Source organism: Oryctolagus cuniculus, chromosome 16, assembly GCF_051225735.1.
Source record: "Oryctolagus cuniculus isolate XC-2025 breed Fujian yellow rabbit chromosome 16, ASM5122573v1, whole genome shotgun sequence".
NCBI classification, from domain to species: Eukaryota; Metazoa; Chordata; class Mammalia; order Lagomorpha; family Leporidae; genus Oryctolagus; species Oryctolagus cuniculus.
This window is the reverse complement of record NC_142882.1, coordinates 26,962,548-27,034,636: the sequence shown is the minus strand read 5'-3', so window position 1 is coordinate 27,034,636 and position 72,089 is coordinate 26,962,548. Positions and strand designations below refer to the sequence as shown.

General features: G+C 45.2%; 2 long non-coding RNA genes and 1 pseudogene across 2 annotated transcripts; 1 reads left to right on the top strand and 2 right to left on the bottom strand.

Moving 5' to 3' along the window:
- Positions 1-15,610: 15,610 nt before the first annotated feature.
- LOC149121634 (transmembrane protein 250 pseudogene) lies at positions 15,611-16,043 on the bottom strand (annotated as a pseudogene).
- Positions 16,044-54,581: 38,538 nt separating this feature from the next.
- Positions 54,582-59,336, top strand: LOC149121633 (uncharacterized). Its single transcript, XR_016222267.1, has 2 exons — positions 54,582-54,787; positions 58,799-59,336. It is a non-coding gene; the product is annotated as an uncharacterized LOC149121633 (long non-coding RNA).
- Positions 59,337-62,240: 2,904 nt separating this feature from the next.
- On the bottom strand, positions 62,241-69,506 carry LOC149121632 (uncharacterized). Its single transcript, XR_016222266.1, has 2 exons — positions 67,454-69,506; positions 62,241-63,660 (listed from the first exon to the last, which is right to left on the bottom strand). It is a non-coding gene; the product is annotated as an uncharacterized LOC149121632 (long non-coding RNA).
- Positions 69,507-72,089: the final 2,583 nt, after the last annotated feature.

The following is a 72,089-nucleotide window of genomic DNA, read 5'->3' as shown; positions in this document are numbered from 1 at the left end:
TTTAGCCAGGGTGTGGTATTGGAGGGAAGGGTAAAGGCTGTCAAATACGGTTTGGAGTACCTTTTGTGTTTTTAATTTAGTAAGGGTATCCTGAGGGCCTCCACCGTCAGACACTCCCACAGGGGCTATAGGGTACCAGCAGGCTACATGTCCCTTAGTGGGGCAGGAGGGGGAATTGAAGAGTGAAGAGGACAACTCTCCTCCGAATGTTCCCTCATAATCTCCTGATATAACAGCAAACAATAAACGCTGATTTCCCTTGTTACAGGTTTGATACTGTGTATAACAGGAGGAGTGCACGGAGTAATGGATAGTTTTATTGCATTCTGATGGGCACTGATCCCCAGTGCGGTAAGAGTCTAGCTTAGGTTTGGGAGCACAGAACCATCGGGAACCCAGGACGGTCAGATAAGCAGTTTTGTCTCCGCAGTCTTGTGTAAAATGCGGCTTTTGAGCACGGCCACGGGTTCGTGGGAAGGATACTATTATGCCCCCTGAGCAGGTACAAGGGTGATGCTGTTGAAGGGGTTTTTGAATGCCCTGAGGGTTGTCAAGCCCTGCAAAGACTGGTGGAGCCCAATGGATGGTGTAGATTGCCATCATCAGGAGAGCAAGGCTGAGGGCCATTGTATTAGGGCCCTTTGGAGGGGTTAATCAGTGAGCCCTCAGGAAATGTAGCAGGGGAGGAGAGAATAGAGAGAAGATAAGATACACAAATAGCAACAATGGCAACAATTCCAGCAATAATAAGGAGTCCTGTAATGAGTCCCAGTAGTGTCCAGCCAGGTCTTTTCATTCCTGTGGGTATAAAGAAAAGGCGTTCTCAGGGCCAAGTACAGGCTCTGGAACAACATCATTATTTGTAGGAATTGGTGAATTAACTTGTTTAATTAATCTTTCAGGTAGCCATCTTGGTGCCGATTGTTTTTGGTCCAGGATGCAGGCTGAGCCACGTCCCCAAATGAGTACTGGATCTGGGCCGTGCCAGCTACTGGTGAGGGAGTCTCACTACATTACCATAGGCGGAGCCATATCAGGGGAAGGGTGCCAATGACGGTCCACAGCTGAATGATTATTATTATCCAAGGTCAGGAAGTTTAGCACAAAGAGCGCATGATTCAATCGGTCGCTGGGAGAGGCAAAAGACAAGGAAGTGGCTTCAAGCCGAGTGAGCCAAGTTTTTAGTGTTTGATGGGCTCTTTCAATGATTCCCTGTCCCTGTGGATTGTAGGGAATTCCTGTAATGTGGTTAATATGGAGCGCCTCACAAAATTGTTTAAACTTAGTGCTGACATAAGCAGGACCATTGTCTGTCTTAATCTTAACAGGTTTTCCCAGTACAGAAAGAGCTGTGATAAGGTGCAAGATAACATCCTTAGTAGCTTCTCCTGTATGGGGGGAGGCAAAGACAAAGCCACTATAGGTGTCTATAGAGACATGGAGATACTTTAGTTTGCCAAATTTTGGGAAGTGTGTGACACCCATTTGCCACAGTTGATTAGGGAGAAGACCATGCAGATTGACTCCCAAATGTGGTACAGGTTGGCTTGTAACACATGAGGGGCATTTTTTGACTATTTCACGAGCCTGTTCTTGTGAAATTTTACAAAACAAACAGAGAGATTGAGCATTTAAGTGATGCAACCTATGCAAGTTTTGAGCTTCCTGTACTGATCCCACAGTTATGGGGAAGGTAAGCCTTGTAGCAGCATCTGTCTGGGCATTACCTTCTGAGTTTTGAGCTTTCTGCACTGATCCCACAGTTGTGGGGAAGGTAAGCCTTGTAGCAGCATCTGTCTGGGCATTACCTTCTGAATTTTGAGCTTTCTGCACTGATCCCACAGTTATGGGAAAGGTGAGCCTTGTAGCAGCATCTGTCTGGGCATTACCTTCTGAGTTCTGAGCTTTCTGCACTGATCCCACAGTTGTGGGGAAGGTAAGCCTTGTAGCAGCATCTGCCTGGGCATTACCTTCTGAGAGTGATCCTGGTAGGCTTGTGTGTGCCCTAATATGTCCCAAATAGAAGGGCTGTTGTCTTTCTTGTATTAGCTTTTGAATTTGTATAAACAAGGGCATAGCGTTGGAAGTTGTTTTAAGAAAAGGAGAAGTCTCAAGCAACGGAATGGAGTGAGCTACATATGCACTATCGGTATAAATATTTACAGCCTGACTGGAAAACTGTGTAAAGACTTGAAGTATGGCATACAGCTCAACCAACTGGGCCGACTGATAAGATGTTTTAAAAACATGGGAACGGTTATCTGCCACGAAGGCAGCCATTCCATTGGAGGACCCATCTGTAAACACCGTAACAGCCTTTGGAATGGGGTTACTTTTTGTATTTTTTGGGAAAATAAAGGAATAGGATTGGGCAAACTGTAACACGGGGTCATCAGGGAGGTGATTGTCAATGACTCCCATAAATCCTGACATGGCTATTCCCCAGTCATCAGAAGTTTGAAGAAGGAACTGGGTCTGTTCTCGGGTGTATGGCACTACTACAACATGGGGGTCTTTTCTGAAATATTAGTGGGAAAGGAAATGAGCCTTGATGATTATTGAAGCAACCTGAGACAAATATACTGTAATTACCTTAGATGAGGAAATGGGGAGATGAACCCAGAAAAGAGGTTGACCCTTTTTATTGGGCATGAGGGATTTTTGCCAAAAAACTCCAGTGGGCGTATGTGGTGTGGCTAAAACTACAAAAAGCAGGGGGAGAGTATAAGAAATCTGTGAAACAAACTGTTGGCTGATGGTTTGTGCTACTTGGTTTAATGCATCTCCCGCAGCAGGGGTGAGCTCACGGGGGGAAGAGGGATCTGGGTCTCCTCGCAGAATGTCATTGAGGGGCAAAAGGACATTATTAGATATTTTTAAATAGGGCCTAAGCCATTGAATATCTCCTAGAAGTTTTTGAAAATCATTAAGGGTATGGAGGCAATCCAAGCGGAACTGGATGCGGGGCACAAAAACCAAATCCTGTTGTAATTTTAAACCTAAATAGGTAAAGGGGTCTTGTAACTGGACCTTATCAGGAGCAATTTGTAAACCAAGGGTAAGAAAGGCTTTAGAAAGTGCTGTAAAGCAATCTTGTAGGTCTGACTTGTTTTGAGCCACCAGTAAAATGTCATCCATATAATGTAGAATATAAATGTGCGGCCAGTGTAAACGAACCGGGTCCACTGCCTGGCTACAAACTTTTGACAAAGGGTGGGGCTATTGGGCATTCCCTGGGGCAAGACTTTCCAATGAAATCTTTGCTTCGGTCCCTGGAAATTAACACGGGGGAGGCTAAAGGCAAAATAAGGACGATCATCAGGGTGTAGAGGAATAGTGAAAAAGCAGTCTTTGAGATCTATAATTATTTTGTAATAACCATTTGGGATGGCCACGGGGGTTGGGATGCCAGGTTGGAGGGCACCCATGGGTGCCATGACCTTATTAACGGCGCGCAAATCCTATAAAAGTCACCATTTACCAGATTTTTTCTTTATGACAAAAATGGGCGTATTCCAGGGAGAATTGGAAGGCTCTAGGTGTCCAGCCGCGAGCTGCTCCTGTACAAGCACTGTAGCGGCATTTAGCTTTCCTTGAGTAAGCGGCCACTGATCCACCCAAACAGGAGTTTGAGTATTCCATGTGATTTTATCTGCATGGGGTACAGGAAGGCCAGTGGCCGTTACTAAAAATCCAAATATCCAAGCCCATGTCTATCTGTTTTAGAGGGGGCTGTAATAGGTTCAGTTATGCCCTGTCTCATTTTTCCAAGTCCTGTGCCAGGCACATAATCCATGCACAGCATTTGTTGTGTGACCACAGCATTAGGGCTGCACAGGATAACTTCCATTTGGGAGAGAATGTCACGTCCCCACAGGTTAACAGGAAGGCCTGGTAATACAAAAGGAGTCACAGTGCCCTGATTGCCTTCCTTATCTTTCCAGCGTAATACCCTTGAGCTGACTTGGGGGTTATTGGACTGGCCTACACCTCGCAAATCGGTGAGAGATGCGGTCAGCGGCCAATGGGTGGGCCAATGATCTTGAGATATGACTGTGGCATCTGCCCCTGTATCCAAAATGCCCTTGAAATCCTTTCCTTCAATAGTAAGGGTTAACACAGGCCTATTTTTTGTAATTGGCTGGACCCAATAAGCATCCGAGGAGCCCAAAGGGGTAATGCCTTGGGGCTTGGAAGAAATTGAGGATGTACTTCCAGTAATTAAAGGCAGAAGAACCAGTTGTGCTAGACGGGTGCCCTGTGGAACGACAGCTACTCCATTAATAGCGGCTGCCAGAATTTTTATCTCCCCAGTAAAGTCACCGTCAATAATACCGGGAAAAACGTGAATGCCTTTAAGGGTGGCTGATGCTCGGCCAAGAATAAAAGCACAGGTACCCAAAGGCAAGGGGCCCCACACCCCTGTAGGGATAATTTGTGGGCCCTGGGTGGAATCTAATATTGTATCGGAGGCGGCACAGAGGTCCAGTCCTGCACTACCTGGGGTTGCTCATTGGAGAGAAGCAATTGTTGAGGTATTTGCTGAGCCTGAGGCTGGGAAGGGACAAACCATACTGCCCCAGGGTTTGTCCTTTGAGAAACTGGGGCCAGGGGCTGGCCCCTCTGGGAGTTTCCTGGCACGCTAGGAGGGAGGGGTTGGCCTGAAGAATTAGTCTTTGACCTGCATTCGTTTGCCCAGTGATAAACCCTATGACATTGGGGACATGGGGTGGAGGGGAGCGGCCTGCCTGGGGGAGATGGATCCGGGCCTTGGGCCATGGGCCTGTTTGATAAGGCAGTTGGACATTCGTGGGCAAAATGTCCAGGCTGTTTACAGGTGTAGCAAGTGGAGGTCCCCTTGGAGGGATTTTGGGTCAGTTTGAGTGCAGCCCCAATTGCCAAGCCCATGGCATGGGCCGATCCCACACCAGCGCAGAGCCTCACATAGTCTGAAAAATCACCCTTATGTTTATGAGGCCAAAGAATATCTTTACAAGCTGGGTTGGCATTTTCAAAGGCGAGGTGCGTAACAAATGCACTTCCATTTTCTCCTGGGCCAACTAGTCTCTCAGCTGCAACATTAAGGCGCGAGACAAAATCACTATAAGGCTCGTCGGGCCCCTGCTGAATCTTAGCCAAAGAGGTAGTGACTGCTGCCCTTTGAGGAAGCTTTCTCCAAGCCCCTAGTCTGGCAGTTTTAATTTGCGCCAGAAGTCCATCAGGGAACTGGGCTTGTGAATTGTTGGAATTATATGGGGCATCTCCCAAAAGTTTTTTGAGGGTCCAATTTTTAGATGAAGCTTTAGCAAAATTTTGTTGGGCTATTTCTTTACAAATTTGAACATAATCAGCCCTCCACAGGACATAGTCACCTCCGCTGAGAGCAGCTCTGGTGAGGAAGTCCCAATCATTAGGTGTAAGCCACCGGGCACTCTGGCTTTCCAATAAGGCCTGAGTATACGGGGCAGTGGGGCCATACTGGGTGCAAGCAGTTTTAAGTTTTTCAATAAATCTGAGACTAAGTTTTTTATAGGGTGGCGCTGTCCATTACCAGGTCCTTGATTGGGGACCTGATCTTCCTCCTATGACCCAGGTTCCTCACTATCTTCCTCAGAGTGGTGGGGCGAATTCTCCTCAGCCTCATTTTCCCCATCAGCGGCAGGCTCAGAATGACCTCCGGCTTGCCTCCTGGTTACAGGGAAAGCTAGAAGGGGTTGGGTTTTGGACCTGACTTTACCTTGTTTAGGTTTTGGAAGGGGCTGCTCTAAGGCAAGGTGGTGGAGCTCCTCTTCGAGGGATTTTATTTCCTTAAGGAGCTGGATGTGCTCTCGTCTCTGTTGAAGTGACTGTCACAAGGCCGACAAGTCAGGCACAGGAGGGTTAAAGTCATAGAGAGTGGGGGCACAAATGGGAAGGTGTGGGTGAGTATTGTACAGCAGGGGATTTTTAACATTTTGGGGCCAATTGGAATTATGATAGTGCACGACCTCTTCCCCTGGGGCAGCTTCCTCATCTGAATCTAATTTGCCTCAGATGGCAGGATATAGTTCGCTTGCTTCGTTGGTAGGGGCTAAAATGGGCTCTTTAATTTTATTGTTGGGGTCATCATCAGTGGAGGGTATATCTAGAATGACAGATGGGCATTTAGATGCAGATTGGGAGGATTGCTGTAACGTCTCCTCACTATCCCTTACTAGGGCATCAATAGTCTTATCTAGGTGATGGGTTTTTAGAATGTCATTAATCAGGTTCCAATATGAAAAAATCATAATAGGCACTTTTGCAGGGCCAAAGGTCTCATGAAAATCCTTTAAACAACTTCCAACTCTTTCCCACTTGATCTCGTCAATTGTTCCTTCCTTGGGGAACCAGGGACACAATCTTTCTACATACTCAAAAAATGCCTTTAGATCCTTATTTTTAACCTGAACTCCTCGTGTCTTGAGGGCCTCCCTGAGACCCGAAATGAACATTTCCTCTGACGATGATGCCTGTCCCATAGCCGTCACTTACCTTGTGCCGTCTGCACTCTGCAGCATCGACCGATGCTGATGATCTCGGGTGGGCAGTTCGAGCCGGTCGCACAATCACTTGGATCCAAGTTTTCCTCCTGGAAGGCGACGTTCCTCCAGTCTTACAAGCACTCGAACCCCAAGGGCCGCACTTGAGCCCCATGTTGGGCACCAGTTGTCCCTTCCCGCGGGACAGCAACTGGGGCCGAGCACCTAGAAGGAGAAATGAAAGGGACAGGAGACACAAAGATGACAGCAAGACAGGTGCCGATCAAGCTGCGACTTTATTTTTCAACCACACACTTATATATCATAGAGGCAGGGTATCGGGTGGGGGAAGGAGGGGGGGCTTATCTTGTAGCTGCAATGCTAGTGCAAGTAGGGGAAAAGTTACAAGGCCTTAAGGCATGAGGTCACACAAGGTTGCGTTATCAGTACTATCTGGTCTGGCCTGTTTAGCCCTGTCTCTCAACTAAGAGGTCACATGCTGCATGGTCCCCGACAAGTCTCTGTTTCTCCCTTAATGTCTGACAAATGCTAAGAAAGGGAGGGAATGTAAAAGTGGGAGAAATGTCAAGTTCCAAGCACTACTAACAACTGTGCTATGTCCCAGGTGAGGTGCGATATGGGCTCAATTAGTTGGTGGCAAAGTCAAACTGAAATCCATTATATATTGTGAACCTGCCTTAGGGTCTCTCCCAACTTACCCTTCCCCAGACCATCCTCCTGAGGGTAAGCCATGTGTGGGGAGCCAGGGCAGATCCACAGGATGAAGGACGTGGGAGCATAAATGAAGAGGAGAAGCAGTGTCCATAGAGGATATGAGCTTTTCTTTGATGTTTTCCTTGACAGCTTGCCTTGCCATGGCTCACTCCTTTTCATTAGGACTGCCAGATTAGCAGAAATATCAGTTAAATTTGGCTTTCAAACAATTTTTAAATACAAATAGGTTCCATTCAATATTCTAAATAATTATCTTAGTCTGCTTCCAGGTCTGAGGGGGAACTGATAGATGATTTTGCTCTAGTGGTCAGATCCAAATAGGCTGTTCACTTCTTAAAAATTCTTCTTGAAATTATTCTTTGTAACATTTTTCTCATTTTCTCAGACATTTAGTTACTTCAATGGAAGAGTGAGAGAGGGAAAGAGTGAGAGATCTCACATCTGCTGGTTCCCTCTAACAGATTCCTTCAAGAACTTGGGCTGGGCCAGGTGGGATCTGGGAACCTGGAGCTCTATTCAGGGCCCAGACATGGGTGATGGTGGTGGCAGGGACTCAAAGACTCGGATCATGAACCACCTCATTCTCATGTGCATTAGCAAGAAGCTGGGTTAGATGCAGAGTTTCCAGGACTCCAAATGGCACTTGGATATGGATGCCATTGTCTCTCATGGAAGCTTTACCTGCTGCACCTTCACGTCTGCTCCAACTTATGCTTCTTTAACTGCTTCAAACTTCTGGAATTCTTTCTTGGGACTGCTTTTATTTATTGGAATATTCATGAATAGAGGATAGGTGCGTGCATCAATTTCACATTCACAGTAATAAATGTTTTCACGAGTGGATCAGTAACAACTTTTATAGACGTGACATCCAGATGAGGGTTAGGAAAAGAGGAGGAGAATGATATCAACCCGGTACCCTGATGGACGGATAATCACTGGTTAGAGTTTTAAAAATAATTTTACTGATGTGAAGTGAAAGGTAGATAGCAACAAAAGTTTGGTTTAGTAGTGTATCAGCAGTAGAAATCGTTTCTGGAAAGGAAATGTGTGACTGCCTTTGTAGAATCTATACTACGTGTTAGTGAGAAATCATGGCTTCCTTTCTGGCATTCCCATGGCAGCAGACTAGGACCCCAGGGGATCTGGAGGGGGAATCCACCTTGGGATCAGGTGATTCCGAGAGAGGGTTTCAAGGGAGTTGACTCTGCATGACACCTTCAGCATCCTGACACTCTGCACCAGCTTAGTCATGCTGGACTGCAGGGACCACTTTCCCAAAACATCACCAATATTTAGTCAAGTCCCACTGACCTTGAAAAGCAACCCAAGTCCTCCAATTCCCCCTGCACATGCGCACTGAGCACTCCTGGCCACCAGGCTTCTGGGCGCAGCCCACAGAGCCCGCGAGGGAGGCGCGCCTGCACAGTTGTGTGTTCAGGCATTGCTTGGCAGCAGTTACTGGGAGCTCAGAGAAGTGGCCTGAGCCCCTGGGTTGTGGCTGAAAACAGCTGCCACAGGTTCCTCAGGCCTCTGAGTCTGAGAGGTGGCTGCAAGGGGGATCAGGTGTGAAAATGGTGGGTAGGATGAAATCCCAGTCCGGGGTCTGTCAGCACGGGTGGAGCGGCCCGAGACTACCTTAGGTACGGACTACCTGACCTACCTCCTCCTTGAATAGTTCATCCGTTTTCAAAGCCTTTTTTTTTTTTTTTTTTACAGGCAGAGTGGACAGTGAGAGAGAGACAGAGAGAAAGGTCTTCCTTTTGCCATTGGTTCACCCTCCAATGGCTGCCGCGGCTGGCGTGCTGTGGCTGGCACACCTCACTGATCCAAAGACAGGAGCCAGGTGCTTCTCCTGGTCTCCCATGGGGTGCAGGGCCCAAGCACTTGGGCCATCCTCCACTGCACTCCTGGGCATAGCAGAGAGCTGGCCTGGAAGAGGGGCAACCGGGACAGAATCCGGCGCCCCAACTGGGACTAGAAGCCGGTGTGGCAGACCTGCTAGGTGGGGGATTAGCCTATTGAGCCACAGTGCCAGCTTGTTTTCACAGCTTTCTGATGGGTTGTGGAGGTGTTTCCGAGGGTCGAATCATGTCATCTGCAAACTTGGACTTTTGGCTTTCCTCCTATGAAATTTTGATGACTTTTTTTTCTCTTTTTCTTTTTTTTTCTTTATCCACACCCTGTTAGTGAGAGCCCTGCATTGTCCAGCCCCTCTCAGAGTTACAGCCCTGCTTTGTCCAGGACCTGTGGCTGTGGCAGTCTTGCTTTGTCCAGGCCCTCTGGGTGTGGAAGCCCTGCTTTGTCCCACCCCTCTGGTTATGGCAGTCCTGCTTTGTCCTGCACCTCTGGGAGTGAAAGCCCTACTGTATCCCGCCCCCCTCAGGGAATGGCAGCCCTGCTTTGTCATATCCCCTGGTAGTGACAGCCCTGCTTTGGCCCGCCCTTCTGGGAGTGACTGCCTTGCTTTGTCCCGCCGCTCTGGGAGTTCAGCCCTTCTTTGTCCTGCCCCCCTCTGAGTGACAGCCCTATGTCTGACTCCTGCTGCCTTTCTCTTTTTCTGACTGCTCTTGATGAGGCTTCCAATACTTCATGAAATAAGAGTGGTGGGAGTTGATATCTTTGGTTCCAGGTCTGAGGGGTACTGACAGATGACTTTGCTCTTCTACTTTTCCTCCATCTGTTCCTCTACATGAATATAGGGTAAAATCAAGCTTTCATCCTTTTGGCTTCTCTCAGGATTGTGACTGTTCCTTGATAGTCCCAGTAAGTGTTGCTTTCCTGAGTGAGTGGGTAGACAAGTGAATCAAAACATTGCTTCCTGAAGTCATATTATTTTCCTTTCAAGGGAAGGAGTGGCCAAACCAGTCATTGGAAAAATGTTGACATTCATGAAAATTTTCTGCGAGAAAAGGAAATAATGACAAATTTACTTTATTTGATTAAACCTGAAAAATAATCTAGTTGTAATTCATTATATATCTATACATTTTTTTCTCTATGCTTAAATGATAAAACTAGAGTGGGCAGATCCAAATAGGATGTTCATTTCTTTCTGATATTATTCTTAGATAGTTTTCTTTGTAGCACTTTCTCTTACTTTATAAGATATTCACTTACTTCAATGGAAGAGTGAGAGAGTGAGAGATCTTACATCTGCTGGTTCACTTTCCCAGATTCCTTCAGCAACTTGGGCTGGGCCAGGCAGGATCCGGGAACCTGGAACTTTTTCCAGGTCTCCAACTTGTGTGGCAGAGGCAAGGACTCAAGGACTAGGATCATGAACCACCTCATTCTTATGTGCATTAGCAAGAAGCTGGGTGAGATGCAGAGTTTCCAGGACTCCAAATGGCACTTGGATATGGATGCCATTGTCTCTTGTGGCAGTTTCACCTGCTGCACCTTCATGTCTGCTCCAACTACTGCTTCTTTAACTGCTTCAAACTTCTGGAATTCTTTCTTGGGACTGCTTTTATTTATTGGAATATTCATGAGTAGATATAGATATGTGCATCTATTTAATACTAACAGTGATAAATTTTTTCATGAATGGATTAGTAACTACATTATATAGAAATGACATCCAGATGAGGGATAGAAGATTAGGATAATTATACCCACTGGGGATTCTGAATACTGTCCATCGTAGTTTCCATTTTTCAAAATAATTTGAATGTTGTTAAACATAAGATACTCTTTCTTTCCTCTTTTTTTTTATGATTTGAGATTTGGTGAGCTAGAGACATTGCATTGGCCAATGCTGACTCACAAAGTATCCACGTGCCAGTTGAACAGTTTTGGTCTTCCCTATGTTTGAAAGGGAGTCAACTACTTCAGCCATCACCTCCCAACTCTCAGAGTACACAGTCATAATTTGGAGCCTGGTGCCATGGTACCCGCATCCCAAATAGGTGCCTTTCTAGTCTCACGTGCTCTTCTTCCTAACCAGCTCTCTGCTATGGCCTGGGAAAGCAGTAGAAGATGGCTCAAGTCCTTAAGTCATAAAAATTTGAGGGGCTGGTGCTGTGGCACAGTAGGTTAATCCTCCACAAGTGGGATCCGCATCCCTTACAGGCAATGGTTCCAATCCCGGGTACTCCTCTTCCAATCCAGCTGTATGCTGTGGCCTGTTAACGCAGTAGAATATGTCTCAAGTCCTTGGGCCCCTGAACCCATGTGGTAGTCTGGGAAGGGCTCCTGGCTCCTGGCTTCTGATCAGCACAGCTCCAGCCATTGTGGCCATTTGTGGAGTGAACCAAGGAAAGGAAGACCTTTCTCTCTTTCTCTCCCTCTCATTGTCTGTAACACTACCTCTCAATTCTACAAAATAGATCTTTAAAAAATAAGATTTTGGAATCAGGAGCCTCATGCAAAAATCAAATCCAGGTGTCCTGACTTCAGATTCAGGCATCCTAACTGGTTTCTTAACCATTGGCCAAATACCCATAAATATGATACTTAGACTTCCTCATCTCTGCATATTCTCACTTACAGTTATCAACCTATAATTAGCAACATAATTATGTGCTGACTTATTACTTCTGCATAGTAGTATTCTAATAACATGCAGAATTCATTATTTAAGCCAATGTAATATAGTGCAAAACAAATTCTTAAAGTCAAGTGGTCATTTAGGGCTCTCAAATTAAGTGTATCTAAAACTCAAGGATTATTCTGGTTCATCATATGGCCAAATATTATTCTATGATATATATGGATGTATAAGTGTCCCAATAAGGATAAAAATATTTTAAATAGTATTTTTTTATACTTCAGAACTTGGAAAAATAGCATCTGAAGCATACTGGTATAATTCTTTTGAGTTGTCAAGTATAAATCTGTAAGTAACAGTTCAGGAAGAGGAAAAATATAGGGACTTTAAATATGTGGGAGACTACAGCAACAAAAGTTTGGTTTAGTAGTGTTTAAGCAGTAGAAACCCTTCTTTGAAATATACTGTGGGACTGCCTTTTTGGTAACTATACTGTGTGTGTGCGTGTGTGTGTGTGTGTGTGTGTGTGGCTTACTTTATAGTGAAAAACTAAAAATCTGGAAAGCAATGGAAAGCACCTGATTTATTTATTTGTTTGTTTACTTTTGATTTTATTTTTTCACTGTCAGTTAGACGGTGAGAGAGATAGATAGAGAGAGAGATACAGAGAAAAGTCTTCCTTTTCCATTGGTTCACTATGGCCACTATGGCTGGTGCTGCTGCAACTGGTGTGCTGTGCCAATCCAAAGCCATGTGCCAGGTGTTTCCTCCTGGTCTCCCATGTGGGTGCAGGGTCCCAAGCACTTGAGCCATCCTCCACTGCCTTCCCGGGCCACAGCAGAGAGCTGGTCTGGAGGATGAGCAACCATGATAGAATCTGGTGCCCCATTCGGGACTAGAACCCTGGTGAACGCACGCAGGTGGAGGATTAGCCAAGTGAGCCACAGCACTGGAAGGGCCTGATTTCTTAGACTTAGGAGCTGCTACCTGATGGTGTCAGCACTATGGTTGATGTCAGAAGGCTTGTTAGTATCCTGGTCTGTAACTTACTATAGAATCATGGAAAAATATAAACTAGCCTATTTGCATATCAGTGACCCGTGGGTAATGAAGAATTGTGGTTAAAATGTGAAAATTAAGAGATGGGTCAAGGACCTCAATAGATATTTTTCAAAAGAGGAAATCCAAATGGCCAACAGGTACATGAAAAAATGTTCAAGGTCATTAGCAATCAGGGAAATGCAAATCAAAACCACAATGAGGTTTCACCTCACCCTGGTTAGAATGGCTCACATTCAGAAATCTACCAACAACAGATGCTGGCGAGGATGTGTGGAAAAAGGGACACTAACCCACTGTTGGTGGGAATGCAAACTGGTCAAGCCACTATGGAAGTCAGTCTGGAGATTCCTCCGAAACCTGAAGATAACCCTACTGTTCGACCCAGCCATCCCACTCCTTGGAATTTACCCAAAGGAATTTAAATTGGCAAACAAAAAAGCGGTCTGCACCCTAATGTTTATTGCAGCTCAATTTACAATAGCCAAGACCTGGAACCAACCTAAATGCCCATCAACGGTAGACTGGATAAAGAAATTATGGGATATGTACTCTTTAGAATACTATACCACAGTAAGAAACAATGAAATCCAGTCATTTGCAACAAAATGGAGGAATCTGGAACACATCATGCTGAGTGAAATAAGCCAGTCCCAAAGGGACAAATACCATATGTTCTCCCTGATCGGTGACAACTGACTGAACACCAAAAAGGAAACCTCCTGAAGTGAAATGGACACTATGGGAAATGGTGACTTGATCAGCATAGCCCTGACAGTTAATGAACAACTTAATACATTATCCTTTTTAGTAGTTTTTTTGACTGTTCTACTTAATATGACTGGTTTAATTCTGTAATTAATACACAGTTATTCTTAAGTGTTGAAAATTAACTGAAATGTGATCCCTGTTAAACATAAGAGTGGGAATAAAAGAGGGAAGAGATGTATAATTTGGGACATGCTCAAGCTGACTTGCCCCAAATGGTAGAGTTAAAAACATACCAGGGGATTCCAATTCAATCCCATCAAGGTGGCATGTACCAATGCCATCTCACTATTCCAAGTGATCAATTTCAGTTCACAATTGATCATAATGAAAGGACTAAGAGTCAAAGGGAGCACATAAACAAGTCTAGTACCTGCTAACACTAACCGATGGAATAAATAAAGGGGAGAGTGATCCAACATGGGAAGTGAGATACTCAGCAGACTCATAGAATGGCAGATGTCCTAAATAGCACTCTGGCCTCAGAATCAGCCCTAAAGGCATTCGGATCTGGCTGAAAAGCCCATGAGAGTATTTCAGGCATGGAAAGCCAAGACACTCTGGCAAAAGATCTCTGCGAGTGAGATCCCAGTGGAAAGAACAGGTCTTCAAAGAAGGAGGTACCTTTCTCTGAAGGGAGGAGAGAACCTCCACTTTGACTATGACCTTGTCTAAACAAGATAAGAATCGGAGAACTCAGAGGGCTTCCATAGCCTTGGAAACTCATGAGTGGAGCATAGGGAGATTACTGATGCCATAGACAGGAGTGTCAATTTGTAAAGTCAACAACAGGAGTCACTGTGCACTTACTCCTCATGTAGGATCTCTGTCCTTAATGTGCTGTGTATTGAGATTTAATGCTATAACGAGTACTCAAACAATATATTTCACTTTGTGTTTCTATGGGGGTGCAAACTGTTGAAATCTTCACTTAATGTATACTAAACTGATCCTCTGTAAAAAAAAAAAAAAAAAAGAAATTATCAACTCCCAACTTGACTCTCACTGGGATTAAACATGACAATAGGTCTGATCTGATTTCATCATCATTTAAAAAAAACATCATTTATTATTTTTCACTGTATGTTTCTGTGTGGGAGCAAACTGTTGAAATCCTTACTTAATGTATACTAAGCTGATCTTCTGTATATTAAGATAATCAAAAATGAATCTTGATGTGAATGGAAGGGGAGAGGGAGTGGGAAAGGGGAGGGTAGTGGGTGGGAGGGACGGTATGTGGGGGAAGCCATTGTAATCCATAAATCGTACTTTGGAAATTTATATTCATTAAATAAAAGTTAAAAAAATGTGAAAATGTTGTAAACTGTAAATTTTATGCACAATATGAGACAAAATGGGCACAGGTATTCAGTAACTTACATATATAAGGGTCCTTTGGAAAAACAACAGTGATAAAGTGGTACCAGTGCTGAGAACTCATGGGCAGGTAGAATTGGCATGTGGATTTCTATTTTGGGGTCTGTTGAATTTCAGTAGAAAGTAGTTGCTTCATTTTCAGGTCTTTGACTAGAATGTCTAACACCAAGTCTCTCTCTGAGTTAGTTACTGCTTTTTTTATTTAAAGATTTTATTTATGTACCTGAAAGACAGAGTTACAGAGAGGCAGAATTAGACAGAGAGAAAGAGGTTCACATCATAAAGAATTGACCAGGCACTGGAGACAGGGCGGCGGAGTTTGAGCGGGGGGACAGTCGCACCCCTCCTGCCACCCTGTGCCCTCAGCAGGGGGGGTTCCGATACCGCGAGCGAATTAGCAGAAAACAAAGCCTCAAGGAGACAGCGAAGTTTACTGCAAAAGATTGTGTGCAGCGGAAGTGGGGGCCCTGCCTGGGGCAGACTTGCCATCCTCAACACGGGTGTCAGCCCCCCAGCACCTGGGGACCAGCGCGACCTCGCAGCAGGGGCGTCAGCAGGGGGTCTGGGCCCCCTTCCTGCCCAGCTGGACACCCCTGGGTTTCTCAGTGGCTGGGGCAGGTTCGGGGCGGCAGCGGGCACCTCCCTTGGCTGGCACCTGGCATCCCCCACGGTGTGGGCTTCACATGTCCACGAAGACCAGGAAGCACCAGCCCAGCCTCCTGACCAGCAGCATGGAGACGTGGGTGGCATAGACAAGCAGCTCATTGAGCAGCCTGAAGTCCAGCCGCCAGCAGCCAAGCAGCAGCAGCAGCAGCAGCAGCAACAGCAGCGACAGCTGGAGCTGGAAGCGGAGCAGCACGCACGCCCAGGTACTGCAGGCAGAAGAGCTTGGCCAGCGCGCCCCAGAGCGCTGCAGTGAGCAGGCTGCAGCTGAAGTAGAGCAGGAAGCGGATGAGGCCATACAGCCAGCGCGTCTTCAGGTACACCTCAAAGTTCTATTACTTGGTGTGCACCAGGTACTAGGTGCACACAGGCCCGCAGGCCTCGTGCAGGCAGCTGGTGTGCGGGCCATGGAAGGAGCGCACCCGCCGCAGGATGGGCATCACCGGCATGGGGCTGGTGCGGCAGCACTAGCACAGGCAGTGGCAACCAGCACCGGCCTCATGGGTAGCCCGCATCTGACCCCCATGAGAGGCTCCGTATGGCTGGGCCCGGCCCAGGCCATAGCAGAGAGCTGCATTGTAAGTGGAGCAGCCAGGACTCAACCCAGCACCCATATCAGATGCTGGCATGTAGGCAGCAGCTTTATCTGCTACACCACAGGGCTTTTCCCTGAGTTACTACTTTTGAGGTAGGTAGGCTTGTGTGCATAACTTTTCTACTGGTCAGTAGGTAAAAGGACTCAGTGAAAATCCAAGTTAAATCAAAAAAGAACCCAATAAAGTCGTCAAGGGAATATGCATATGTTGATGTTGAATTTTCATAGGCCACTGAGAGATGGACACTTGTCTCAAAAGCTACATTCATGTGACTTTGCACATGTGCAGGAAGAGTTGTGTTAGCTCACATGGACTTGTAGGAATCAGAATACACAGGTGAGTCAAGGTTCTTCAGAACCTGGGAGACCTGTTTGCCTCTTCAGAGTTGCAGTCCTGCACCCTGTGCATTCGACAGGGTGGCACAAGTGACACACCAACATTTGAAAGGCCCTGGGGGAGGGCGGGAATCCCTTGATTCCAGTTGGAATCATCATGGAATATTGTAAAATTTTTTTGATTCTAGAAGTTTCTGATTTCTTCCAGACAAAACATCAGAAAAGCCCCTAAGAATGTTCTCAGACCAATCACTCTTCATTCCCCATGGAACAGGAAGAAGATGTACACAAGACTGATAGGCCCAAGGGCTGGGGCAGTCCTGCTTTTTCACTCCTCCTGCCTTCTCAGTTTTTACCTTGACCTTCTGCTCAACCTTAGGATCTTCTCCAGAGTGATCATAGTTTTGTTCATGTACTAGTAGAGCTGGGAATGTCTGTCACAAGAGAGGGAATGTGGTAGACTGGGGGTGTGGGGGGGAGCTCAGGCTACTGTGATCCAAAACTTTACTGTTGGCCCTTTCTGCAACAGGAGAGGTAGGAAAGGAGTCTCTCCTTTCAACCATCACCTCCACCATGCAGGCAGGGAAGGTCATGGGTATTTGCATGTTTCTCTGCCCTAAGGACTCACTGGAGTCTTTCAATTGCCTGTTTTTTTTCTTTTTATTTTCTTAAGATTTATTTATTTAAGCTGCTGCCACGGCTCAGTAGGCTAATCCTCTGCCTTGTGGCGCTGGCACACCTGGTTCTAGTCCTGGTCGGGGCACCGGATTCTGTCCTGGTTGCCCCTCTTCCAGGCTAGCTCTCTGCTGTGGCCAGGGAGTGCAGTGGAGGATGGCCCAAGTGCTTGGGCTCTGCACCCCATGGGAGACCAGGATAAGTACCTGGCTCCTGCCATTGGATCGGCGCAGCGCGCCAGCCGTAGCGTGTCGGCCGCGGTGGCCATTGGAGGGTGAACCAATGGCAAAAGGAAGACCTTTTTCTCTGTCTTTCTCTCACTGTCTGCTCTGCCTGTAAAAAAAAAAATATTTATTTATTTATTTATTTGAGAGAGTTAGAGGCAGAGGCAGAGAGAGAGAGAGAGAGAGAGAGAGAGAGAGAGAGAAAGTTCTTCCATCCACCAGTTCACTCCCCAATTGGCCACAATGGCTGGAGCCAGGCCAGAAGCCAGGAGTCAGGAGTTTCTTCCGTGTCTCCTACATGGGTGCACATGCCTAAGGAACTGGGCTATTTTCTACTGCCTTCCCAGGACATAGCAGAGAGTTGGATCAAAAGTGGAGCAGCCAGGATCAGAACTGGTGCCCATATCAGATGTCGGCACTGCAGGTGGCCGCTTTATCTACTATTGCACAGTGACATGCACCTTTTGAAGATTTTATTTATTTGAGTGGCAGAGTTAGAGTTAGAGATGGAGAGAAAGAGGGTCCATCCACTGGTTCACTCCCTAAATGGCTGCAACAGCCAGTCGCGCTCTGATATCTCTGTTCTTGCTAAACCATAAGCTCTACCAATAACATCTACTCCGTTAAAAAAAGATAATCACACCAGAGGCACAGGTGTCAGCATAGGGACAGGAGACTTGAAGAATCAAGGTACATGTGGCCCTCCAAAAATCACAATGGTTCTCCAGAATTAGATCCTGAAGTAAGGGAAATCCATGGAATGTCAGAAATAGAATTCAAAAGAAAGATTGTCAGAAAACTCAATGCAATGCAAGAGCATACAGATAGGTTAAAGAAATAAAGAAATCAATAAATGGCATAATGAAAATATCACTAAGTAGATAGAAATCATTAAGGAGAACCAGGTAGAAATTTTAGAGATGAAATTTTCAATCAGTGAAATTAAAAATACAATTGAGAGCTTTAACAGCAGAAGAGACCAAGTGGAGGAAAGAGTTTCAGACTTTGAGGATAAGACAACTCAATCAAACAAAAATAAACAGGAAAGAATTTTAAAAGTCTATACGAAATTTGGAATACCATTATATTCAAATTACAGGTATACATGAAGGAAAAGAGAAGAGGCATTGAGAACCTGCTAAAGAAAATAATAGTTGAGGGGGATTTCACTGTGGCATAGTGGGTTTAGCTGCCGCCTGCAGTGCCAGCATCCCATATGGGTGCTGGCTTGAGAGCTGGCTGCTCCATTTCCAATCCTGCTCCCTGCTAATGCACTTGGGAAAGCAGTGGAGGATAGCCCAAGTCCTTGGGCCCCTACAGCCACATGGGAGACCAAGAGGAAGCTCCTGGCTGCTGGCTTCAGACTGGCGCAGCTGCAGATATTGTGGCCATTTGGGGGAGTGAACCAACAGGCAGAAGCTTCTCTATCTGTGCCTCTGCCTCTCCATCTCTGTAATTCTGCCTTTCATATAAATAAATCTTTAAAAAAGTAGTTGAGGATTTCCTAGGTCTTGAAAGAGACATGTACATCCAGATACAAGAAGATCAAAGGACCCCAAAAGCAGACTTAACCTTAACTATTGTTGAGGTTTTTAATCCCCAGAAGAGGAAAGTTTTTTTTAGGTTTACTTATTGGCTGGCGCCACAGCTGAATAGGCTAATCCTCCACCTAGCGGCGCCGGCACACCGGGTTCTAGTCCCGGTCAGGGCGCTGGATTCTGTCCCAGTTGCCCCTCTTCCAGGCCAGCTCTCTGCCGTGGCCCGGAAAGGCAGTGGAGGATGGCCCAGATGCTTGGGCCCTGCACCGCTGGGAGACCAGGAGAAGCACCTGGCTCCTGCCTTTGGATCAGCATGCTGCGCCGGCCACAGTGCACCAGCCATGGTGGCCATTGGAGGGTGCACCAACGGCAAAAGGAAGACCTTTCTCTCTGTCTCTCTCTCACACTATCCACTCTGCCTGTTAAAAAAAGGATTTATTTATTTATTTGAAAGTATAATTACACCCTGAGAGAAGGAGAGGCATGGGGGAGGGTGGACCAAGGACTTGGGCCATCCTCTACTGCTTTCCCAGGCCATAGCAGAGAGTTGGATCAGAATTAGAGCAGCTGGAATTTGAACCACTGCTCATATAGGATGCTGGCACTACAGGCTGGGGCTTTAAACCACTGAACCACAGTGCCAGTCCTTGAAGGAAAACTTTAAGTACAATCTCCCCTCCCAAAAAAGTCAATGATTCGCTGAGAATCCATGGATTCATGTAGCCTTGGTAACCATATTCTCCTGATTCTCGCAGTGAGTTTAGCACCACCCATTTCCTTTTGCTTAGTGTCTCAATTTCTGATGTCATAATACAGAGGCATCTTTTGCTGTTATTTTTACTTCTTTCCTACTCTTGATTTGAGATCCAGAGAGTAGCACATAGGAAACCAGAACCCATCCACTGGTTTACTTCTCAATTACTGCCAACAGTGTATTATTTTTTCTTACATATTTATTTGAGAATCAGTGACCGAGAGAGAGAGAGAGAAAAGACAGAGAAACATGAGAGAGAGAGAGAGGGAGAGGGAGAGGTAGAGGAGTTAGTTCTCATTACTGGTGCAGTCCTCAGATTTAGGCAACACAATGCCTTTGCCTGGCTGAAACCACAAGTTAGGAGTTCAGTCTCTGTAACTAGTAAGGAACCAGTGCCTATGACTTCCCAGCTAATAAGCATTGAAAGAAGTAACAAATACATAAATGGATGTCTAAAAAGAAGCCAGGTGTGTAGTAGAGACAAGGCTGCTGTGGAAGAAATGGGCTTTTTCCCTCTTACTATTTGCTGAACTCTTAGTGTAGGGTTATTCTTATGAGTATGAAGTAAACTGAAAATAGATCATTATAAAAATTGTACAGAAATAAGAGAGGAAGGGAGGAGGAACAGGTGGGAGAGTGGACAGGAGGAAGGGCAGGAGATGAAGAATCACTATGTTCCTAAATCTGCATATATGAAATACATACACTCATGAAATACATGAAATTTGTTTACCTTAAAAAAGTAGAGACAAGGACAAGGACAAGGTAGAATGTATGGGCTCTGTCTAATCTAGAAAACAGCCTTATTTGAGCCAGAAATTGATTGGATTTTTGGTAAAAATCTAAGATAATATTCACTAAGAGCAGAAAAGCAAGTAGATGAACATACACATGGCAGCCTTCCTTGGAGACCGCAGAATCCCTGTGTCTGGTGCATGATACCGGCTGTTCTCAGAGCAGGGATGGGGAAAAATTAGTGATAAGAGCTCTACACAGTCATCATCTGCTGAGTTCTTTCTGTAGTTCTTTTAGTCCCGTCCTCCCTGCCCATTGTGTGTTGACTGACGTGAGAGGCTCTGATTGATGGATTTTGCCACCACACAGGGCTCTTCTCCTTGCTCCAGCTTGAAGACCTCCTGACGTTTGGTGCTGTAACACCCTGCTCCTAGAAAATGATGCTGGTTTTGTGAAATCAGTAAGTTAGAGTGCTGAAGGACAATATTTGGTCCTAGAATTTATGCAGCAAAAGTGCCAATTTATTTTTTAAGGATTTATTTTATTTATTTGAAAGACAGAGTTACAGAGAGAGGTCGAGACAGAGAGAGAGGTCTTACATCCACTGGTTCACTTCCCAGGTGGCCACAATGGCCAGAGATGTGCCAATCCAAAGCCAGGAGCCAGGAGCTTCTTTTGGGCCTCCAACAAGGGTCCAGGGGCCCAAGGACTTGGGCCTTCTACTACTGCTACCACAGGCCATAGCAGAGAGCTGAATTGGAAGAGGAGCTGCTGGACCAGTGCCCATATAGGATGCCAGCACTTCAAGCCAGGGCTTTAACCCACTGTGCCACACTGCCAGCCCCAGCAAAAGTGCCCATTTAAATGCTCTGCTCACCCTTCATGCACTCAATTCCTAAACCTACCCAGCCCGAAACCTTGCAAGGTGTCCATTTATTTGTCAAATGGGAATAAAGTGGTCCATTTCAAGGGAGTTTCACTCACCCAAAGACTGTGGTGAGTTTTACTCACCCAGGCTGTAGTTCTCAGCATCACATCCCTCTACAGGATCCTCCTAGCATTGTCCACATGCTGCCACTCTTCCTAGCTGAAGCCCACAGCCAGATCTTCAAAAGACACCAGCATCTGTACTCCTGATTATATCTGCTCTCATCAAAGATTGGGATTGCATTCTGTGTGCATATTATTTTCTTTTTATAAGGTGCAGCTTAGTTTGTAATCTGCCTAGCAACAGAAAGCATAATCATAGGGAAAAAAATCTTGCTTCTATATTAATTTTCTAATTCCAAAACCACTACAATGGAGTTTCCCTTATTCTGGAGCTCATTTTTAGTGATTATGAAAGGAGCTCAGACTGTGGTCTGTAGACTCAAGTATAAACACAGGACTGAATTAACATTCTCGACAAACTACAGGAGAACATCTTCAATTAGGGTAGCAAATAATTTCTTTATTTTATGTTTTAAAGATTTATTCACTTGAAAGGTAGAGATAGAGAGAGACAGAAAATCATCCATCTGCTGCTTCACTCCCCAAAAGTCCAAAACAGCCAGAGCTGTACCAGACTGAAGCCAAGAACCAGGAGCTTCTTCTAGGTCTCTCATGTGGGTGCAGGGATCAGGGACTTGGGCCACCTTCCACTGCTTTCCCAGGCACATTAGCAGGGAGCTGGATGGGAAGAGGAGAGCTGGGACTCAAATCAGCACCCATATGGGATGTCGGTGCTACAGGCCATGGCTTAACCTGCTATGTCATGGTGCAGGATGCAAGAATGTTTTTAAAAATGGATTTTTCTTTATTATCAGGTTTCAGTTCACTCATGCAAGAATTGCTCATAAGAATATGATGCAGCCAGTCAGTTGTTAAAAGCACAGAGAACCCAGACCAGGCCTAAAACCTGTAGCATTTTTAAGTGAGTGGCCTTGGGTTGTGAGGTGGTAAAGGTAGAAAGGTGTTTAAAGAGCTGATACTTAGGTGACACTTTATTTATGTGCTTGATCTAATTCCAATGAGTTTTATGCACTTACTATTTCTTAAAAATTGTTTATAAATTATGTTGGCCGTCGCCGTGGCTCAATAGGCTAATCCTCTGCCTTGTGGCGCTGGCACACCGGGTTCTAGTCCCGGTTGGAGCACCAGATTCTGCCCCGGTTGCCCCTCTTCCAGGCTAGATCTCTGCTATGGCCAGGGAGTGCAGTGGAGGATGGCCCAAGTGCTTGGGCCCTGCACCCCATGGGAGACCAGGATAAGTACTCGGCTCCTGTCTTTGGATCAGCATGGTGCACTGGCCGCAGCGTGCCGGCCACGGTGGCCATTGGAGGGTGAACCAATAGCAAAAGGAAGACCTTCCTCACCTGTCTCTCTCTCTCACTGTCCACTCTGCCTGTCAAAAAAAATTTTTTTAAAAAGTATGTTAATATGTATCTTTCTACTTCCTCCAAATATTATCAACATACTTGTTATTTTTACATGAAAATAATTTGTTGTAAATAATGAGGCCAATAAAATCTGGCAACTACTCGGACAGATTGGTATATTAAATGTCATCCCCAGTGAGGCAAATGGAGAAGAACTAAATGATAGAGGGAAGCAAAACAGAGTGAGACATGGCTAATTTCCATCAGGAAACAGAGCAATAAGAACAGGAAAACTGAGTGTACATGAGAAAATGGAAAAAGGGCAAGAGGAGAATTCACTGCTCTTTGTTGTGAGGGGCCTGACATGTACAGTTTAATTCCACTCTGTGTGTATGATGAGTGGGATAGGCACTGGCACTGCAAACTGAACTTGGGGGAAAAAGGACAAAGAATGTGATGGAAAGAAGTGGAGTTGGGGCCAGTGCTGTGGCACAGTGGGTTAACACCTGGGCCTGAAGTGCAGGCATCCCGTATGGGTGTCGGTTCGAGACCTGGTTGCTCCACCTCTGATCCAGCCCTCTGCTATGGCCTGGGAAAGTAGTAGAAGTTGGCCCATGTTTTTGAGCCCCTGCACCTGCATGGGAGACCTGGAAGAAGCTCCTGACTCCTGGTTTCAGATCAACACAGCTCTGGTCTTGGAAGCCAACTGGGGAGTGAACCATTGGATGGAAGACCTCTCTCTCTCCCTCTCCCTCTCTTTGTAACTTCTCTCTGACTTTCAAATAAATAAAACTTAAAAAGAAAAAAAGATGTGAAGTTGATGTTGAACACCTTATGTCCAACGTTTCTGTGTCAAATATGTATGGACGTCCAAATGGGAACTGAAGAAATGAGCTGGAATTCAGGAGAGAGATCCAAGCTGCATACAAATAAGAAACTAGGGAAAGGCATATAGTTTACTCTCTGTCCTCAAGAAACAAACAAAAACAATGGAAAAAGGACAATAAGTTTATGGAAAGATGGATAAAATATGGTAAAACTGAAGAATCACACAATAAAATTACACTCAATACACTGTTCACCTAATATATTTGACAAAACTCATTGATCACTGAAGGATCACTTTATTATTTTTTAAGATTTATTTATTTATTTGAAAGAGTTACAGATAGGCAGAAGCAGAGGCAGAGTGACAGAGACAGAGAAATAGAGAGATAGAGAGACAGAAAAAGAGACAGAGACAGAGAGTGGGAGAGAGAGAAGCTTGATTTTACCCAGCATTCAAGTGGAGGAACAGATGAAGGAAAACTAGAAGAGCAAAGTCATTTATCACTTTCCCTCAGACCTGGAACCAGACAAAGATATCAACTCCCAACATCCTTATTTCATGCAGTATTGGAAGCATTACCAAGAGCAGGTAGAAAAAGAGAAAGCCAGCGGGAGTCAGATATGCGGCTGTCACTCTCAGGGGGGCATGACCAAGAAGGGCTGTCACTCTCAAGGAGCAGGACAATGCAGTGCAGTCACTAGAAGATGGTCAAAGCAGGGCTGCCACTTCCAGAGGGGCGGAACAAAGCAAGACTGCCACAGCCATAGGGCTGGGACAATGCAGGGCTGTCACTCTGAGAAGGGCTGTCAGTCCCAGAGGGCCAGGAAGAAGCAGGATTCTGTCCCAAAGGGGTTGCATAAAGCAGCGCTGTCAGTCCCAGGGGGATAGGACAAATCGGGGCTGTCACTCCCGGGGTTGGGACAAAGCAGGGCTGTCAGTACAAGAGGGCGGTACAAAGCAGGCTGTCACTCCCTGAGGGGTGCGATACAGCAGGGCTTTCACTCTCAGGGGGCAGGAAAAAGCAAGATGGTAACAACCTCAGGGGCGGTACAAAGCAGGGTTTTCACGCCCAGAGGGGCAGGACAAAGCAAGACTGCCACAGCCAGAGGGCCCGGACCAACCAGATCTGTCATTCTAATAGGGCTGGACAAAGCAGGGCTCTCACTCACAGGGTGTGGGATAAAAAAAAAAAAAAAAGAAAAGAAAAGAAACAGGCAAAAAATGCATCAAATTTCAAAGGAGGAAAACCAAAAGTCCATATCTGCAGATGAAATGATTAGACCCTCGGAGGCAGCTCCACAGCCCATCAAAAAGCTGTGACAACGGATGAACTATTCAAGGAGTAGGTAGGTCACGCAGTCCGTACCTAAGGTGGTATAGGGCCACTCCCCCCACGCTGACAGACCTCAGACTGGGATTTCATCCTACCCACCCTTTTCACACCTGATTCCCTTTCTGAAATGGGAAGCAGCAAGGCTTTTTCGGGGCCGAGACTGGCCCCGAGGACTGAGGAACCTGTGGCAGCTCTTTGCAGCAGCAAGCCAGGGGCTCAGGGCACTTCTCTGAGCGCCCAGTAACTGTTGCCAAGCAATGCCTGAACACAAAACTGCGCAGGTGCGCAGAAGCCTGGCGGCCAGGAGTGCTCAGTCCACATATGCAGGGGGAATCGGAGGACTTGGGTTGCTTTCCAAGGTCAGTGGGACTTGACAAAGGCTTGGTGACTTTTGGGAAAGCGGTCCCTGCAATAAGGCATGACTAAGCTGGTGCAGAGTGTCAGGACGCTGAAGGCCTCATGCAGAGTTAACTCCCTTGAAACCCCTCTCTCAGAATCGCCTGAGCCCAAAGTGGATTCCCCCTCCACATCCCCCGGGGTCCTTGTCAGTTTCCATGGGAATGCAAGAAAGGAAGCCATGATTTCACACACACACGTAGTATAGATACCACAAAGGCAGTCACACATTTCCTTTCTAGAAATGGTTTCTACTGCTGATACACTAGTAAACCAAACTTTTGTTCCTGTCTACCTTTCATTTCACATCAGCAAAATGATTGTTAATACTTTCACCAGTGATTGTCAGTTCCTCAGAGTCCTGTGTTGATAACATTCTCCTCCCCTTCTCCTAATCCTCATCTGGATGTCACACCTATAAAATGTTGTTATTGATCCATTCATGAAAACATTGATTCCTGTGAATGTGAAATCGATGCACACACCTATCCTCTATTCACGAATATTCCAATACAGAAAAGCAGTCCCAAGAAAGACTTCCAGAAGTTTGAAGCAGTTAAAGAAGCAGAAGTTGCAGCAGGCATAAAGGTGCTCCAGGCGAGGCTGCCGCGAGAGACAATGGCATCCATATGCAAGTGCCACTGGGAGTACTGGAGACTCTGCATCTAACCCAGCTTCTTTTTAATGCACATGAGAATGAGGTGGTTCCTGATGATAGTCTTGAGTCCCTGCCATGGCCACCCACATCTGGGCCCTGAATAGAGCTCCAGGTTCCTGGATCCTGCCTGGCCCAGTCCAAGTTTTTGAAGGAATCTGGGAGAGTGAACCAGCAGATGTGAGATCTCTCATTCTCTCACTCTTCCATTCAAGTAAATACATGTCTGATATAATGGAAAAAAGTTTTTCTTCTCTCTCTGGATGGTGGAGGCAGACTGAGGATGGCCGGTGCTGGCTGGGACACAAGAAGCATTTGTTTTGTCTTCCCCGGGAGGAGAAGATATTTGTGAATGAAAATTTCTGGGTCACTGAGCAGAGCACTCACTCACTGCACACAGATCAAGGGTTCCCTTGTCACCAGAATCCCCTATGCCCCCACCAGCCTCTGCCTACAGGTGACACTTGATGAATTCCCATTTGGTCCCTGTGCACCTACAGTAGCATTAGACTAGGCACTGAGGAATGACAAGAACACCATTCCAGGCATAGGAGAGGATTGAGGCTGAGAGACTGGGTATAGGAGACAGACATCATTTTTAAAGATTTTTAATTGACACATAATAATTGTCCATATTTATCAGGTCTGGTGTGAGGTTTCAATACATGAGGACCGAATGTAATGCTCAGAACAGAGTAATAGGCATTATCTATCACCTCAGACCTTTATCAATTCGTTATTTTGATTAGAACATTCAGAATTCTCTCTTAATAGCTACTTTGGAATACACAATAAATTATTATTGTTAACTGCCGTTACCCTGTTGCGCTATAAAATGCTAGAAACCAATTCTTCTATATAACTATTTTTGTACCCATCAACCAGGTGTACGTGGAGTTTTTCCTCCCCCTTCCCAGGCTCTGGTAACCATTCTTTCTGCTTCTGTGAAATCAACATTTTTAGCTTCTAGATACGAGACAGCACATGTGGTATTTGTCCTTCTATGGCTGGGTTATTTCGCTTAGCATGCCATGCAGTTCCATTCATGCTGCAAGTGACTGGATTTTTTTTAAGATTTATTTTATTTATTTGAAAGGCAGAGTACAGAAAGAGAGAGGAGGACAGTGTGTGTGAGAGAGAGCAAGAGAGAGACAGAGAGAGATCTTCCATCTGCTTGGTTTGCTCCTCAAAGGGCCTGGCGAATGTACTTCAGTGGTGAGCCCTATGAGAAGAGGAAATTGATTCAATGAACATCTGTGCTGTCCCCAGAGTATCAGCTGTACTGATTTCTTGCTTGTGACCTTGGATGGGGTACTTAACCACTCTATGCCTTCACTTCTTCATCTATAGCATTAAGGTAATGAAATCATCTATGTTATGTGACAAGATTAAGCAAGGATTAATACACGTGAAACATTTAACACAGAAGCTAGCACACAGTGAGCGCTTGATAAATGACATCAATGTGTACTCCTGCCATCTTTTAGAGAACATAATGCATGTTAGGGTAGAAGTCCTCAGAAGTTTTAAAGGAGAGAGACTGTGTTTTTTTTTTTTAAGAAGTTGACTAACCCAAGCTTTCCCAAACATGTTTGTCCTGCAAAACTGTCTTTTTTTTTTTTTTTTTTGTATGACACCTTTCAGCATCCAGTGAAACTGGTATTTAATCTTTCTGACAAGTACATTTCTTTGGCTCCATTGGAAAGATAGGTGGGTTCCGGGGGAGGTTTAGTAAACCAAGGTCTGAAAAGTATTGACTCTAGAGAGCATTAAAATTCATCCTCTACTTGTTAAATGCTTATGAAGCATGTGCAGACATACTCTGTTAGCTCACTTGGTTATTACTATTCTTATTATTGTGCCTTAGCATAGGCACTGTGTATATTACATATATTATATATATACATATATTCTATTTATATACATATATGAATATATATATTCATAGGTATAAAAAAAGGGAGGCTCAGCGAGGTAAAACCAGTGCCTTAGTCACAGAGCCGGTAATTGCTAGAGCTGATATCCAAGACCAGATATATCTGGACTTGAGAGTCTACGGAGTTTTAAAAAACTGGTACTGCAGCCAGGCTCTAAAACCATAGATCTCCAGTGGCCTTTAAAGAAAGCTGGACCTCAGCACTAACAAAACACTACAATAGCCTGCTGCTTTTTGTCAGCCTTCTTGGGGAAGGATAATAGGTTTGTGGTTACCAGTGAGCTCTTCGACATTGAGATGTAGGAGAATTTAGAGCATTGTGATTTAGGAATTTTGAGGGGATGTCAGAGGGTTCAGGGTCTGAATTACAGATAAAAGAATATATAGCTTACCAACTTAAAGAAGGTTATCACAATGTCCCTGTTTGAAGTATATATTTTCCTCTTTCTTTTTTCAACTCTCCAATGTACTCAAGAAACTTTAGAAAATAGAAATGGATTAATTTAAAGTTTTATTTCTGAAAAAATTTTGCTCTTTGTAATGTGCAGGACCCTTCTCCTTTGATGGGAGACACAGATACTTACCTGAATCTAGGTTGAAAATGTGATGTAAAAAGGAATTATGATAAATAGATACTTTGCAATTAAAAAAATCTGGTGCTGGACAACTATTTTTGCTATATTCATCAGATCCAAATAGGATGTTCATTTCTTTCTCAGAAACGGGTGCCTACTCTCATACACAGTGCAAGGATCTGAAACAGCAACTTAACTCACTGAACCATAACACCTGTCCCTGTTTACCTCATATATTACATTACTTGCACTGTAGAATCAGGAACAGAAGGATATTTTCCTTTAATAGAGTGAAGAATGTATTTCCATTGTTATCCTTTAAGCATGGAGAGAAAATGCATGGATATATAATGAATTACATCTAGATTATTTTTTCAGGTTTAATCAGCTAAAGAAAATTTGTCATTATTTCCTTTTCTCACAGAAAATTTTCATGAATGTCAACATTTTTCCAATGACTGGTTTTGCCACTCCTTCCCATTAAAGGGAAATAATTCGACTTCAGGAAGCAATGTTTTGGTTCACTCATTTACCCACTCACTCAGGAAAGCAACACTTACTGGGACTATCAAGTCACAGTCACAATCATAAGAGAAGCCAAAACAAAGTTCCACTATTTTTAATTCTCTGCTTCTCCAAAGTTGGCCTGGATCTTTCCACTCTCATTTCCTTTCCCAGTATAGCAGAGTTTTCAATGATTAGAATCTCAGTGATTCCCTGTGCCTTGGGCTGCTGAGCCTCCTGAGCCTCTTTGTCTGGCTGCATTGCTGGATGTTGGTGGGGAGGTTGCTCTTGATGGAAGCATGAAGGGCCTTCTCTTGGGTGCTGCCAACCTTGTCAGAACTGTGCAGCATCTGTGCCTTGGTTGCCTTTCCCACAAAATAGGGACACTGTACAGATTCCATGCCTACTTATCTATGAGCTATACAGAGCAAAGTTTCCAAAAGTTGTAGGGGTGACGGTGTTCAGCAGCAATAAGACATTCAGATCTTTTTTGTAAGAAAGAAATGATTTATTTGAGAGGTAGAGTTATAGACAGTGAGAGGGAGAGACAGAGAGAAAGGTCTTCCATAGCACTCATTTGGCCCCATTTACTTTTCTCTTTGGTTTTAATATGAATTTGTTGAAAATTTCAGTGACCAAAACCAAGGGCAGCAGCACATTGGTGTTTCTACAGGCCTGCAAGTGCCTAGAAAGCTGCGGGCTTGGGAATGCATGACCTCCCTGGGACCCCTCATGGCAAGGGCGAACTCCCTGGGGACACATATGCTGCAGTTCAATATGTTTTCTAAAGAATTATTTATGTATTTGACTGTCAGAGAGAGAGAGAGAGAGAGAGAGAGATTTTCCATCCACTGCTTCACTGCCCAGATGGTTGCAATGGCAAGGGCTGGGCTGTGCCAAAACCAGGAGCCAGGAGCTTCTTTCAGGTCTCCTATGTGTGTGGCAGGGACCCAAGCACTTGGAGCATCTTCCACTGCTTTTCTGAGACCATTAACAGGGAGCTGGATTGGAAGTGGAGCAGCCAGGACTTGAACCGATGTCCATTTGGGATGCTAGAGTCATAGGCAATGGTTTTACATTCTATGCTACAAGCCAGTGCAATATATATATATATATATATATATATATATATATAATTATTTATTTGAAAATCAGAGTTACACAGAGAGAAGGATACACACATACACACACGCACAGAGAGAGAGAGAGAGAGAGAGAGGTTGTTTCACTCCCAAATTGGCCACAATGCCACAGCTGCACCAATCCGAAGCAAGGAGCCAGGAGCTTTTTTCAGGTCTCCCACATGGGTGCAGGAGCCCAAGTACTTGAGCTGTCTTTTGCTGCTTTTCAAGGCCATTAGCAGGGAGCTGTATTGGAAGTGGGGTGCCAGAGTCACAGGCAGTGGCTTTACCTGCTATACTACAATGCCAGTGCCCAATATATTTTTTTAAATTAGCCCTTTTCTTGTTGGCTTTACAAATCTCCCATTTGATCAGAAACCAAAGGAAGCCACCTGCCAAGAGTGGAGCTCTTCCTCTAGCTGCTCCACACTCTACTTCCTGTGTCTCATCTAGTTCTCACCTCTTCTCCTCACCTCCTCTGTCGTCATTCAGCCAACCTTGCCCGCTGGTCCAGAGTGGTGCATGCACATGCCCCAGAGGAATGGGTGACAAACTCAATGAAGCCTACAGCCTGTCCCAATGCACAAGGCCTGCTTGAGCTATGCATCCACTAGCCACAGACTATGCATCTCTACAAATGTTGGAGCCCAGGGTCCCTGAACTATGGGGCTCACAGGGGAAGAAGGAAGCAAAGGTTTACTTTTTCCAAGGCAGCCAATCCTGTCAGAGTTTATTTTCTCCTCCTAACCCAAGAATTTGCATCCTTCCTTCTCAGATCAACAGTGCTATTCCACTGTCAACCCTAGCTCAAGAGCCCTCTACTCCCTTGTCCTCAGGTTGTTTTGTTCATGAGCAACCTGGTTTCCTACCTCCAGTGGCTCCCAAAGCCAGAACCACTATCACCTCTAGACTCTGGAGTCAACCCTTCCCACGGGAAGGATCACTATGGCTTGTTCACTTTGGAGACATATATCACCATCTCTTCTGGGTCTGAATTGCTGCTGGATTACTTGTAGATGCTGCTTCCCAATTCCCAATGTCCTCTCTTTGTTCTCAACAACTCCCTGCCAGCAGCAAGGGCCACTGCCCCTCTGAAATGTACTGTGCGTTAGGATGCTAACTAAAAGCTGGCCCACTAAGGTGGTGAAGTTTGCACCCAGGTAGTCCAGGATTTGAATGCTGCCTCTCACACTGACTGATCTTATGGCTTCATTGTACCTTGTCTAAGCATCTCATGTAATATGATGATTTGCCTCTATCTCCTATGATATTCAGAGCTTCTTGGGAAAATCTTACACATCTATAGGTTCCTTGTGCATATATTTGAATAAGTGAAATCATCTTCTCTTGGCCTGATTTCTCAGTTATAAAATGGAGCTATTACTTACCTGCCTGATTGAGTTAAGAGGGCACCCATCACATGCCCACTGGCATACGTTGGGCTCTTAATGGGTGAAGTTTTCTTCAATTTCCTCTTCAGTTTGCTCAACAGTTTTCACCCATTTCTATCTGAACTCCAAGTTCAGCTTACTGGGGCTTTCCATTTTCTCCCACATGGGTGCAGGGGCCCAAGCCCTTGGAACATCTTCCACCACTTTCCCACACTATAAGCAAAGAGCTGGATAGGAAATGGAGCAACTGGGAGATGGACTGGCATGCATATGGGGGATGCTGGCCCTGCAGGTGGAGGCTTAGCCTAGTACGCCACAACACTGGACCCCCAAAATTGTATTATTAATATAAAGATGTTATGCATTTCATGGGTATGACTCCAAGGATATAACCACACTTCCCTTAATTATATATATGTGTGTGTGTGTGTGTGTGTGTGTACATATGATTTATCTATCTATTTGACAAGTAGAGTAATAGAGAGAAGGAGAGACAGGGAAAGAGAGAGAAGGAGGGAGGGAGGGAGAGAGGGAGGGAGGTTGGGAGGGAGGGAGGGAAGGAGAGAGAGAGAGAGAGAGAGAGAGAGAGAGAGAGAGAAATGTCTTCCATCCAACCTTTTCCACCTGAGTCTCCTCTTAGCAAACTAGTGATAATATGGTCTCCAGTATTAATCTATGGGCTAAAAGAAATGATGGAAGGCATTTAGTCTCTCAGGAATGTTAGTTCTCTATCCAGGTCTCCTGTTTATCTTTCTGTACTTGGTGAACTAAAGGATGACATAAAATGATTTGAAAATAACTAAGAAACATCAATAAAACACCATACAACTTTTATTCTCAAACCTGGATGCTATGCTTTCCCCTCTGCAACTCATCAAAATTATTTTGCATTTATTCTCATTTACTATTTGACTGTTACAGGTAAAAACTCAGAGAAATCTTCCAGGTAAGCAGCAGGTAAGGTACTTTTTGGAAGAAGGCAGAGTTTATAAAGCATCCTGAAATTGGGGTCAGCTTCACTGGGTGTCACTCTGAAGGATGTTGGTTCAATTTCTCTGAAGGGAGGAGAGAACGTCCACTTTGCTTCTGGCCTTGTCTAAATAAGGTCGGAGTTTGTGAACTCAAGAGGCTTCCGTGGCCTTGGCAGCGCTTGACAAGAGCCTCGGGTGATTACTGACGTCATAAATAAGAATGTTAATTGTTAAATCAACAACAGGAGTCATTGTGCACTTTTTCCCACGTAGGATCTGTGTCCTTAATACGTTGTACTATGTGAATTAATGGTGAAACAAGTCTTCAAACAGTACTTTACCCTTTGTGTGTCTGTGTGGGTGCAAACTGTTGAAATCTTTACTTAGTATATACTAAGTTGATCTTCTGTATATAAAGATAATTAAAAATGAATCTTAATGAAGAATGGGATGGGAAAGGTGTAGGAGATGGGATGGTTTGCCGGTGCTCGGGTGGTTATGGGGGGGAAACCCGCTATAATCTGAAAGTTGTACTTTTGAAATTTATATTTATTAAATAAAAGTTTTATGAGAAAATTTTAAAAAGGATGTTGTTGAAGAAAGGAATAAGGGCAGCAACCCATCTTTGAGATTTTTGGAGGGGAAGAGTGGAGAGATGTAAACAAAAGCAAAGGCTCTTAGTTCCCATTCTGTCTCCACCTGCTGGAGACTGTCAAGCCCTTGAGGATGGCCAGCGAATCTGGTCTGCAGGCAAGCCTTGGTCCTGGACTCCATTTTCCAGAGTTCCTCGTGCCCTGACGTCGTGCGCACCCGAGCACCTGCGTGCGTGTGTGCACGTCGGATCGCGCGTGCGCACAGGTGGATCCAAAGCCCAGGACTGCGGAATTTCATTCACCGACAGGAGCCAGCGCTGGGAGGCAGTGCAGCGGGTTCGCTTGCACTCAGCGAATCCGTTACTCTGCACTTGTGGTCCCAGGCAGTTTGCGAGCGAAACACCCGGGCTACGCCTGCTGCTTCTCGTCCCGCTGCTGTTGGGCTGTAGCCATCGCCACTACCGTTCCCGCGTGTCCCCTTGCTTCCCTGCGTGTCCTGAAGGGAGCCTCCGGGCTCCCCGGAATTCTCACAGCAGATACGGAGACCATGCAGAGGGGTTGGGTGCCAGGGCTTCTGGCGGCTGGGAGTCCTGGCTCGCTGGGTGCCGTCGGGCGGCGGCAAGGACTGAGAGGGACCCAGGCTGTCCCGCGTTTCCCCACGCTCTGGGGGTCCCGCGTCTCCCCTTTTCTCAAGTTTCCTAAATGCCTTTTATTTACGGGGTACAAGGGGTGTTCCCAGTCGCGAAGGGTGTGTGTGGGGTGTTCAGTTACTGGAACGGATCGGTGGGTTCATTTCTTTGGCTCAGTGTAGCAATAAACGGCCGGGAAAAGGTAGCAAAAAAGGCAGAAGCTTTATTGTGCCAAGTGAAGGTAGAGTCTTAAGCGAGCCGGATGCTGGTTTTCAGGAGGTGTACCACGTTTTTAAAAGTCTCGCTTTTTTTTTTTTTAATTGGACCACAATTGGAGGGGTGGGGTGGGAGAGTTCATTTTTATATGGTTCTAAGTATGGCAGGGACCCCTCCTCTTGGGAAGAAAAAATGTGGCTAAAGGCAAAGAAAACAATACAAAAACAGAAATAACAACAACACATACAACCAGGTAGAGGCTTTGGAGCTAGACTTTCTGAGAAATGCCCCAGTGCAGAGCTGGGTCAGTGGTCTGGGTGCACACAGGCAGGTGACTGCCCAGAACTGGAGTTGTTAAGAGCTAGCTTCCTCTTTCGGGGCCCATGCGACCTCAGACTTACCAGGCCATTTTGCCGCGGTTCCCGTGGAGCAGGGCTGGGTGGCCCCCAGCAGGGAGCCCAGGGTTGCAGTGGATGGCTCAGCCCTGCTGCCTCCACTCCACATGCACACAGCCCCAAGGTGAGGTGCCCACGGGAACTCGGGGCTGCTGGGGCTCTGCGGGCTCCGCTGACTTTACCCCCTCTTCTTCACTGTCCCGCAGTGCAGCTCCCTGCTGATTGTCCTACAGTCCCTGCAGCTGGAAGTAAGGGAGCCGCTCAGTTTTCTTATTTTCTGTTTGGTGCCAAAGCCCAAGAAATTGTAGCATTGGGAGCGCACTACTAATTTGCACAAGGTCTGGGCTGTGGAGGCCTCTGTACAAGTGTGAGGAGGGGTAACAGAAAGGGACCAGAAATAAACACCCACTTTCTCCCGCAGAGATGCCCACGCAGTGGGGAAAGAGTTGTGGCCTAGGAAAATACGGCACTTATCTTCCGCATAGTGGAATTGTCAGCAGAGTAACCAGTCTTGAGTGAGTCCCTGTTCTGTTAGATTAGTGCTGTCACCGGATTCCCAGTTGATGAACCTGATTGCCCATAATGAGGCCGCCTATTAGGGAGGAGCAGAAGGGACTCTAGGCAGTGAGTGTGAAGGTTGCCACGTGCCTCCTCTCAGCCCCAGTGTGGGGTTTGCTTGTCTCCAGGCTGCATCCTGGAGTGGTATAACCCTCTGTGCCACGGAGCCAGCTCCTCCATAGATATTTGGAAATGCTGTTGGTAGCATTGAAACTGTAAAGTCTTAATTTTACAAGGGAAAGGGAAAGAAGTCTGTTCTAACTCTGGTCAGTTCCAGGGGCTGTTGGCTCACATAGAAGCTGTTTCTGAAAAGAGACACATGAAGATGTGTGTGTCTGTGCCATAGTATTGGAGGTATCCGTGTGTTTGCACACTGACTCACATGTACAGATGTTCCTTGTGCAGATGAGCATGATGCAGGGATTCCTCTGTGTCTGGGCCTTGTCTGGGGAGATGAAGAGAAGATATATTGGTGGGGGAACCACACAGCTGGAAACTGGGCTCTGAATCAGGCCCACCATGCACGGTGCTTCTTCCCCAGAGACCCTCACCTGTTCTGGGCGACTTGGCCTTGCAAAGCTCATCTTCCCAGGAAATATTGTAGCTGAAGGTTTTGCAGTTTTTTTTTTTTTTTTTGCTTGGCTTGTCTCAACTGCATTTTACCCAGCGTGTGTGCAGACCAAAGTCAGCTGTGTGTAGATCCCAGGATGCCATCTGTGGGTTTTCCTGAGTGACAGTGCTCTGCTGCTGCTGCCCACTGGGTCCTAAGGCCTGTGGTGGCTCTCGTCTGAGCATCTGGAAGCCAGAAAGATGGCAGCTCAGCCATTGGGGCTTCCCTGTTTTTCTGCCCCTGACTTTCTCCCCCCTCTCTCTTTTTCTGTTTGCTGTTACTGCTGGTCTGGAAATAGGAGGATTTTCCAGGAATATTCACTCCTTGATCCAAATTGCAAGTCAGCCTCTGTCCCTCTGGGAAGACTGCTTCTTGTAGGACATTGGCCATTGGCAGAGATGCTGATGGACATGATGTAGGCACCTTTGAGGCAGCCAACTTGTGCTACCTTTGCAGTCCTTTGGCAGTGGAATGAATGCCCCTGCTTTAGCAAGTGTAAGTTCCTGTGGAATGTGGTGGAAGAGATGGCATCCAGAAATCCATCCATCCATCCCTATTTCTTTGCTTTCCTCCTTATGCCTCTCTGACCTCGGAATTATTTTCCAGGATTTCTGTTGTTTCACACTTAACAGACTGCATGGGCTTCTGTTTTCACAACTCTCAGCCCTTGTCCACCTCAGGATATTTTTCAGTGAAGGACAGAGGTGTCATCTGTCTTCCATAAAGCATGCATCTTTCATTTCAAGCAGCTGTGTTTTCCTGGTGCTTATCTTGTAATAGACTGGAAAGCTGACTTCTCTTGGGATATAACAGGCTTGCTCATCCTGGGTCTCACTTGAACACTGGACACAGTTGTCCTGTGTGACTGCCCCATATTTCATGTCTACAACTTATGAAACAGCTGTTCTCAAGATTTCCAAGTGCCTGGTTGGACTCTGGCTACATTTCCCCAGAGTGACAACTAAATATTTATTTGGTGCCTGGAGACTTGGAGTGCTAAGCCCTATAATCTTCTACTCAAATTTGACCAGAAAATAATTGTGTTTTGAAACATTTGGGGGTCCGGCGCTGTGGCTTAGTAGGTAAGGCTGCTACCTGCAGTGCCGGAATCCCATATGGGTACTGGTTTGAGACCCAGCTGCTCCACTTCCATTCCAGCTCTGCTATGGCCTGGGAAAGCAGTGGGAGATGGTCCAAGCCCTTGGATCACTGCACCCATGTGGAAGACCCAGAAAAAGCTCCCAGGTCCTCCCTTCAGATTGGTGTTGCTCCAGTCGTTTCGGCCAAATGGGAAGTGAACCAGCGGATGGAAAACCTCTCTCTCAGTCACCCCTTCTCTCTCTGTTTAACTCTTTCAAATAAATAAGGCCAGTGCTGGGGCTCACTAGGATAATCCTCCTCCTTGCGGCACTGGCACACCAGGTTCTAGTCCCAGTCGGGGCGCCAGATTCTGTCCCGGTTGCCCCTCCTCCAGGCCAGCTCTCTGCTATGGCCAGGGAGTGCAGTGGAGGATGGCCCAAGTGCTTGGGCCCTGCACCCGCATGGGAGACCAGGAAAAGCACCTAGTTCCTGGCTTTGGATCAGCGTGATGTGCAGGCCACAGCACGCTGACCACGGTGGGCATTGGAGGGTGAACCAAGGGCAAAAGGAAAACCTTTCTCTCCGTCTCTCTCTCTCACTATCCAGTCTACCTGTCGAAAATAAAAAAAATCAATAAATAAATAAGCCTTAAAAAAAGAAAAGAAACATTTGGGCTGTGGGTAGACAGGGCAGTTTGCTTCAAGCCTGGTGAGAATTTATGAGCTGATGTTGTTTTTACACCCCATATTAAAGATTTGCTTCATTTACTTTTCTTTCTTAAATAAAAGTTTATGCATTTCAAAATCAGAGTGAAAGAGGAAGAGGGAGTGATAGAGAAAGAGAGAACTTCCATCTATTGGTTCACTTCCCAGATAGATGTAATGGCCAAGGCTTTGCCAGGCCAAATCCAGGAGCTTCTTCCAGGTCTCGTGCATTGGTGGCTGGGGCCCAACAACATGGGCCATCTTTCACTTCTTTTCCAGGGCCATTGCATGGAGCCATATCAGAAGTGAAGCATCCCTGTGGGATGTCAGCACTGCAGGCTGTGGCTTTTTCCACTATGCCACAATGCCAGCCCCATCTCTTTATTTTCTTAAGCAAACTTCCTAAAGTTTTCTTTCCTCTCTTTCGGAATTTCTGTGCTTCCATCCTCTCTATAACCACCCTTTTCTCTCTTCTTTTTATCATGATGAGAAGAGTAGTAGAGACACTGCAGCTCTCTCCTTTGTTAGCATGGCTTCCTCAGGCTGTCTCCCTGAATTAGGAGCAGCTACTTCCTATGTTCAGGCAGGAAACTGGTGGATCACAGCACCCTCAGGATTTCTGCTTTGCTCTCCTCTGTGATGTATTTGAAAAGCCCTTCTCAGCTCTGAATAGGGGGTGGCATTTGGTACTCTGAGATGTGTCTTTATAAAGTCAGGTGTCATGGAGGACCCTGTGTCTTAAGAATCAATTGAGCCCATCCAGGCAATGGGCAGCCTGGACTGAGCAGGGCCTGGCTGACATCAGGCAGATGGTGTTGGGGGTTGGGGGTACTTTCCAAGGGCTTTGGTCATGAAGCAGGTGTGGGGACAATTGTCTGAGCTTTTAGGAGATCTGTGGTTGCTGGGAAGATGGGGGCAGTGCCCAGGTCACCAGGCTCCACCTCTGGAGTGCAGCTGGAGCAGAAGCCCCCGGTGAAGGGTAAAGCGAATCCCCAGACGACATGAGCCATCCCTCTGTCCGGACTGCACGGACCTAGCCCTCTTCCTGCTTAGCCGCTCCTGGGTTCTCTGAGCCTCTTTCCTCCTCTGCCTCTCCAAGGGGGCCCAGGTTCCTGTGAAGACATGGTGCTTTCTGGTTGCTCACTCTCAACACAATCATGGGGACTCCTTTTCCTGCTGCTGGGTCTGTGCTGTCGGGATGAGGTGATGTTTGCACAGCTGAGGTGGGGCCTGGCTGGCAGGAGCAGTCCCTGATGGCTACAGAGCTGTCTGGCCTAGTGTGCCTGGCTCTGCTTGCTGCTGGCAGACAGCTGGCTGCTCTGCCTGGGGAAGCTACTGGGTCACCTGGCTCTGCTCCTGCCCCTTTCAGCCACTGCCATGCAGAAGTGATCCCTGCTGCTGTCCGCTCAAAGCTGCCTGCTGACTTAGCTGAGCTGTGAAGCTGGACATGGATCATCTGTGGGAAGAAGCCTCAGGGATAGCAGGACCAGCCTGGCAGAGGCAAGGCCACAGAGGGGCTCCTTGTGCTCACTTGCCAAGGACATACCCCCAGTCTCCACCCCTGATGAGGCTTGCAGGTGCTTTCAGAGTTGTTGGTGAGCTCATCATCTCCTTGCAGGATGTGGCACTCATGAGTGAGTTCTCTACTTAGAAACCAGAATGGGAGGGTCCCTTCCACCTCTTTCAGGCTTCTTTGTGCCCCTGGGTCCATTTGCTGTCTTCTGGATGGAGGCTGGGAGACTGGGTCAGTAGCACGAATGTGACCAGACCTGCAGTGGAGAACAGACTACAGAGCCTTGTTGTGATAGGAGCCAGAGGAAGGTGCAGGTGGCTGTGGGGGTGGGGGGCAGAGGGAAGGCATGTGGAGGCCTGAGAGCATAGGAAGGGTGAGGGGTGTGTGGTTCTAGGCATGGATGTGCAGAATAATGTACCAGGGCCTGGCTTTTAGGAGATCTGCTGTTGCTGGGGGAATGGGGGGCAGTGCCCAGGTCACCAGGCTTTCCCTGGTGACCTGGGACTTAGCTTCTCCCTGGGCACCTGGGCAGTTGCACGGCCATCCATTCAGTCCAGAGGCATTTCCCTTTTCCTTTTCAAGGCCGTGAAGCACTTGGGGAGCGTTTCCCAAGCCCAGGATCTGCAGGTGGCAATGTGTCCATCCATGGGGCATTCAACACTCACCCCCACAGGCAGGCCCACAGCAGGCTCTACAGTGTTCATTAGGGATCCGGTGCTTTCTGGAACTCTTCCCACAGGCAGTTTTTCCAGGGATGCTTGCAGGTCAACCCTAGGTTGATGATTTGGAGGTCTTTCTCTGAATCAAAATGCACACATTGTATCTAAACAGCAGAAGCTGCACCATCTCCTCCGTTGCCATTTATGATAATGTGGGAAAGGAGGGAGAGAGGCTCAAAATCCCTTTTCTGTGCAGTTCCAGCTGCTCTCCCTTTATTAATATCCACACACCAGGACTAGGCCTGGGTTTCTTCTGACTTCTTTTTCCTTTTATTTGATTCAGATGCAAGCTCGTATTAGAGAAACTGAGTCCCTGAGTCAGATGGACTAGGGATAGAGAACCCCCAATCTCATGATACTTTCTTGTCCTGTAAATTTGTTTTGTCAGATGTTGTTTGAAATGAACAGTCTACTAGAATTCATGTATCAGGGAGATTGGGGTGATATAGAACAGGTTTGCTGTGATGATATTTGAGCAGAATTCAGGTACAAGGTCTTAGAGTCTCTGGTGTGTGCTCAGACTGTGAATTACACAGACACCATCACCCTCTGGCCTAGGGAGACACCTCTGCAGCCCTTGCCCCCATGTGTGTGTCTCAGGCCCACGGCAGGATGGTTATCTCTTCTCAGTGGAGGTGGAGTATGTGTCTTGCAGGGGCCTTCTAGTTCAGGTGAGAAATAAACAGCAGACCTGAGTTGGGGGAGTTCTGGACAGGGATTGACAAGGGAGGCAGAAGAAGCATAGCTGGGGAGAGGCCTTTGCATGTAGTCTGTGTGTATCCTCCTAGGGCTGAAGGAGGACTGTCCAATACCCTGAGTGCATAAATAAGCTCAATGTTTTCCTTGTCATAGGAAGGGAACCCCTGGTGCTTGAGAATGCCAGAGAAGGGTTCTGATTGCCAGGGAGTGTGGAGTAGGAGTGTGGGAGTGGGAAACGCTGATCCTCTGCCTGCTGACCTTGGACTGGAGTCTGTTACCTAAGTCCACTTGTTTAAGTAGGGCTTGTGTTCGTAGTCTCACGTTCATATGTGTGTAGCAGATACAAGCAGATGCTACCTCAAGTCCTGTCAGCTCTTTCATGGCTGCCTTTTGATTTAAGGGAAGGAGTTCAGCTCACTGCTGGGGCAGGACCTCGCTGTCAGTCATGGAGCACCCAGTTTTTCCTCTCCCTGTCCCCAGGCCTTCCCATATAGGCTCACAAAGCTGTTTTGGAGGCAGAAGAGCAACACTGAACATGGGATTCAGGACTTGGTGCTTGTGTGGTTCTAAGGCCTGACATCACAATCTTGCGTTTCAAGTAACTTTGCAAAGAGAAATCACTATCAAATACTTTCTGGTGATGTGTGATCGCTTCACCACCCAAAGACCCCAAGAGTATTCAGAAACATGCCCAGTGCAGAGGAGACACTCAGGAAATATTTGGTGAGCAAAGGAGGACATTGCCTTACTGCTGTTTATTGGGAGGTAGATTAGGAGTCCTGATTAAACTGGAGTTAATGCTCAGCTCTATATTTTGCCCTCTGCATGGTTGGTCACTTGGCCATTAGCTGAAGCCCCATTGTCCTTTGGATTCTTGGCAGAGTTCTTTGGTTTCCCATTATAGGTGCATTGCTTGGCCTTGGCTTTCCTGAGGGAGGCTAGGTCAAAAGAGGGGGTCCTACTTCTTCTTCCTGGGAGCCTGGTGGTCATGGTGGGTAGCTAAGATGTTTATATGAAGCAGAAATGGTCATGAAAAACCACAGACAGGAAGGGCTTGAACATGTCCTGGGCAGGCATCACTCTGTGATGTCAGGACTGCCGGCTTCAGGTCATGTGTGGTGGTGGTGGTGGTGGAGGAGTGGTGGGGAGTGTGGGGATCATTCTGTGTAATGCAGATTCCCAGGGCCTGCACTCCTCCTGCTGAGCAGAGCCACAGGGAATGCTGCCCAGAGTTCTTTGTCTTTAGCCGGCAGCCTCCCGAGGTGATGCTTTTGTCCCTTGTGGATTCTGGGTCCCTCTTCTAGGGGGACAGCATCAGAGGGAATGAAGGTTTTACAGAGGAGTTTGACCCTGAGGGACTGGGAGTTAGGGTTAGGAGGGAGGAGAGCAGCAGGTGAGAGTGGAGACACAGGTCTGCTCCCAGCAGCGCCTTTCTCACCCAGTCCTGTGGAGGATCTGCCTAGCTGCCTTGTGTCCCCCTGGTGGCCTTGGCTCCTTTATGGGGAGTTCCCTTTCCTTCCCACATTGCTGACCAGCTGATGGTGCATGCTCCAGCTGCCCCTTCTCTGCAATTTTGTAATTAGAGGAGGGAATCGGGGTGCTTAGCCTGATGTGGGGGAGGCTGGGCATGCTTTGGTATGGCTTGGGCTCCCACCAGCTCATCTCACTGCTATATACTGCCAGGAGGGGCTGGAGGGTTGTTTTGTTTGTTTGTTTGTATTTAAATCAGCACTCCCTTTCTCTTTCCCAGCTCTCAAGTTTTGAAATCCTAATTTGTAAAGAAATAAGTGCTGGAGGGTGGGAAGTGGCAGATTAGTTAGGGGCACATGCAGATTGGCATTCTGCTTCAAGTTCTGCCCCTTCCTGGGGGCAGTGCTGGTGGCTGTGAGGTTAAATGACCTACAGAAAGGGCTCAGGGTGAGGTCTGGTGGCTTTAGATACCTGACCACTAGGGGCTGCCTTCCTCAAACTTGTTTCTAGACTTCTGTGTGGGATTTACTCCTAATGTAATTTCCTACCTCCCTTTAAAAGGCTCATCTCATTTCATTGTAATTATTTGCTTCATTGTTTATCTCCAGTAAGTGTATGTCTGTCTCCTTGTGTCACAGTATCCAGTGTATCACTTCATGTTGTGCTTGGCTCAACAGATAGTGGTTGTGAGAGTAAATGAACCTCTTTGCTGAGAGCCAATGTCTGGCTTCAGCCCATTTGATAGAGTGTGAAGGACCCCTCAGTATTGAGGGCTCTAATCATGGTTGGGGTACCAAATTCTGTCCTGGTTGCTCCTCTTCCAGTCCAGCTCTCTGCTATGGCCCAGGAAGGCAGTGGAGGATGGCCCAAGTGCTTGGGCCCTGCACCCACATGGGAGACCAGGAGGAAGCACCTGGCTCCTGGCTTCAGATAGGCACAGCGCGCCGGCTGTAGTAGCCACTTGGGGAGTGAACCAATGGAAAAAGGAAGACCTTTCTCTCTGTCTCTCTCACTGTCTAACTCTGTGGCAATAAATAAATAATAAAAAAATTTAAAAAAGTGAGAGTAAGCGGGTAATCCTTGCCCTGCCTTGCAGGGTGGCTGAGATGGAGAAGGTCACACAGGTGTGTTTTGTAGTCTAAAAGTAGCTAAATAAATATGGCACATATGCACTGTATGCAGGGATATGGATACACACAGAAATGCTTGTTTAAAGAACAGCACAATATTAGGGGACCGAATTGGCTTATAAAATACCCACGTGTACAACTTGGAGGTAGAACTCTTAGATGCAGTTCTTGTTTTTCTTATTTTTCAGTTAATTATTCAGAGAGGCAGAGTTATAGACAGAGAGATGGGGAGACAGAGAGGTCTTCCATCTGCTCATTTACGTCCCAAATGGCTGCAACGGCCAAAGTTTGGCTGATCTGAAGCCAGGAGCCAGGAGCTTCTTCTGTGCCTCCCACGTGGGTGCAGGGGCCCAAGCCTTTGGACCATCTTCCACTGCTTTCCCAGGCTGGTAGCAGTCTTTGTGATAGAGGAATTGCAAACAGGCTGTGTCATAACAGAACACTTGTTGATGAAGGTAGGCGGAAGTGAGGGCCTCACACTCACACTTGGGAGGCATATAATATGATAGAGTCTCTTTGGAGGATAACCTGGCAGATGTCTCCACAAATTTGAAATGAAAATTTCCTTTGGTGGGGTTCAACTGCAGAAGCCTTTACAAACTGAATCAGAGGGGCTAGTGCTGTGGCATAGCAGGACAAGCCACAGCCTGCAGTGCTGGTGTCCCATGTGGGTACTGGTTCAAGTCCCAGCTGCTCCACTTCTGATCCAGCTCTCTGCTCTGGCCTGGGAAAGCAATGGAGGGTGGCCCAGGTCCTTGGGCCCCTGCACCCATGTGGGAGACCTGGAGGGAGCTCCTGGCTCCAGGTTCGCTTAGCTCTGGCCATTGTGGCCAATTGGAGAGTGAACCAGTGGATGGAGGACCTCTCTCTCTCTGCCTCTCCTTCTCTCTTTGTAACTCTGACTTTGCTGTAAATAAATAAATCTTAAAAAAACTGAATCTAATCAATTTTGTAAGCAAAATCAGATACTTTCCCAGAAATTGTGACTATACTCCCCAAAAGTGTGCAGCAAGATTTTTAATCAGGGTTTCTTATTTTCTTAGCATTATCTACTAAATTAACCACACAGTAAATCATTGTGGGTTTTTCTGATCTTTGACCGCCACTTATAATAACTAAGAGTTTAAATTTATCATCGGGCATGTCTTTTTCAACACATGCACTGATATTACCAGTTCAGTGAACATGGGGGCCACCTTTATAGGGGTTAAAATAAATTTTATTTTATTCCAATATGTGCACTAGTAGAGTTTCCCCAAGTGTGTAATATGATCCATTGATGCATCACTGATGATTGCAATACATGAGAGCCAGCATCTTTATAAAGGGTTAGACATGAGTAGCCCTAAGAACCTTGTTTATTTGTTTCAGTGTCTTAAAGTAGAATAGAGTCATTGTTCCTATCCTCGTGCTTTAAGCAAGCATCCATATGAAGTAACAGGGGTTCTATAACTACAATATAACTACCAGAACTTAAAATAAAAGTAGTGACAATTATCATCAAGTCTTGTGTTCACATTTGATTTTCTCCATTCCTCATATGTTTCTTTGAAACATGAGTTTGCTAAGCTAAGATTCATCAGAATTTGACTTGGATAGCACAGGGTTGCAGGTGAATTCTGATACATCATGTATGCTGTCCAGACAGCAGGACTGAGTACCTAGGAAATAGATGAATCATTCTTATTTCCTGATAGGAGGAGTGCTGAGGCTGTGGGAAATGTGTTTTCCCATGCCATGGTGTCACTGGCACAAAACCATGTGAGAAGATTTTTCAGGATCATTCAGAGCATTGGCCATTCTGCTCTCTCCTTTCCTAGAAATTTCAGGCTTTGTGGCCCCCAATGCTGCTTGATGGATTAAATGGATTCTGTATCCCTGAAGGTTGATCCCAGGAGAAAAGGTGATCCTACAGGCCACAGGGGAGCCCTGGGAAGTGGGACATGCATTCTCCACTGTGTGGAGCAGAAACACACATGATACTCAGGCGGCTGAGTCCGGATATTGAGGTGTTAGCCATAAGCCTCAGTCTGTGTGGGAGCCACAGTGGCACTGGATCCTCTGAACGGGAATCAGGAAAGGGGTTCTGTGGGCTGTGCTTCAAGAGATTCCCATGTCAGTACTGAGATTGTGGTATAGCAGTTAAGCTAAATGACTCTGTGTGCTTACAGATGTTCAGAAGCTGATTACAGAAGCTCCATGAATGTGGTCTATGCAAGATTGCAGTGGGGCAAGGGGACTGTGCAGACCACATGAGCAGGAAAGTGTGCAGTATGAGTGGTTCAAGCTCAGCCACTGAAGGATCCTGTTACTGACCTGTATAACATTGGTTTATCCATTTGAAGCATGAGGGCATTCAAAATACCAGTAAAATATCTCCCAAATCCTGATCCAAATCACTGTGAAGTGTGTGCAAGATCTATTACTATGGGGCAGTTTGGTTTGTGGAGTCTTTGTGGTGTCTCACCAACAAGTAAAAGGTCTGTTCCATTTCTGTGATGTGTGGCCTGCCCAGTACCTTCCTTGAGTTCATAGAAGTCTATACACAGTGTGGTTTTCATGAGCAGTGGGTTTATGGTGGAAATTAGGGTTCTGGATGAAGACCCCATTTCCTCTCTAACAAAGTGGTTCATGCTGAATGAAGGAGTGGACTCCATCAGTTGGAATCCACATGAAAGGACACCCCTCTGGTGCACACCCTCTCCCTAGAGCTTCATGGACTAGGCAAGGGAATCCTAGAATGGCTAAGGCCCAAGCAGTTGTTGATCCTTCTGCCCAGAGTGAGCAAGATTTTAGTGATGCTCTCTTATGTTAACTGTAAGCAAAAACTGGGTGATGTTCCAAATTTAACATGAACTTTGAGAAGGATGACACAGGTGACTTGAGAAACATACTCCCAAAATGTCCATAACTACCAGACTGAAATAAAGAGGCATATACTACATCTGGGTTTTCCCTTTGGGATGGCAAGAACCCAAGTTCTTATCCTCCCAGGCACATTAGCAGGAAGTTGCATTGCAGGTATAGAATAGCCAGGACACAAACCAAGCTCTTTGATCTGGGATGTGATTCATCCCAAGAAGCAGCTTAATCTGCTGCACCACAATACCCATCCCTCCTTTGGTTATTTTCTGTAGTTCTTGCTTGCACCCACATCTCCCATCAAGCAAGTGCCAGGTTTCATCACCAGATGACTGTCTGATAAGGCAAATTCCAGCAGGTACCTACTTTTCAAAGTATGTTAGTATTGTAGTCACTGATGTCCCATGGAATAAAGGAAGTGAAATGGCAAAGGCAAGGATTATTGTGTTGAAGGAGTCTGTTAAAGCTTGGATCCCAGAAGGTGTGTCATTTGGACCAAGTACCAGAAAAATGCACTGCAATGATGTACTATAGTGTGTCCATTTTTTTTCTATATAGTTGTGGGGAGAAAAATCTAAATGACAAGGTGCATAAATTCTATGGATTTGGATTTGTAGGGATACAACCACAAGAGGTGTTCTATAAACAGTAACATGGAGCCCTGCATTGTGCATCTGTATCAATTAGAAATTCTTAACACATACCAAGCATTTATTAATGTAGGTTTTAGTGACAGCATTATATTTTTTTCCATGGTGTACTGAAAATGATTTGAACAATAATCCTTAAAATAGAAATTAATTCTCTTCAGTAACATTTTTCTTACAGAATTGAGGCTGACATTGTGGCACAGCAGGTTAAGCTATGATTTGCATTGCTAGCATCCCATATGGGTGCTGGTTTTGATCACATCTATTGTAGGCTTTGGGGGAGCAAACCAGCAAAGTAAGTAGCAAATAAATAATTTCACTAACCTGATAATTTGTAAAGCACTGTTCTCACACAGGGAGGCTCATTGCTTTTGTTTCTCGGCTCATTCTGTATTCCTTGTTCAACACAGTATGATCTTGCTTAGTGCAGTAGAATGTAGGAGCAAGCCAGATCAGCTCTCTCACAACTCCCTCCATTCACATTCCTTTACAGATACAGTTCTAGAGACCTCTACATGTGTCTGAGATAATGAAGACATCTCCAGTAAGTTCTTATTAACTTATTCCTCCATTGTTTTATGTTGTATTTTAGGAGCTTTAAGAGGTTGTGATAATTAAAATGGAAATGTAAAAGTAATTAAAACTCACTGTTGCAGAATACACATAAACAAGATAAAGTTATGTTTACAACACACTAGAACCATGTATTCTAATTGCAAATTGCCCTCTGGTTTTTCTGATTACATAACAAAAAGGCTATTCAATACATAATTCAAGCTGAAACTTAGAGCACTCTTGTGGGATGTAAAACCTAAAATAGTCTTTATTGGTCCTGTAGGTGATATAGTGGACAGTGGTTTTCTTAAAGAACTCTCTTATACATTTCTTCCAGCCATGCTGGAGCTAGTGTAAATTTATATATTTGGGCAAATCATTCTATTCTTCATTTGGAATTTAACCTACTCAAAATTCTCAAAATTCAATTCTTCAAGTACTTACCGAGAATATATGGTCAAAGCCTATATATATATTTGAGAGGTTGACTGAGAGTGGGGGAGATCAAGACAGAAAAAAAGAGACAGAACTCAATTGACTCAGTTCTGGAATACCCAGTGCAGCCAGGACTGGCCTAAGGCTACAGCTGAGAGGCAGGAATGTAGTCCTTGCCCACATTGCACAGTTACTTGAGTAATCACTACTGCCTCACAGCATCTGCATTAGCAAGCTGCTGGAATCAGGAATCAGGGTTGGGAATCAAACCACGGCACTCTGAATGTGGATTAGGGTTTCTCAGCTGACATCCTAGACACTAGTCTAAATGCCTACCCTCTTCTTTAATTTTTTCTCTGCAATATTTGAAACCAATGTAAGTGATCTGCTCCTGAATTTTTTTTTTCTTTTTTTTTTTAACATGACCTCACTGGTGATTTCTCATCTTTCTCCTTGAACTCTTCTATTTTCTTCTCCTTACCATCACTCATCCAGGTATTCCATGTGGTCTCCCAGTCAACCCACCTTGAATGTCCCATCACTAATATGCCCCAGATGTCACTGTTATGGGATCATTTGTTCAACATACTTTCTGATTTACCTTGTGAGTTCTTCTCTCACTCATAGATTATTTGGAAATATATTTCTTCATGTTTAAATATTGGAGATTCTTCTGGTTTTCTTTTTTTCTTATGGACTTCTACCTTGAAAGTATGATCAGACAGAATGTTTTATTATTTTAGTCCTTAATTATAACTCAGCATATGTTTTGTTTGGTGATTATTTTTCACAGAGTGGCCTATGGATATTAATTAGGTCAATATGCTGTCATTCACATGTATAGTTGACTGATTTTTATGTTTTAGTACTATAAGAGATATATTAATTGTCTAATATTACTTGTATTTTTTTAATTTCTTGTTAAATTGTGTGAATTTTGTTTTCTGCCTTTGGAGGCTTTGTTTTTTGGTACATTAACATTTATAATTGTTATATCATCCTAATGTATAATCCATTTATTATGATGTAAAGCCTTTCTATATCTGTGGTGATATATTTTTGTTGAAGATATTTTGTTTGCTGCTAACTAAGTTGTCAACTTGAGCTTTTTTTTTTTAGAGACATTTTATTTATGTGAAAGCAGAATTGCAGAGAGATGTAGAGCAAGACAGAGGTCATGTATATGCTGGTTCATTTCTCAAATGACCACAATGTTCAGAGCTGAGCTAATCTGAAGCTGGGAGCCAGGAGCTTCTTCTGGTCTCCCACATGTGTGTTTGGGCCCAAGGACTTGGGCCATCTTCTGCTTTCTCAGGCCATAGTAGAGAGCTGGAATGAAAGTCAAACAACAGGACTCTAATGGTGCCCATATGGTATGCCAGCACTGCAGGCTAGGGCTTTAACCCACTGTGCCACAGTGCTGGCTCGAGCTTTTTTTTATTTTATTTATTTATTTGAAAGGCAGAGTTACAGGTAGGTAGAAAGAGAGCAAAAGAGGTCTTCCATTTGTTAGTTCACACCCCAGATGGCCACAATGTCCAGAGCTGCTCTGATCTGAAGCTAGGAGACATAAGCTTCTTCTAGGTCTCCCGCATGGGTACAGGGGCCCAAGGGCTTGGGCCACCTTGTACTAATTTCCCAGGCAATAGCTCCCTTGATCAGAAGTGGAGCAGCTGAGACTCAAACCAACGCCTACATGGAATGCTGGCACTGCAGGTTCTACCTGCTACACCACAGTGCCGGCCCCAAGAGCATTTTATAATTAGTTCTTAAGTCAACAACAGGAGTCACTGTGTACTTACTCCTCATGTGAGATCTCTTTACTTAATGTGTTGTTCAATGTGAATTCATGCTATAACTAGTACTGAAACAGTATTTTACACTTTATGTTCTGTGTGGGTGCAAACTGATGAAATCTTGACTTAATATATGATAAATTGATCTTCCCTATATAAAGATAATTTAAAATGAATCTTGATGTGAATGGAATGGGAGAGGGTGCAAGATGGGGGGGGTTGTGGGTGGGAGGAAAGTTGGGGGTGGGGAAGCCATTGTAATCCATAAACTGTACTTTGGAAATGTATATTAACTAAATAAAAGTTTAAAAAAAGACCTCTGTCTCTGTCTCTTCCTCTCTCTGTAACTCTTTCAAATAAATAAATCTTTGAAAGAATAAACCTTATTTTATATTAACAAAAGATTATGAGTTATAGAAACATTTCATCACTATTCCAAGGATGTATCATCCACAATATAATAAATTTCTCTTGCCCGCCTGTGCCAGAAAATTTTATAAGGATGTTAGGATGCTTGGAGAAAGATCAATTTCCTTGCTGTTAGGACCTACTAGACCCATTTTAAGAAGAGAGTGAAGGGCTAGCACTGTGGCTTAGTGGGTAAAGTCACCAACTGCAGTGTTGGGATCCCATATGGGTACTGGTTCGAGTCTCAGCTGCTCCACTTCAGAGAGGCAGAGTTATAGACAGAGAGATGGAGAGACAGAGAGGTCTTCCATCTGCTCTTTCACTTCCCAAATAGCTGCAAACAGGAAGATATCTACTTTCAACACATAACATATGCCATGCAGTAGGGTTCACATTAAATTCTTCACAGTGAGAAGAAGGGTAATCATTAAGCTTGTGTGAATCTGGATCAACTTTCATTCTGGGCTGTGAATTCATTGTCCTTTCCAACAGAGTTCGGTTCCTTCATGACCTGTGTGCTCTCACATTTTCAGACATAGCAGTTGATCCTTCACAGTGGAATTTTTTCCGTTAACCAACTGTGAAGACATCTTTCTCACTCAGCTTCTATTTAAGATTCACATTTGAAATGCCAAGGTTCCCTTGAATTCTTTGGAGTTGAGTCTATTGACTGTATCTTCTATCATATGCATCTGTGCAATGCTGAAATTAAGGGTGCTTTGCTCCTCTCTGCTGTAATCTGGAGTATTCTTTTGCACTCTCACACAATATGAGTTGTGGCTACTTGGTGTTGTCAGGTAGAAAGTGGGGCATGAAGTCTTATCTTTTTCCTTTGTGGGTATGTATTGTTGGCAGTACTAGATGGCCTTGAGTTTCAGGAGGAGGAAAAGAGATTCCAGGTTTGTAACTAATTGAGAATGTGTCCTGCTGCAGGTAGAAATAATAAAGTATTATTTTCTGGGTTATTATTTAATATATTCCTATTTTCCAAATAAATCTCTCATATTGAAAATTCATATGAAACATTAGGTGGGTAGTCAACAGAAGGAGGAAAACCAAAAGTCCATATCTGCAGATGACATGATTAGACCCTCAGAAACAGCTCCACAGCCCATCAAAAACCTGTGACAATGGATGAACTATTGCAGGAGGAGGTAGGTCAGGTAGTCCATACCTAAGGTGGACTCGGGCCGCTCCACCCACGCTGACCGACCCCGGACTGGGACTTCATCCTACCCACCATTTTCACACCTGATCCCGCTTCCCAAACGAGAAGGAGTAAGCCTTCTTCCAGGCCGAGAATGACGGCCACCTCTCACAGACTCTGAGGCCTGAGGAACCCGTGGCAGCTGTGTGCAGCCACAAGCCAGGGGCGCAGGGCTCTTCTCTGAACTCACAGTAACTGTTGCCAAGCAACACCTAATACACAACTGTGCAGGCGTGCCTTGCTCTGGAGCTCTGTGGGCTGCACATGCGCACAGAAGCCTGGTGGCCAGAGTGCTCAGTGTGCATGTGCAGGGGGAATCGGAGCATTTGGGTTGCTTTCCAAGATCAGTGGGACTTGACTAAGCCTTGGTGATGTTTTGGAAAAGCAGTCCCTGCAATCCGGCATTACTAAGCTGGCGCAGGGTGTCAGGCGCTGAAGGCCTCATGCAGAGTCAACTCCGTGGAAACCCCTCTCCCAGAATCACCTGATCCCAAAGTGGATTCCCCCTCCAGATCCCCGGGGTCCTAGTCAGTTTCCATGGGAATGCAAGAAAGGAAGCCATGATTTCACACACACACACACACATAGTATACATACCACAGAGGGAGTCACACATTTTATTTCTAGAAACGGTTTCGACTGCTGATACACTACTAAACCAAACTTTTGTTCCTGTCTACCTTGCATTTCACATTTGGAAAATGATTGTTCAAACTCTAACCAGTGATTGTCAGTTCCTCAGATTCCTGGGTTGATAACATTCTCCTCCTCTTCTCCTAACCCTCATCTGGATGTCATGTCTATAAAATGTTGCTACTGATCCATTCGTGATAACATTGATTCCTGTGAATGTGAAATCGATGCACACACCTATCCTCTATTCATGAATATTCCAATACAGAAAAGCAGTCCCAAGAAAGACTTCCAGAAGTGTGAAGCAGTTAAAGAAGCAGAAGTTGCAGCAGGCGTGAAGGTGCAGCAGGTGAAGCTGCCATGAGAGACAATGGCATCCATATACAAGTTCCATTGGGAGTCCTGGAGACTCTGTGTCTAACCCAGCTTCTCACTAATGCACATGTGAAGGAGGTGCTTCCTGATCCTAGTCCATGATTCCCTGCCACCGCCACCCAAGTCGGAGACCTGGATAGAGCTCCAGGATCCTGGATCCTGCCTGGCCCAGCCCAAGTTCTTGAAGGAATCTGAGAGAGGGAACCTCAGATGTGAGATCTCTCATTCACTCCTCCATTGAAGCAAATACATGTCTGAGAAAATGAGAAAAATGTTACAAAGAATAATTTCTAAGAATAATATAAAAAAGCAATGAACATCCTATTGGGATCTGCCCACTCTAGTTTTTTGATCCTTTAAGCATAGAGAAAAAATGTATAGATATCTAATGAATTGCACCCAGATTATCTTTGCAGGTTTAATCAACTGAAGTCAATTTATCATTCTTTCCTTTTCTCACAGACAATTTTCATGAACGTCCACATTTTCCCAATGACTGCTTTGGCCACTCGTTCCCATAACAGGGCAATACTACGACTTCAGGAAGCATTGTTTTGATTCACTCATTTACCCACTCACTCAGGAAAGCAACACTTCCCAGGACTATCAAGTCACAGTCACAAACCTGAGAGAAGCCAAAAGGATGAAAGCTTGATTTTACCCTATATTCATGTGGAGAACCAGATGGAGGAAAAGTAGAAGAGCAAAGTCATCTGTCAGTTCCCCTCAGACCTGGAACCAGACAAAGATATCAACTCCCACCACTCTTATTTCATGAAGTATTGGAAGCCTCATCAAGAGCAGTCAGGGCTGTCACTCTCTGGGATCAGGACAAAGTAGGGTGGTCACTCCCAGAGGGGTGGAACAAAGCAGTACTGTCAATCCCAGGGGTTGGGAAAAAGCAGGGCTGCCAAGCCCAGAGGTGGGGGACGAAGCAAGACTGCCACAGCCATAGGGCCAGGAAAAAGCAGGGCTGTCACTCATAGAGGGCCAGGACAAAGTAGGGATTTCACTCCCAAAGGGGCAGGATAAAGCAGCACTGTCATTCCCAGGGGTCAGGACAAGGCAGGGCTGTCACACCAAGAGGGGCATAACAAAGTATTACTGTCAATCCCAGGGGGTGGTACAAAGCAGGGCTGTCACTCCCTGAGGGGCAGGACAAAGCAGGGCTGTCACTCTCAGGGAGCAGGACAAGGCAGGGCTGTCAGTCCCAGGGGGCAGGTCAAAGCAGGGCTGTCACAGCAAGAGGGGTGGGACAAAGCAAGGCTGTCACTCCCTGAGGGGTTGGACAAAGCAGGGCTACCAATCTCAGGAAGCAGGACAAAGCAGGGCTGTCATTCCCAGGGGTCAGTACAAAGCAGGGATGTCACTCCCACAGGGGTGGGATAAAGCAAGGCTGTCACTTCCAGGGGAGTGGGGAAAAGCAAGCCTGTCACTTCTGGAGGGCAGGACAAAGCAGGCTGCCATGCCCAGAGGGGCGGGACAAAGCAAGTCTGCCACAGCCATAGGACCTGGACAAAGCAGGGCTGTCAGTCCCAGGGAGTGGTACAAAGCAGGGATGCCACACCCAGAGGGGCAGGACAAAGCAAGACTGCCACTGCCAGAGGGCCTGGACAAACCAGGTCTGTCACTCTGACAGGGGCAGGACAAAGCAAGGCTGTCAGTCCCTGGTATGTGTAACTGCTCCAGTCTGTAAAGATGGAAGAATTTAGCAGCCAGATTTATCTAAATCTTAGGGGAGTATAGTTAACATTAAAAAAGGAAAAAGAAGTAAAAGCAGAGCCAGGGCCATGGCATAGTAAGCTAATCTACCTGCAGCACCAGCATCCCAATATGGGTGCAGTTCATATCCCAGCTGCTGCACTTCTAATCCAGTCTCTGTTATGGCATGTGTAAGCAGTGGAAGATGGTCCAAGTGCTTGGACCTCTGCACCCATATGAACACCAAGAAGAAGCTCCTGGTTCCTGCCTTTGGATCAGCTAAGCTCCAGACATTGTTTCCACTGGGCAATGAACAAGGAGACAGAAGACATTTCTCTCTGTCTCTCCCTCTGTCTGTAACTCTGCCTCTCAAGTAAATAAATAAAATCTTAAGAAAGATTTGTTACTCTCCTCCTATTGAATCCACTCTCACCTGTTCTAACACTGGATAGCAATCTTTAGTAATATTCATGAAGCACCTGACTCTCCCGTGTCTTTGGTCCCCTCTTCTTAACCATAGTACTCATTACTGAAGCTCAGGGCCCTAATTTCAGTACCTGATGTATTATTACTGCTCTGAGTCACCCAAATCATTCAAAACAACATGCAACACTGACCTTCACCTGTAGATGGAGCTCTGAAGGTCAAAAGAGAGAAGGGAGCAAAACCTGTGGACACATTTTGGGTGGCAATGGTTCACATTAAAGCTCAGGGGAAATGTCTAAGACTCTCCTCAGCCCTATTACCAATCACTCACCACTGGCTTTCCTATCTTGATCTGATAACCTCTTCACAGCTGTGGGCAGCCACAGGCAGTCACTCCCTTTGTTTACACTTAAACATATGGATGGAGACTTCCTGGCACAGACAATTAGACTAAGGAGATTCCAGGAAGGGGCAGGAAGAACCTTATCTCACTACTATATCTCTCACAAGAGATGATATAGATAATCAGTCACACCTGAAACCTGCATTTATCACCTAAGTGTAATCAATAATTAAGAACCCTATCTGGAACTCTTTGTATCCTTAAAAGCCTTTTTGATATGTAAATCTTTTGTGCTCCTTCTTGTAAACAACTGGTCATGTTTAAATACTACTGGATTTGTTGAATAAACAAACAAACAAACAAACAAAACCTTGTTCAGGACTTGTCTTGGCTCCATTCTTTGTGTCCTTGTCCCTGCATTCCCAGTCTCTGTTTCAGGAAACCTGGTTCTTTGTGCTGCAGGCCGGCACAAGTGGCGCCTGAACATGGGACCTGATAATTAAAGAAGTAGTGAGGAACCTGGATTCATGGAGTCATGACTATAGAAGTGTACAATTTGTGGTGAGTACCCAACACCAAAATTGTGGAGATTTTTTTGAGCAGGCATTATGGGACAAGCATCAGGAAAACCGTCAAGTAAAGGCAGTCAAGGCATTATTGCAGATGCGAGGAATAGGGTTAAAAAAGAAAGCAATAAATTATGGAAAGCAGAGTTTGATGACCAATGCTGCTGCACTGCTAAGTTAAATAGCCAGGGGGGAAATCCTGATTGGAATGCCAATATGCTGTCCAGAGAAGGTGAATTCAAAGACCTTAAAAGACAAATGGTTCAGCCCATTGCAGTTTTCCAAGGAACTGCTGCTGTGGCCAGGCATGCTTGGAATATATTACGATCTAAAGGAGCAAAAAATGGTGAGTCCTTGTCTAAGACTATTCAAGGACCAGATGAGCCTTATGCTGATTTTGTTAATAGATTAATACAGGTATCAGGGAAGATATTTGGAGATCCTGAGGCTGGTATGCCTTTTGTTACCCAGTTAGCATTTGAAAATGCCAACACTCCCTGTCAGCAGGCACTTTGTCCTTACCAAAAGAAAAATGATTTGGATGGATATATTAAGATGTGCAGATATTGGCCCCTCTTATTCAAAAGGTTTGGCCATGGCTGCTGCTTTACAGGGAATTTCCTTGAAAGAGTCAGCTCAAAGGGCAGAAATGAATAAGAAGGAATGTTTTAAATGTGGAAAGAGAGGTCATTTACAAAAGAACTGCCCGCAAAATGATACTTCAGGTAACAATAGAAATAGGAGCATCCCCCCTTTTTATGTCCCAAATGTAAATGGGGAAAGCATTGGGCAAATGAATGCCTCTCAAGGACCTATAAAGATGGTGGCAATCCCTTAGTTAACAATATTTCAGGAAATGGGAGGAGGGGCCAGCCCCAGGCCCCACAAGAAATCTATGGGGCCATGACTCTCCTCCCCCAACAACCTGTCTGGGACATTAGCACCCTCTGGAGAGCAACCCCAGGGAATGCCGGATTGGACCTCAGCGTCTCTAAGCACACAATATTAACCCTGGATATGGGACCAGGTCCTCCCTGCAGGAGTTTTTGGGCCTCCACCACCCAGCATGTTTGCATTACTCTTGGGATGCGGTAGCTTAACAATGAAAGGCTTACAGGTTTTTCCTGGTGTCATTGACAATGATTATTCAGGGGAGATAAAAATCATGGCCCAAGCTAATAATGTTGTAATAACACTTTCCCCAGGACAGCGGATCACACAATTGATTTTGCTTCCATTAAGCTGTAATTCTAACTACAAGGCTACCTGTAGGGGCAACAAAGGTTGTGGGTCCTCAGATGTTTTCTGGCTAGAACCTATCACAAAAGATCACCCCATTATTGCATTGAAATTAAATGGAAAAAATTTTAAAGGGTTATTAGACACAGGAAACTGGAAAAAACATCCATCTATGACTCAGTTGAGAGGGATAGGACAGAGTCAGGACTTAGAACAGAATGCTGAGTTTATCAAATGGGAGGATGATGCTGGCCATACCGGAATTTTTAAACCTTATATTTTAAAGGGCTTGCCTACCAATCTATGGGGACGAGATATCCTATCCCAATTAGGTGCAATCCTGTGTAGCCCTAATGAGATAAAACCCCTTGGGCCTACTTGTGAGGTGTCTGTAATAAATAGTCCTGATAGCCAACTTTCAAAAATAAAAAAACCCTTAGTGGCCACTGCTCAGCCTGTCACCCATGCTGACAAAATTCATTGGTTGACTGATGAACCTGTGTGGGTGGAGCAGTGGCCTTTAATGCAGGGAAAAATAGTAGCTGCTCAAGCCCTGGTTGAGGAACAACTGCGGGCGGGATATATCATCTTGTCCACCTCCCCCTGGAATAGCCCCATCTTTCTGATCAGAAAAAAATCAGGGAGATGGAGACTGCTGCAGCATCTCCGAAAAGTTAATGCTACTATGCAACTTATGGGGCCTTTGCAGCCTGGGTTACCAAACCCTTCAGCCATTCCAAAGAATTCATATATTGCTGTCATTGATTTAAAAGATTGTTTTTATACTATCCCCCTCCATCCTGCCAATTGTTGCCGGTTTGCCTTCAGCGTGCCCTCCGTTAATTTCAAAGAACCTATGAGAAGGTATCACTGGCAAGTCCTCCCCCAAGGTATGGCCAACAGCCCCACCCTGTGTCAACAGTTTGTCGCTTCAGTGATTTCTAGTGTCCGAACTCAATTCCCTTCTCTTTATATAATTCATTACATGGATGATATATTGCTTGCTGGACTCAAAGAATCCGAAGTACACCTGTGTTTATCCATTATGAAGGAACAATTATGTAGGTACGGTTTACAAGTTGCACCCGATAAAGTGCAATTGCATTATCCATATCACTATCTTGGTTTTCAACTTTATCCTAGAAAAATTGTCCCACAAAAGGTGACTCTACGATTAGACACCCTAAAAACCTTAAATGATTTTCAGAAATTATTAGGAGATATAAATTGGATTCGGCCTACCCTACATTGAACAACTGGAGATTTAAAGCCACTTTTTGATATCTTAAAGGGGGATCCTGACCCTACTTCCCCCAGGGAACTCACTCCTGAGGCACGAATAGCTTTACAAAAGGTTCAAGATGTTTTACAGAGAAATTTCCTTACTTACTTTGATTACAGTAAGCCCTTGTATTACTTAGTATTAGCAACTGCTTATTTACCTATGGGTTTGTTCTGGCAGGGTGCTCCCCTGCTTTGGATTCACTTAAATAGTTCTCCTAAAAAATCAATTGTTCCTTATTATTTGGCTGTTGCTGAATTGATCTCTAAGGGACGATTAGAGTCCAGAAAAATTTTTGGATCTGAGCCCAATGTTATATGTCTTCCTTATACCGGTCAACAGGTTTCTTGGCTTCTTTCCTTTACCGATGATTGGCCACAGGCCCTGACTCATTACTCTGGCCAGACCTCAAATTCTTGCCCTGTTAACAAGCTTGTACAATTCTTTCAATCTCATGCTTGCATTTTTCCTAAGGTCACTAGCTTCAACCCCTGCTTTCAGCTTCTCTCGTTTTCACTGATGGATCTAAACAAGGAAAGGCCGCTGTTGTATATGGCAAGTGTACCATTTCCTTCTCTACTCCCTTTTCTTCTCCACAACTGGTAGAATTGGCTGCTGTTGTCATGGCATTGCAGATTACAGTGCATACTCCCGTTAATATTTATACTTATAGTAAATATGTTTTCTATTCTGTACCACTATTGGAAACTTGTTCTGTATTTTCTTCTGTTTCTTGGGCTACCCCACTATTTACTCATATCCAATCCTTAATCCATGAACAGGTGCAGCCATTCTACATTTGCCACATTCGTGCTCACTCTGACCTACCTGGTCCCTTACATGATGGTAATAGACTTGCTGATAGTATTTTACGTGTCTATTCCATAGAAGAAGCATCCCGTGGTCATGATTTGCATCACCTCAATACCCAGACCTTATGATTAAGATATGGAATCACCTGGGAACAGGCAAGGCAAATTGTAAAATCCTGCCCTTCCTGTGTCACATTTCTCCCGGTCCCTCATTATGGTGTAAATCCTAGAGGTTTTATGCCTAATCAGCTTTGGCAGATGGATGTTACCCATTTTCCTGAATTTGGTAAACTAAAATACATACATGTCTCTTTAGATACATGTTCAGGTTTTGTTTTTGCCACCCCCCAATCCAGCGAGGCTGCCAAACATGTCACCTCTCATTGCCTTCAGGCCTTTGCTGTTCTAGGAACCCCTATACAGATAAAAACTGATAATGGCCCAGTGTATACTTCCAACTCTTTTAAGCACTTCTGTGGTAACTTCCACATCTCTCATATCACCGGGATTCCTTATCCCCAGGGACAAGGTGTTGTGGAACGTGCACATGCCACATTAAAAAATTATTTACAAAAAATAAAAAAGGGGGAATACGGGACCATGGCCCATTCCCTGCAAAAATGGCTATCACATGCTCTTTTCATCTTATAATTTTTAATACTGGATGATCAAGGGAAATCTGCAGCTGATCGTCACTGGCATTCTGAAACCAAAAGACAACAAGTCTACGTGAAGTGGAAAGACCCTCTAACTGCTCAATGGTATGGACCTGACCCTGTTTTAATATGGGGACGTGGACATGTTTCTATATTCTCGCAAAAAGACAATGAAGTACGATGGTTACCTGAGTGACTGGTGTGGCAAACAGACAATGTCACGAAGCAGCTCCTTGATTATTATGATAACATTGCTGATCGGGATCCCCCTGAAGATGAATGAAGCTTGCCGGCTCACATCAAGCCAAACCTACATTACCACCTCTGTTGGTTCGCCGGTAATTCTAACTTGTTCATGTACTTAATTAAAACAGCAGGGTTTGTACAATGGGTAAGGAACAATCAACCCTTGTTCCGTATAGGGAGGGATATAGTTGAAAATCAATGGCTTAATGTGACTGATCAATTGAAAAGGGAGAATACTGATTTTAGCATATCAAAACTGGTCACATTGACAGACTCTGGTATACCTTTGTCAATTCTGGAAAAGAGGCCTCATTGCTGTATTGGTCAAAAACTGTTAAAGTAATTCTTATGGTCAATTCCTCCTTCTCTGTCGAAAGTAGCAATTTCTGGCTACATTTAGCTGCCATTAACTACTTACTACTGAAAGATCGTATAAGCTGTGACTTGATTCCTGGAGGTTGCTGCTTTAATATCTCAAATAATGTTCCTTACATAAAATATCTGGTACGGCAGCTACAAGGTGAACTTCAGCATATGTTTCTAACTAATCCCTTTTCTTTTGGTGACTCTCAATGGACCCACTGGCTTTTGATGTTGCTGTGTCTTTTGTTGCTGCTCCTGCCTATTTGTGTGTGCCTCCACTGTATATTCCAATGCCTCTCTGTGTCATTTGGTGCTGTTTGGTCTGAGATTTTAACGTTGCGTTCACAGCTTCACCCCCGAGCCAAAAAGGATGGCATTGAATTCCAATGATGGGTAAGACTCGGTCTCCTTGTACCAACCTAAGACAGGAGCCTCAGAGAATGTCTGGGGTGTCCAATGATAGGTGAGGACAAGAAGAGACATGGGCAACCTAAGACAGGAACAATGCCTCAAAAAATAAAAAAGGGGGAAATGTGGGCAGCCACAGGCAGTCCCTCCCTTTGTTTACACTTAAACAAATGGATGGAGACTTCCTGGCACAGACAATTAGACTAAGGAGATTCCAGGAAGAGGCAGGAAGAACCTTATCTCACTGCTATACCTCTCACAAGAGATGGTATAGATAATCAGTCACACCTGAAACCTGCATTTATCACCTAAGTGTAATCAATAATTAAGAACCTTATCTGGAACTCTTTGTAACCTTAAAAGCCTTTTTGATATGTAAATCTTTTGTGCTCCTTCTTGTAAACAACTGGTCATGTTTAAATACTACTGGATTTGTTGAATAAATGAGCCTTGTTCAGGACTTGTCTTGGCTCCATTCTTTCCTTGTCCCTGCATTCCCACTCTCTGTTTCAGAAAACCCAGTTCTTTGTGCTGCAGGCCTGCACACACAGCGTCTTCCCTTCTCCAAATGTGAAAGCAATGTCCACCAGAGCAGAGTTTGCTCAGGACATTCTGGCAATTTCTCAACCCCCTATACTATAAGATAGCACTTTGGGAGACCGAACAAGGCCTAAAGATGTCAAGTAAACACAGTCTTAGGACTTTTCTTTTGCCAGTTCCAGACACACACTCCCCTAGAGGCCCTGAATGACTGTAGGACTTTTTAAATGCAGCAAGAAAAATAAAACACAAATGCGGTAGTAACAGGAACATTGATAAAAGTCTAGAAAAGTTTTCTGAATGTGTGAAAAAAGTTATTTTCTCTTTACATTTTTGTTTGAAATTTGCATGATGTCTAATCCTCAGTGGCCTAACTAAAGTTTTAGTTACAAATAATGCAAGTTTCCTAAAATAGAAACAAATAAAGGTAAGGCAGAAAGTTTGCCTTTCCTCCTTTTAAATCCAGCTCCTAAATTTCTCACTACTTTAGTCTTTAAACAAAAACCTCACTGTTCAGAACAGAAGTGGCCTCATTCCAACAAACACAAAGGCTTGTCTCTGAATGGCTGCCAGCTGGCACCTGGCTACTCCCATCCAAGGTAGAGGAGATAACACCCAGTGAAGCCCACAGAATGTTTCAAAGACAAACAGCCCACTACCACATGAATGGAATGGACAATGCCAAGTGTCAATTTTTTTCCAGCTTTCTTCTTTCTCATTGAATTAGCCACACTCACCTACATCTTGATAAAGCTATGTGCTAATGTAGGTCTTCAAAGTACCTGAATTTCTAGTGAGAGCTCATGGTGATTCAGTAGTGGTAAGGCTGAAAGCTATGTTAAATTGTTTCTGGGTCCTACAGAAGCACAGCACTTGCTTATCCCACTGTGTTATAGCTCTCTAAAAATACAGCCAAAATCCCTTTGCCTGGGTAGGCAAAGGTTGCCTTGTGTTTCACTCTTGAATCCCTAGGAGAGACAAAAGGGCCAACATCCCTTTGGAAAACAGAAAGCGAAGTAACTCTTTACATCACCCTCTTTTGAAGGTTAGCTGAGATGGGAGACACTAATATTCTCAGATTTCTCATTCAAGGTGTGATTCAAAGTCCCTTAGTGCCTCAAACTCTTCTCTACTCTCATCAACTTAGGTCATCTATAAGGCCTTTTGAAAGTCTTAACAAATAAAGCCATTGCCAGCAGCTCTGGCAAACCTATGACCTCTGGTGGGAGTCCCAGATGCTCAATTTAAGATCCAGATCCCTGCTGATGTGCCTGGGAAAACAATGGAGGGTGATCCAAGTTCTTGAATCTCTTAATCCAAGTGGGAGATCCAAAAGAAACCCCGGGCTTTGGATCAGCCCATCTCTGGCCATTGCAGCCATTTGGGGAGTAAAGCCGTGGATGGAAGATCTCTCTCTCTCTCTCTCTCTCTCTCTCTCTGCCTTTCAAATAAAATAAATAAATCTTTTTTTTACAGGCAGAGTGGACAGTGAGAGGGAGAGACAGAGAGAAAATTCTTCCTTTTGCCATTGGTTCACCCTCCAATGGCTGCCACAGCCAGCCCGCTGTAGCCAGCGCACCATGCTGATCTGATGGCTGGAGCAAGGTACTTATCATGGTCTCCCATGGGGTGCAGGGCCCAAGTACTTGGGCCATCCTCCACTGCACTCCCTGGCCACAGCAGAGAGCTAGCCTGGAAGAGGGGCAACCGGGACAGAATCCGGTGCCCAGACCAGGACTAGAACCCAGTGTGCCGGCACCACAAGGTGGAGGATTAGCCTAGTGAGCCACAGCACCAGCCAAATAAATAAATCTTTTTAAAGGAAAACCTTTTGGTGCTACAGTCGAATTAGAGTTGAATTGCTCTTGCCACCCCAAAAACGCTCCAAGAGACCTTCTCTCATGTAATTAACAAAGGGTAAAGTTTATTGATGTTCCGACATGTCGGGGCCCCCGTCCCAGTACAGGCGAGCGGCCTCGAATAGTCTTGGGTTGGGGTTTTTATACACATTGAAACAAAGAAAATCAATCATTGCATAGAGCAGACAGTGGTATAGAGTAAACAATTGATAAAAGTTAAGTGATTTTACAACCAGTTGATTTATGAATACAGGGAGTATCAAAAAGCCTCCTATTGCCAAAAGGGAGGGCCACACAAGATTGCAGGAACTGCCTTGATGATACCTAGGAATGCAGCCGAATGGCGATAAGGGACACCTGGTGGAGTCAGGGGTCCAGGAGGCAGAGATATATGGTGACTTCTTCTATCTCACTTAGGTGAAACTGAGGTTACGCTCACATTGGGGTAATTTACTGACCAATTAACTTTATAGAGAATGGCTATGCAGAGCAAGTCTAACGAGGTCAGGAAAGTTCACCAGAGGAGGTTGGGGGGGGGAAGTGGCTTTTAACTTTTTAACCCTTCATTCCCCACTCCTCTTAGGCCAGGGTCTCTAATCTTAGAGACCATCTGTTTCCCCTTTCCCGTGTGTTACATATTGTTGACGAATTACCATAAGTTTAACATTTTTGACTTGTTTTTAAAGAAATGTGACAAGCCTATTTAATATATAGGGTCCTATAGTAATAATTAGGAGCAGCACAACTAGGGGACCTGCCAGTGCTGATAATAACGTAGTCAGCCAGGGAGACTTAGTGAACCACGACTCAAACCATCCCTGTTGCTGAAGTCTGTCCCACTGTCTTTCCTCTAAGCATTTACGTAGTTGAGCCATGTTGTCCCTCGCCACCCCTGTCTTGTCTACATAGAAGCAGCATTCCTCTTTAAGGGCTGCGCATAACCCCCCCTCTATGAAAATGAGATCCTGTTCTGCAATACTGAAATGGAGATACTGGGCTGTATCCGGGAGGTTGTGGAAGATTTGTCAGGCAGAAGGGGTGGGGATCTCCACCTGGCAGGTTATCAGGTAGAAGGGGGCAGGGCAGGATGTAAAGGCCGGGCTTTCAGTGAAACATTGTCAGGATGACTGAGGTGTAGATGCATATGCTGGACACATTAGGCCTTTATGTCACACACACATAAGCTCATAACTGACTTTCTGTCTAATATTTTCCCCTCAAGAGGTAATACCCAAAATTCTTCTTTGGGATTATGGATGGAGTTCCGTTTTCTGTAACTTCTTCGAAGCTGGCATGTGGGCGTCGAGGGGGGTTTGGGTATTTCCTCTTGCTACCTGTCTTATGGTGTGCAACAGTGGCCTTGGAAAGACGGTGCGGCTCGGTCCAGAGGGCTGCTCAGGTAGTCCAGTGGAATGGGCTGGAAGCCTTGCCTGATGACCATTTGGAGTTTAACAGCTTTTAGTCTGTTAGAGACAAAATGAACAAGGGCATTAAAAACACACAGTGCAAAGAGAAGCATCAAGATTGCAGAAGTTATTGGGCCAAGGAGAGGAAACAGCCAGGATTTCCGTGACCAGATATCAGGCCAGAAATCCCAGCCCTGCTTTGCCTGGTCCTGGAGCTGTTTGGCTTTTTCCAGGAAAATTTGGATTTGTACCTGTCTAGTCTGATTGACCCAGGGACAACATTTTTCCTAGAACATGGCACAGACACCCCCCAGAACAGCACTTAGCATGTCTAATTTTTTTTTATAACCTTTTGTGACTTCACACACCCTCTTTAACTTACTTGAAACATTCCATTATTTCCATTCCAGTCTAGAGTAAACTAGCCATCAGGATTTTTACAAACCATGTCCTTTTCTTATTTAAAAAGCTCTTTTCTTTTTAACCCTTTTTACCAAGAACACTCTTTCCTTCTAAACCTTACTTACCAAGCACACATTTCTATCCTTGTAATGTTTTCTATAGAGCCTGGTTGGCTCTTTCTGCCTTATTGTTACTGGAAGACTGAGGTCTCCATGCAGAGTGAAGATGCCTTACAAATCTCTTGTGTGATCTAGAGCTCTGGTTAAGGCAATCAGTTCTGCTAAATGAACAAAAGTTCCTGGGAGCAGAGCATGCTGTAACTGTTGCATACCCTGAGAAGCAGGTCCCGTCTGACAAAGCTGCTTCCATCTATGAACCAAACTTTATCTGTGTTAGTCAGGGGGCTATCTTTTAGGTCCCTTCTGCTGGTATAGATCAAGTCTATAGTCTCAGTACAGGAGTGGAGGGGACCACTTTCCCCTGGAACTGGCAGGGAGGGCTTTTTAAGTTTATTTTTAAGGCCTGGCTGGGTGTGTGAGACCCAGACCTATCCATGGGGTGCTATTAAGAGAATTGTAAGAGATGCAAATCTCCCTTAAGGGAGGCACCCTGTTGACTTGCATTACATGGCTGGACTAGGAGGAGAGCTGAATAGGAGGCTGACGGAAATAGGCAACTTGCATTTTACTGACCCTAGGCCATCCCCAATAGCAGTGGCTGGAGCTGGAAGCTGGGCAGAGCCAAAGGCTTTTTAGCTTGGGGCCACAGGGTCTGCGGTTCTGAACCAGGAGTTCTTCGACACCCAGGGCAGTTCCATGTCCAGTAGCCTTGCTCTTGGCAGAGTTGACAGAAGGCAGTCGCTGTTACAACAGCTGCTTGCCCAATGCCCTGGCTCCTTATGTCAGCAACAGGTGCCATTTGGGGTGCATTGGCTTTGCTGGGTTTCCTTGACAGTGGATCACCGTGTAAAGCAGCCACTGATTGGCCTGTTGCCCATCCTTACATTGCTCCTGCTGCTAGCTTGCTCCTCAATTTCCTGGTCTCTAATAAAGTGGACCAAGGAGGCAGCCTCTATGATGTCAGTCAAGGGGGTGCTCAACCCCGTCCCTGATTTTTGGAGGTTTTTTTTTAATATTAGGGTGAGCTAAAAAACTATGGTCATGGGCAAATTCTGACACTTACTATTTTCCTGCGAGTTAAGACCGTGCCCATGAGGAGAACTATGATCTTTTAGGTAAGATCAACTGTGGTGACCTGCTTGCATACTTTGAGGTCATCAGTACAACTTCCTATCTATCCCTCAATTTGGTTTAAAAGGGGAGTTCTGCCCATTTACCGCGTACACCAAAAAATCGATCTAGCTGTCACATTTTAACCTCTTATTCTGGCTATGCTGTTTGGTCCTCTATACTGTGACCAGGCATTATTATAGAAATGGTCAGTCATCCCTTACATAAGGTCTGGGGGTCAAACTGTATATTACTGTAGAGTCCTGCAGAGCAGTTGTAACTTCCCTTCTGGAAAAGAAAAGAGGAGAAGTGAGGCAGTGAGTCGGGTCTCTAGCCTGACTTCCTGGGCTCTCAGATTTAACCAGCGTTTAACCAGTGCTTACTGCATAGCCTGACTTAGAGGAGAAATTGTGGTAGAGGTCTCTGCCATTCCTTGGCCTCCGGACATTTACTGTGTAGCCAGTGGGCTATGGGCCTGGGTTTCTGGGCTTTCACCGTGTAGCCTGTGGACACTAGAGCCTTTTTGGGCTCCTGGAACCCAGTTTTTTAGCATTTGCCGCATAACCATCTCCCGTCGTCTCTAAGTCTCTTTTGGCACACTTTTTCCCTTTTGGCTAGACCTCCATTTGATCTACATTTGAACTAGCAATGCCTGGTTGTTACACAATAAATTACTTAGGCAGAACATGAATTTTATGTCTTTTGTTGTCGAATAAACCAGAAATAAAAACCCTGAACATTAGAGTTAGTACACAAAATTATCACATAACTCAGAATAATTTAACAGAGTCAAAAAGAGCTTACAGGACCTAATTTTAGAAATGGCAGGGTAGCCGATTAAGCAGACACTGTTAAAATAGACATTACAGTTTTTGTGAAAACAGATTTTAAGATTTATGATTTAGACCATTTTTAAACATTTTAAAACTTTTTATGACTTGTTTACACTTTTGGAAACTTTATACCCGTAGTTATTTTTATATAGCCTTGAATTGTCATGTGTGGACAACCTATGAGAATACATGCTAACAAACTCAAACAGTCTCTCTTATCGAATTTGAGATGTTAAAAGTACACATAATACACTTTTCCAAGTTTTACTTAGTACTGATGCCTAGATGACTTAAGACACAGAGTTATTAATGAATACCATACCAGTATCTGAAATAAAAGTCAAAATTACATTTCCATGCTTTTAAGTAATATAAGGACAACACCTCCTGAGCAACAAACATGGTCACTAGTGCATGGTTACAACTTTGAAAAGATCTTTATCATTAAAAGAAACAAGTTTAAAGCACATCAAAGACATGTAAAACTGAGCAAGCAAGCCACTGAGCAAACCGAAGGGCATTTGCATTACCTTAATTTTCTGAACCAATCTGCACTGGCTTACTTTAGTCAACAACATAAAGGCTTGTATATACAGAATTTACTCTTATTTTTATAAGACCATTTTAGCTGGAAAGTAAAAACATGAATACAGCATAGGTCTGACACCATTTATAACATTTTAATACATTTTACATAGTCTGAATTGACTCAAGCAGCTGTTACTTTAACAAATTCAGAGTCTCATCCTTTGAGAGTTCCAGGGATCCAACTGGAAGCCCAAAGTTGGAAGACTCGATTTAGAATTTAAGCTGTCAGAGTCAAACCATTTAGCCAAAATTAATACATTTTTGATCAGTTGGGTAATTACTCAAACATTAAAAACAGATAAACAACGTAGTCTCAGTACTACAAATAATAAAACATGAAACCTTCAAGACAGGTGAACACTCTCATCAGATAAGTCAGGGACAGCAGCACAGAAAAGAGCTGATAAAACCCATTTACATTTTGGAATAACCTGTTAAGAATTTTTAAATTAAGACAACATTTTTAAAGTTTTTATTATATAGTTTAGAACAGTTGGTTCTGAATGGAATTTTCCCATAATGTGTCCCCCTTGGTTGTACAAAACAAGAGATAAAGACCTCCGGAACAGGCACTGATCCGGAGTGAGATTGCTTCGCCCGCCTGGTGAACACGGAGCTGCAGGTTACGGCCCATTTAGACTCTGTAGCTGCAGGGCCGTGGAGCCACAAACACATTTACACCACACACACGCTCTTTTCCATTGCAGACACCAGGCAGGTCCCTGGTAGAGGGGCAACAGAAGCCCCCCCTTCCACACAAAGGCGGGCCTGAGTACTGAGTGCCCCAGGGCGACTTACCGGGTCCTGAAGTCCAGGAGATCCATCCATTTGCCCCATTTGGTCGGCCATGGGGAGTCAGTCTGGGGTGACGGGTATGGCTCGGGGAGTTAGGATCCTGAGGAATAAGTCAGGAGGCGTGCCTTCCCATCCTCCACCTGCCATTCCTGGGCCCCAGCTGAGTCCCGCAGGTTGAGGCTCAAAGGGCCAGCTTTGTTTGAACACGCAGGGGGTTTCAGCACTTGTTAATGGCACAGCAGGGGTTTCCCTGCTGCCTGTGAAGGGAAAGTGGAGGGATCTGCTGGCCCCTGGGGAGCTGCTTCTCTTAGCCTCTCCTGTGGCCCCCGCTGCCGGCCCCACAGCCAGGGCCGGGCGGCTGGTAGGGAGGAGGGAAAATCAAATCTTCAGAGTCGCCCTGTAAAACAGAATAGAGCGGCGCCGAGGCTGAAGTCTTAGTTTGTTTTATCTGCTTTGCTGGGACGGTCCTGGACGACTAAAATCTTTTTTGAAGGTTATTTCTGAGGGAGTAAAAGAGGCTTTAACCAGGAAAGGGAGTTTTTACCAGATCTTGCCAGACCAGGATGTCAAGGGTGCCCTTAGGCGCCCACCATACTTCAAAGGTAGGCCAATCTGCAGAACAAAGGGTGGTTAGTCTCCCTTTCTAAGAGTTGTCTAAACCCGTCCCATTGTCTGAATTTCAGAAAGGTAAATACAAATAGCCAAAAACAAACACCAAAGAGACTCACAAAAAGGCACTGAACAAAACAAAAAAGACAAAAATGGAACATCGGCCTCACGCCTGCGGAGCGACCCCTTCATTCCTACAGAGGTGGGGAGCCTGCCCCCCTACAGAGTCCCAGATGGGGTCCGAGAACCACACTGACACACAGACACAGATACGAATGCAAGTTCCGGAACCACTTCAGAACCTACAAATGCAGACTCTGGGACCACTTCAGAGTCTCGCGACAATGCAACACACAAAGACCTACAAACACAGACTCTGGAACCACATCAGAGCCCTGTGACAATGCCGACAATACAAATGCAAGTTCCGGAACCACATCAGAACCTACAAATGCAGACTCTGGGACCACTTCAGAGTCTCGCGACTATGCCACACACAAACAGACAAACACAGACTCCGGAACCACATCAGAGTCCTGTGACAATGCCGACAATACAAATGCAAGTTCCGGAACCACATCAGAACCTACAAATGCAGACTCTGGGACCACTTCAGAGTCTCGCGACTATGCCACACACAAACAGACAAACACAGACTCCGGAACCACATCAGAGTCCTGTGACAATGCCGGCAACACAAAATGTGAGTCTGAAAACAGTTTATGCAATAGAAGTAAAACCTGAAAGACAAAGGGTGAATACTGATGCTGGCACCGAATTCCCGACCGCGGGAATTCCAGATGGGAGTTTCGCTGAGCGTCCTCAGTCTCCCGGTCCTCCCGAGGCGTCCCTCGAGGCTGTAGCGTTGTGGCTTCCGGGCACGTCTGCCAGCCCAACGTCTACCGTGCCAGCCCGAAACCGCTTCAGGCCTGAACCAGATACAGAAACAGAAATGCACGTGCACAGAGTCCCTATCCTTTAGGCGCCTTTACTTACCCCGAGAGATGTCCCTTGGAGATGTCCGTGGGCAGCAGAGCCATCTCGGTGGAACCTCCATATGTTACAGTCGAATTAGAGTTGAATTGCTCTTGCCACCCCAAAAACGCTCCAAGAGACCTTCTCTCATGTAATTAACAAAGGGTAAAGTTTATTGATGTTCCGACATGTCGGGGCCCCCGTCCCAGTACAGGCGAGCGGCCTCGAATAGTCTTGGGTTGGGGTTTTTATACACATTGAAACAAAGAAAATCAATCATTGCATAGAGCAGACAGTGGTATAGAGTAAACAATTGATAAAAGTTAAGTGATTTTACAACCAGTTGATTTATGAATACAGGGAGTATCAAAAAGCCTCCTATTGCCAAAAGGGAGGGCCACACAAGATTGCAGGAACTGCCTTGATGATACCTAGGAATGCAGCCGAATGGCGATAAGGGACACCTGGTGGAGTCAGGGGTCTAGGAGGCAGAGATATATGGTGACTTCTTCTATCTCACTTAGGTGAAACTGAGGTTACGCTCACATTGGGGTAATTTACTGACCAATTAACTTTATAGAGAATGGCTATGCAGAGCAAGTCTAACGAGGTCAGGAAAGTTCACCAGAGGAGGTTGGGGGGGGGAGCGGCTTTTAACTTTTTAACCCTTCATTGGAATCTGTAGACAGTATATATATAGTATATACAATCAACTAGACTGACAAATCCAAACAAAAATTAACCATCGTCATTAAGAAATGCTTCCAGGTTTGAATGCTGACTTTGTCATGCTTAGCAATAGCATCTTGGGTAATCTCTGTTCCTCTTCATCTGGAAAATGATAACAATAGTTATATCTAGTGCTTAAGCAAAAAATGAAATGGGACAACACATTTAGAATACTGATAGTCATGTCTGGCATATAATGACTCATTAAATACTGGTTAACCACTATTACTATTATGTCCTAACAGGCTATTTCCAATGGGCTACCCTTGAGTTCCCATACTCTGAATTTATAAGCTCAATCAACACATCATGTAGCTGCAGAGGGATCAATGTCTCCCATATTCCTCCCTAGAGTGCTCTAGACTACACATAGGGCAAACTATATCCAAGGAGACTCTTAAGAATACACAACACAAATGGAATTCAAGGGCCAGTGCAGTAGTGCAGTGGGTTAATCCTCCACTTGCAGTGCCCGCATCCCATATGGGTGCCAGTTCTAGTCCTGGCTGCTCCTCTTTGAATCTAGCTCTCTGCTGTGGCCTGGGAAAGCAATAGAAGATGGCCCAAGTGCTTGGGCCCCTGCACCCATATGGGAGACCAGGAAGAAACACCTGGTTCCTGGCTTCAGATTGGTGCAGCTCTGGCTGTTCTAGCCATTTGGGGAGGGAACCAATGGAGGGAAGGACTTTCTGTCTCTACCTCTCAATGTCTGTAAATAAATGAAATCTTTTTTAAAAAAAGAAAATGGAATTAAAAGGTAAGTTAATTTTATTACAATTAAAAAATTGATACCTAGTTTTTCTCTGACACACATTTTTAATGAAATTTTTGAAGACTCCTCATGTACCCTAGGCTCTATCATGGGCAACATATTGATTTTCAGAGTCCTTTTGCTTGCACACTATATTTTCTCACTTGATTTAACTCACATATAAAAGCTTTAGGAAATCATGGGAGTAGCCATTAATAGGTCAGGCCTCCCAATATCAGTAGTCACTGGGTTCCACACTCCCCTTCCTTCTCACAGCTAAGTTCAGCTAAGTCAAAGAAAAAAGGGTAGTTCTTTGTATTTTATTCCTGAAAACATCAATCTTAAGACATTTTAAGTCCTCTTTTAAAGCTTCAAGTTGGAGAGAGAACATTTATCCAAGGTCCATGATCTAGGTAGCTGATTATTTTTAGCACTTTGAGCAAGAATTGTTAATGAGTTTTTAATCTGAAGGGCTTAAATCACCAAAGTGTTCCAAGTTTCAGGGAAGCACCACAGAATTCAAAGGAAATCTCATCAATCGCTTTTATCAGTTCACTTCCTGACACTCACCTTCCAATAAAAGCAGCCAAAAGACTTTCTAAGATCACAGATACACTTTAGTGGAGCCACATTCCATGTCCTTGTTTATAAATTGGTTTTTAAATGGTCAGGGATTGAGGTAATATACTTCATCTCCATTACACAAGTCCACAAAACAATACAAACTTTGTGCCAAGAAAGAGGAGACAGAGCATGAAGCCACAGGCAGTCCAGGTTTATTCAGAAGGTTTATTCACTCCAAGGTGAATGCATGACAGAGAGTTCCCAGCAAGCACACAGCAAAGAGAGAACCCCCTGTCTTACAGACTAGTGCTTTATATTGTACAAAGTAGTGGGAAGGAGCTTGGAGGTCTGAGCTAAAGCAGAGCTGCTGAGATAGAGAAGTGCTTGGGCTAGATTTAAAGGTCCGTTGAGGTCACAGTGTGAGCTGGGAGTGGTTCGGAATGAGGCTGGATTCTGAGGCTGAGCTGCTGAGATAGAGGGAGACAGCTTGGGAAGAGTGAAGGAGATCTCAGGCTGATAGCAGGAGCTTTCATATGTTGTTGTGTCCAAAAGTTGAGGCAGGACAAGGATGGTCATGGTGGGGTTGGGGGGAAGAGGCTGTATTAGCAAGACAAACAGGAGCCTGCTTGTTGTGTAGGTGAGAGGTCAACATGGATGTAAGAATTTTTCTTCCTCCATCACTGTGTATGATACATCCAGAATAAAGGATACTTTGATGGAAAATTTCTGATATAAATTCTATCATAAAAATGTAGCCAATCACAATCTTTTGCAGTTAAGATAGATTTCTGTGGGTGATCCCATGGGACTGCCTGCCCTGCCCCATGCAGAAAGTTGAGAGGGCATGGTGCACCATGCTTGCTGGGAGGGACCCCACAGTCTGGCTGCTGGCAAGTTGCAGGAGCTCCAGGCCCATTTCCTCCATTCCCCACTTCCTGTTGGAAGCCTTGTGGCTGTGCTTTTGTGGTTCATAAACAGAGAGCTGATAAGCAACAGCCAGATGTGGGCTGG